This window comes from Magnolia sinica, chromosome 17 (assembly GCF_029962835.1).
Source record: "Magnolia sinica isolate HGM2019 chromosome 17, MsV1, whole genome shotgun sequence".
NCBI classification, from domain to species: domain Eukaryota; kingdom Viridiplantae; phylum Streptophyta; class Magnoliopsida; order Magnoliales; family Magnoliaceae; genus Magnolia; species Magnolia sinica.
The window spans coordinates 6,642,784-6,714,872 of record NC_080589.1 but is presented as its reverse complement, the minus strand read 5'-3'; the positions used below and the strand labels follow the sequence as shown (position 1 = coordinate 6,714,872).

The 72,089-nt window shown below is 41.0% G+C and overlaps 4 protein-coding genes and 1 non-coding gene across 5 annotated transcripts in view; 3 read left to right on the top strand and 2 right to left on the bottom strand.

The window, feature by feature from the left end:
* The window catches only part of LOC131230220 (uncharacterized), a 6,218-nt gene extending 4,218 nt beyond the window's left edge, over positions 1-2,000 (top strand). Inside the window, exons 7-8 of the mRNA XM_058226041.1 lie at positions 81-191; positions 1,696-2,000. Coding sequence (XP_058082024.1) covers positions 81-191; positions 1,696-1,756 — 172 coding nt within the window. The 3' untranslated portion in view covers positions 1,757-2,000. The remainder of the gene's footprint in view (positions 1-80; positions 192-1,695) is intronic.
* A 9,679-nt stretch (positions 2,001-11,679) lies between these two features.
* Positions 11,680-13,901, top strand: LOC131231810 (UPF0481 protein At3g47200-like). Its single transcript, XM_058228117.1, has 2 exons — positions 11,680-12,844; positions 13,765-13,901. Exons 1-2 carry the CDS (start codon positions 11,680-11,682, stop codon positions 13,899-13,901), a joined length of 1,302 nt encoding a protein of 433 aa, XP_058084100.1.
* A 5,410-nt stretch (positions 13,902-19,311) lies between these two features.
* LOC131231809 (T-complex protein 1 subunit theta-like) lies at positions 19,312-20,042 on the bottom strand. Its single transcript, XM_058228116.1, has 3 exons — positions 19,795-20,042; positions 19,548-19,694; positions 19,312-19,452 (listed from the first exon to the last, which is right to left on the bottom strand). The coding sequence occupies exons 1-3, from the start codon at positions 19,846-19,848 to the stop codon at positions 19,312-19,314; spliced, it is 342 nt and encodes a 113-aa protein (XP_058084099.1). The 5' UTR covers positions 19,849-20,042.
* A 12,759-nt stretch (positions 20,043-32,801) lies between these two features.
* LOC131230222 (uncharacterized) lies at positions 32,802-43,318 on the top strand. Its single transcript, XM_058226044.1, has 8 exons — positions 32,802-32,900; positions 35,117-35,179; positions 38,327-38,374; positions 38,450-38,496; positions 42,056-42,122; positions 42,208-42,251; positions 42,700-42,757; positions 43,197-43,318. The coding sequence occupies exons 2-8, from the start codon at positions 35,123-35,125 to the stop codon at positions 43,245-43,247; spliced, it is 372 nt and encodes a 123-aa protein (XP_058082027.1). The 5' UTR covers positions 32,802-32,900; positions 35,117-35,122; the 3' UTR covers positions 43,248-43,318.
* Positions 43,319-47,644: 4,326 nt separating this feature from the next.
* On the bottom strand, positions 47,645-47,751 carry LOC131231989 (small nucleolar RNA R71). Its single transcript, XR_009164600.1, has one exon. It is a non-coding gene; the product is annotated as a small nucleolar RNA R71 (small nucleolar RNA).
* Positions 47,752-72,089: the final 24,338 nt, after the last annotated feature.

Here is a 72,089-nt window from a genome sequence, read left to right as displayed (position 1 = left end):
TGGAGAAATACGTATCTTGTGATTTGACTATATTTATTGAACTCTCACAATGTTTATTACTGCATACTGTTTTGTGCCAGAAATATTGTCTGTGTATATTCAAAGAAGCACATGCATGACATTCCTGAGCTTGCTGAGATGAAAAAGAAAGCCAATACCCTGAGTCTTAAGGAAATGGCTCTGCTTTTAAGGTATATCTGCTTTGTTTAATTCCTTTTCTTTCCTGATGATACATTTGGAAATACCCTTCAAAAAGATAAGACCTTTAGAAATGTGAAAGATGCAGAAGAGAGATTTGACACACCGATGCTAATGACATAACAAGAATCTATGCACTTAATTAATTAATTAATTAATTTATTAAGGCCTATATGAGTTTTTAAAAGGTGCACCGATATTTCATTGGCTGTAAGGAGCCTGTGAAATGTATCTTTGTTGCCAAGCATATGATTTGACTATAATGTCTTATTTCTCTCGAGTGTTAGTTTCTACTGGGTTGCCAATTGTTTCCAGGTGCTACTGTATTAGGTCACAAACAGATTGTGATGGAGAGATGTTAACTGTCACATCGTATGCTGCTTCATTATGTTGGTCATGCAGCAAAATAAACCCAGTGAAGTCTTGTAAATTTCCATCTGAATCAAGTTTGGCTGAAATATGTCCTGAAAAGTGTGTGCGTGTAGGCTTTCTTAGATCCTCAAGAGGCGGCTGAAAAGTTGAGTTGGTATTTTGAATGAGAAATTCCTCAGAGAGCTACGGTGCTGCTTGAAACTTTACTGTAAACTCGATAGCTTGATACTTGTATGAATCACATTACGTCAAGCTTAAATGAAATCTTTTGTGCAGGATGATAGTGTTAAATGGAGAGCATTGCAAGTTATTTCAAGTTCACTTAGTATTCACTTATTAGTATTCACTGATTATTGCAACGGACCCTTTGGCAGGGGAAACTACTCTTATACAACTGATTTTCGGGGGTTACCTTCGATCTAAGGTATGTCTATGGTCCTCGAGATCGAAAGCATTTTCATCAGATCTTTGTATTCTTTTTTAGTTTGAGTCATCGTGGTTTCTGCAACAAAATTTTGTACCAAGTACTGAATAGCTGCTGGAAATTTGAATGGTTATTGCAGATTAGGTGCATGAAGTGCCAAGGCAAGTCTGAGAAGCATGAACGGATGATAGATCTAACTGTTGAGATACATGGGGATACATTTGGGCGGAGAACATCACAGTATAGAGGTGTTACAAGGTCAATAGGAGCCCTCTCTCTCCTCTTGTTTATCGTTTTTGTTTTTTGGTTATTTTAGTTCATATACGGTGGTTTGTTATTGTAACTATTTTTGGGGCTTTTAGTCTCTTGCTTTCCTTCTTTTATTTATTTATTTTTTGCCTTAAAAAAATAATTTGTATTGGGTTCCTTCTGTCACACTGTTTTGTTTTTGCTTTTGTTGTTCCCCCTTAAATTCATGTGGAGTGCTTGTGGGTTTATCTCTCTTAGTTTTTTTTTTTTTTTTTCCGTTCTTTTTAATGTTATTCTTGTTGTTGATATTTTTCTCTTGGGTGTCTTGTTCTTTTATGTGATGCTTCCAATGATACATTTTTTATTTTCCTGTGGGTTGCTCCCATTTCTATTTTATTTTCGTTGCTTTCTATTTTGCTTATAATAATGCTATTTGGTTTTATTTATTTCAGGTATAGGTGGACTGGTAGATATGAAGCCCATCTATGGGACAACAGCTGCAAAGAAGGCTAGACTAGAAAAGGAAGGCAAGGTTGGTAAAACAATAGGGGGATAGTTTCATATCTGAAGGCCAGACTAGAAAAGAAGGATTTGCAGCAGATGTCATATCTGACGGCAGTGATCATTCTAGAAAAAAGCAAGGAATCATTGGATTATAGAAGCTTGGAAATAAAATGTTGAATTGAAATTGGAAATTGAAATTGAAATTGAAATGTGTAGCAGAAAAGAAGGAAAAGATTGTGTGTGAATCATTCTATTGTTTTTTTCTTTTATTTGTGTAAATTATCTGGCATATAATACAAGTAGATTACATACCCCACTCTCTCTCATACAATGAATAAAGGGGTTGAAAATTGTTCTTGAAATTCGGTCCAAAATCTGACCACTGGCAACATTAATAGGCATTCTAAAATTGCGCTGGAAATGTGATTGTTGGCACCAGAACCTAAAATTTCGTTTCTAAAAATTGAAACGGTACCCAAAACGGTTCTGAGCCGTTCCTGTTTTTCTGCGACTTCTCATTTAGGAACGGTTTTAAACCGTTACTAAATGACTATTTTGGTCCACTCACACTAAACAGTGGGGATAGTGACATCCACCGTTCAAAACTTCTTAGGGGCCACAGAAGTTTCCGATCAAGGTTATATTTTTGTTTTCACTTCAGCTATCTCTATGTTAACTTATGAATAGGTTGGATCTAAAAAATACATCATGGTGGGCCCTACAAATGTTTCAACGGTGGGGGTGACTGATCCCACTTGAACTTTAGATTTATCTCATTCTTTTTCTCATGCCATAAAACGATCTCTACAAATGGTTGGACAGCATGGATACAACACACGCATCATGGTGGGGTCCACAGCTTGGTGACGTCACTTCAGTAGCGATTTGGCTAATCTGCGCACCAGATTAGTGATGTGGATGCCAGAAACTTCAAATGCAGGTAGGTGTTACATGCACTTGGCCTTTTACATCACTCTCCAGTGATTGTTCACCACCATTTTTTAAAACAGCGGTGACTCTTGACCTGGCATGGGATAGTTGTAAGGCAAGCCAGACCATCCAAAAGGCTGGCGTAACTAAGTGAAGATGATAGTGACAACCTGATCTTCCCTCTTGTTTTTTTCGCATTTAACTATATATATCTGATAGATCAATTTTTATTTTTTTATTTTTTAATTTAATTTATTATTATTATTATTATTATTATTATTATTTGGGTTAGCTTGTTAGTACACACCCATGTCAGTACACACACTCCATGTTAGCCACCCCCACTAGGGATCAATACCAAGACCTCAACTGTTGAAACGAGGTATATTGGATGGTTAGTATTGCATCTAATCTTAGAAATGTTTTCCACCGACAGTGCCATGCTCTGTTTAGATGGTCGGATGTCCGTTTAGACACGCATACTAGGAAAATTCACCACCATTTTAAAAAATGGTGACGGACTACCATAGGAGCCTAACCAATATTGCATACAAAATGCAATCATTAAAAGCTTTTTGTAAGATCCAAAATTTTTTGTTGAAGCTGATATTTGTATTTTTACCTCATATTCTTGAAATTATCAAGAGGTTGGATGGAAAATAAACATTATGAAAATTTTATGATAGGCCCTCTGGAATTTTTAATGGTGAAGCATTCAGTCACTGTTGTTTTCTGTGGTGTGGTCCACTTGAGATTTGAATCTGTTTGATTTTAGGGACGACGACATAGAATAAGCTGTAAAAACGGATAAACAGTGTGTATATACAAAGAACTTGGAAATTTAATATGCCGGGGGAGTGTGAGGATACACAAGCACTTAGAAATTTCTTTAAAAATGCGTACGTGGGATTCAAATAAATCAACTAGACCTTCTAAATCATGGTTCCTATGTTAGGTAACCATGAACCAAAAAAAACTACACTTATTTGATCATTTAATTATTATATTAGTGGACAATTGATTAGACTGGTAAAAATGAATAATATATGGTTATATTTCAACAAACAAGTGCTCGCAAACCAAATTTTAATATCACTGAAACAATTTCATTTTGCAAACTTTACTCGGAGACCACGGATTTCACAATTTGGTCGGTATAGTGACATGGGGAAGGACGTGAGATTGAGTAACTCGCCACATACTAGACTTGGTTCCTCTGCCTAAGCTCCCAGGCATGAGCATTGCAACAAAATATATTACATACAGGATCATGGGCATTCATGCGGAAGTACAGACTAAGCTACATGTCTCGAACGAAAAGTATAAGGAGCAAGTAGACAATTATCGGCGACAAAAAATATTCGAGGTGGGCGACCAAGTAATGGTCCATCTGCACAAAGAAAGATTTTCGACCGGAACGTATAACAAGTTGAAGAATAAAAGGATTGGACCGATACCAATCATTATCCAGACGGACTGCATCTGGACCCGATCCTAGATCACCATGCGTAATCCACCGTTGAATCAGGTGATTTGCTGCGATTCAGTCTCGACCAAATTGTTACGCCCCACCAGGCGGTAAAATTCTTCTGCGTATTCTCTCACCGACCGACTATTCTGTCGACAATTTTGGTATTGTTAGAATAATACCTGATCGTAATCGCTATGGAAAAATCAGACACGTAGTAGCTGCTTCATTCACTGCCATATGCGGATTGATGCTTTCATCTGCCTGGTTCGTGTGAGTTGTAGTTGTTCCCACCAAGCTGAAGCTCCGTCTTTCAACTTGTAGGCCACAAGCTTGACCTTCTTTGCTTCAGGGATGTCCATATAGTTGAAAAATCACTTAACTTCAGAAAATCAACCGAGGAAATCCTCAATGTGTTGTTAGTTATTGAAGTTAGGAATATCAACCCACATATTGAATTCTCAATCTATTCGATCTACTCGATTGCCACCTTGTTTGGGGTGTTGGAAGATTATTGTTCACTCTCCAAGTATAGGGTTGTAATGTAGTAAACTCGATGAGACCGAGGTCGAATCCCAAGGGACTGAAACCTGTACGTAATTTGAAACTAAGTAGAACTAGAACTAGACTAAGACGAAATCTAAATCAGAGGAATTTTAAGGGAATACTGGTGAATAGATTAATTAAAAACTAATAAATTTAAAGGTGGTAACTAGGGTGTCAAGGATCCTGTTGTAGTAATTGGGAAGTTACCTAGGAATGATTCAAGGACACAACTAGAATCAGAGTCCTATCTTATCCAGTTGATAAGAAGAGATTTGTCAGGTCTCTGAATTTCTCATGGATCTAATCATCAATAGATAAGAGTGATGAAGATTTGGAAGTGATTCCGTCACCTAACCATGCCCAGGAGACTATGGTGAACAACAGCAATTTACCAATTTCACAGTCAATTATGAGAGAATTGTGAAAGTTAGGAAAGGTTCCATCACCCAACCATGCCCATGAGACAATGGTGAACAACAAGGTTCCCAGGTTGACAATCTCAATACCTGAAAAGAGAATATCTCAAGCATTGCATATCTATGTAATTTGAGCTACAACAAACCATTAAAACTAAAAATCACACCTCTGCTTGCATGGTGGAGAAAGAACACCTAGTGTGGGTTGTGACTAACCCTCGGGACGAATGGACGGATTGGATCTACCAACTGAAATCAGCGTCCGCACAGTACGGACGCTGTTTACGCGATATTGGATCGTTCAGCTCCCGTTGACCGATCTTGGTTGGTCCAGTGTGACTCGGGAGTGCACCGCACGGTGCACTCCCACCTTATATGTGTGGTTTACTGAGATACTTTTGAAAAATCTTCTCCGTCCATCCCTTTCCCCAGCCAGTTTAAAGTGTTGACAACGAGATTGAAGCATATCTAGATATCGGGTGGGCCCCAGATTGGTGCATTGTGGGCTGATTTGACTGTTGGGCCACTTTCACAGGGATCCAATGGCTGAAATTTAACTTTTACGGTTAATTTATGTTCCTCAGTCCATGTATGAAGTTTCTAGCAGAACAGATGGTGAAAACTCTGTGATCTCCCATTTTAATTGATTTTCGGGCCACTTGAGCTTCAGTTTCTCAATTTTCTTGGATCTCTAGCATGTAAATCCGTCGATCTTGGTCTCCTGGGGTCCATCCCTTGCCTTAGTGAATTCTGAGTGTCAATTCCATGCTTTTACCATCCTATTTCAGTCCAAACTCGTAAATACACCTTACAGCACAAACACGATTAAATCGGCCGTTAAACAGTGTCATGTTCGTAAATTCAGGCAATAATTGGGGTTTGATATACAATATTTGACCCCTCAACAATTATGTCATCAATCTCCTCCTCACTGGATCCCCTTTCATCTGAAATGACCCTTGAATGCACTACCGATACTATCCTGCGATCAAGGCGATTACAAGTTTCAACAATTGGCGGTGGAGGGTTACTACCAAGAACGCAGAGTTGCCCTAGGATTTCTACCAAGAACGCGGAGTTGCCCTAGGATTTCTACCAAGATATCCGCTATGCGGTCGATGGAAGCCTACAGCCCTTACATGGCTTACCGATTCTCTTGTTGCGCTGCTTCGAAAGTTGCCGCCATTAAAGGTAAATTCTCTGAAGCACCGGCCATGGGATTATTGCCTAACCCATCGTTAGAAGTTATCTATCCGAGGAAAAACCCCGCTTTGATACCAAATTGACGTAGGGAAGGACGTGAGGTCGAGCACCGTCTTCCTAAGGTGGATAACTATTCCGAATCCACGGAATTTTTCTGGACTCCTCAAAGAGACTTCTCGAATCCACGAGAAAAGAAAGCAGAAAATAGAAATAAATTCTAATAAATTCGAAATTGATTAATCAATGAGTAAAAATGAGTTCACGGCCCCTTAAATAGGGGTACCAAGCAATGAGAAAGAAATCAGAATCAAACTAAACTAAAACTCCTAAAATTTGCGACTTACTATAAACAGTAAACTTACTATTTATAGACGGTCGTGATGTCAACTAGTGTGCAAGGTTTTCGGCCAAAATTAGTAAGTATCCTATTTGGCTTCACCAAACCATTCTCCTAATTTTTCTAAGCTCTTTTCACGTTGGATACAACTCCTAAAGCTCAATGGATGAAGAGTTATAATCAAACTAAAACTTACTATTTATAGTAAAAACGAAATTAAAATAGGAAAATGACCGTCGATCTGGCGGTATTTCACAAATCCGGCTTGGGCAACCCGAGTTATCCGGGTTGGTTGGCTAACTCATTCCGGATTGCGAGATACGCCCGGTTTAAGGTCCAATGGTCTGGATCACTTCTGTCGTCGACCAGGCCTTTTCTGATCCATCTGGTCCATGTAACTGTCCGCGACCCACTCTACATCATATAGTTAAGTTATGCCACATAATGCAGCAACGGATTGCCTACATATCAAGCATCGTATACTGCCTTTGTATCTTATAACTTCCCACCAAGAAAATGATAGTTCTATTAAAGATAATTTTACAAACAACTACTTAATTAATATCAAAATTATATTAGTATCTTTTTCAAAAGTTTTTCATATAAACAACTATCAAAATTACATTCACTACCTTTTTTAAAAAGGTTTTCAAAAAGCTACCTAATAACAGAAGTATTATTAGTACACCATCTGCTGTTAGATTTCTTAACACCCCTTCCGTCTACCGTGAGGAAATCGGATTGCGTGCTGAGTTACTCAGTAGGCTCTTATTGTACTGAGTAAACTTTGTTGGGCCCACCGTGATCGTAACTCGTCTATCCACGCCGTCCATCTGTTTTTCCATCTTATTTTATGGGTTGAGACCAAAATTTAAGCATGCGCAAAGATCAAGTGGACCATACCATTGGAAACAGTTCGAATAATGACTTCCACCGTTGAAACGTTTCTAGGGCCCACAGTGATGTTTATTTCTCATCCAACCTGTTCATAAGATCACAAAGATATGGATGAAGGGAAAACACAAATACAAGCTTGATCCAAAACTTATGTGGCCCCCAAAAAATTTTCAACAGTAGATGTTCAATTCACGCTGTTTCCTATGGTGTGGTCCAGTTGAGGTTTTGATATACTTAATTTTTAGGGTCAAGTACTAAAATTATCTGTTAAAATGGATGGACAGAGTGGATAAAATACATAAATCACGGTGGACCCCACGGAGTTTACTTGGTACGCTTAGCGTACTAAGTTACTCAGTACTCAATCCGCTTCCGGGCTCGCCATGATGTTTATGTGAAATTCACTCCAACCATTAGGTGTGTCAAACCATATACCAGTTCCACTGTTGCTTGGTGGACCACATGATTAGAAACAGTATATAAGGCAATACTCACCTTTTAAATTGTTTCCCTTGGTGTAGCCTACTTGAGCTAGGATTGGGCCTAAGTTCTAAGCCACAAGTCTAAATTATGGTATGTCATCTAGAGGTTGGATTGGATTTCATATAATCATAACAGTCGTTCTTGAAAAAATCAAGGTATAGATGCTTCTCTCCTAACTATTTCCTTGGGTATGCCCTACCTAAATCATAAATTAGCTTTAATTTTTACTTTTAGACCAAAAGTGGGATTATATATTTAATGGTAAGAGTGGACCTTACACACATGTCACCGTGATGTCCGTTAAAATCAAAGGTGGGTACCCCATTTATCCACCAGGTGATAGGAAATTATGGTCCAATTAGTTGGACTTTTGGCCATATATAATAGGTTGGCCCCACCGTGATGATCAACTACTGCAAAATATTAGCCTTATACATTCGTTAACTGAGCTACATGATAGAAAATAGTGCATATATAACTCCTAAAAAATGGCAAAATATTAGTATGGTCCACTTGATGAGCAGATCGATAGGGCTGACTTGCTACAACAAGTGTTCCTCTTGGTTGGTCCAATCTATTGAACGTGTTGGATGGTCCATGCACTTAAATAAGTTAGAAACTATCAACTAGTTGAACCATAACTTGAGTTCCAAACGGCCCACCGTGATGTTTATGTGAGATCCACTCCAAGTACTATTAGATGTATAATCCCACTTTGGACACAATGACAATATATTATGATGATCAGTTGTGCTTTGGGTGGGCCACACCAAAGAAAAAATTTTTAGAGAGAGACATCTACCCTTGATTTGTACAGGACACCATGATGATTATAAAAAATAAATACACTCCAACTGTTGGCAGGTGAGTGCTACCTTGTACATTGTTTATAATCATGTGGTCCATGGATGAGGCTGATTTTTGGGTACCGGGTCTAACATGGGATAAAGCACTTGATGGTTGGGGATTTCACAGGAGCATTATGTGGTGCCCACTCAAGCAACCGATCATCTGCGCACACGGCAGACCCAACTAGTCTGCCACGAAAGCCAACGGAAGATAATGGAATGACAATACATCGGATTCGTAAGGTAGCTTCTTGAAAACCTTTTTGAAAGAGGTACCTGTCTGTAAATACCAAATCAGTGAGGTAGTAATTTATAAAAAAATCTTTTAATTAAATCACAAAAGGTTAATAAAATTAATAAAATCCCATCGGATAAGTCCCCACATAGAAAAGGCCACAAAGAAAGGAGTCACCTTAAAGAAGAAGAAAATAAAAGGACACGTGTGATAGATCTAATGCACTCACCAGTTGATGTCTCACAATTGGCATTGACCAACGGTCCAAATTCCATGTTTAAAATGTGGCCTAAAATGAAGACATTGATATGATCATCTTTCAAGCATAGTATCCAAGTATGGAAAACGCTTGATGAATGGCTCCGATGTTCCACATGAGATGCGAATACTTTCAAAGTGCACTACACTACTTACAACGCTACTTTCAAGAAAACCGGTCCCCGTTCGATTGAAAAAGATGAGATGTTGGGGCTTGAAATATCCAAATATGAAAAATTTTAGGAACGGATCAGGTGTCACAGGATTACTCGGAAAATAATGATAGGTCGAACGTGGTGTTGCCGTTTCATTCACACGTAGAAGTTGTTAGAATAGGTTCATTAACTTTCACAGGTCAGGATATATACCTAACCCATTTAACAAGCATCTATAAACTAATAAAAATCTATAAACCAATGATATGCAAACACATCAGCAATAACATCCGGGTAACACGCAATCCTTTACTTTTAAATATTCTAGCTTTCAAATGGAGATTTGGATGTGCTTCATGCCCCCACAGCTAGAAGTTTACAAGAGTCGAACTGAGTCGAGCTTGGAACAACTTAGCTCAGCTCGACTCAGCCAGTAGCTAACCCAGCTTGAACTCATCTCAACTTGGTCCTCGAGCCTATCTAGCTAGTTTGACTCGATTCAATCAGCAGCTCGATCCAGTTCAAGCCGAGTTTAAGCATGTGTTACATTTTCTCCAACACAAAATGCATCTTAGATTTTTACAAAATACAAAACAGTAATAACTTTTTACAGGTATTTCATCAAATACTTGGCGAGCAAAATCAAAATCAAGATATGAGGAGAGTTTTATAACATAATTTATTCTTTTTTAATAGTGATTTGTCTTGTAACGATTCCTTCTTTGCCACCACCTGATCCCTTGGAGAATATATGCACCCTGAAACAACACTTTGTTGAGTCATTTTATCAAACACTCAGTTAGCAACATCAATATCAAAATACCCAAGTTACTGAGCTAATTCGATCTAAGTCGATTCGAGTTGAGGTTCGATCCAAGTCAAGTCAAGCTCAAGCAAGGCAAGCTTGAACTTAGCTCAAAATTTTTTCGAGCTCCAAAAACCAACTCAACTTGGTTTGAATCCAATTTCAAGTCGAGGCAAGTCAAGCTTTTTCAATTTGAGTCGAGCGAGATGACCGAGGTAACTTGACTTTGTACATCTCTACCCACGACAAGGATCCACCGTAAGAGCCCACCTTGATACATGCATTGTATAGCCACGCTGCTTATCTGCTTTTTAAAATTATTTTAGGCCATTTTACTGAAACTGAAGCAGATACAAATTTCAGGTGGGCCACACCACAAGCAAAAGTGGTTAATAACAATTGAAAATATTTTGTCAGCAACAAAAGTTTTAGATCAAGCTGATATTTATTTTTTCCTTTCATCTCGATCTTTACAACCTTAACAATAAATTGGATGGTCAATAAACATTATGGTAGAAGCTAGAAAGCTTTCAATGGTGGGTGTTCAATGACCACTGTTTCCTTTAGTATGGACGGTGTGGGTAAACAATTTATATGCACTGTATATACATGTCATTCAACAGTTTTTTCATATTATTTTGGACCAAAATCTATAGTCCACCTGGTGGATAAATTCCAACCTGTTAACTCATCCTGACATTCAATCCTGTCAATCCTCCTAATAGGCTGGTCCCACCATGATGATGAACTGCTGCAAATATTACTCTTATTCGTTCATGAAATGAGCTACATGCATGATAGAAAATAGTGCATAACACTTGCTAAATAGCAAAATACTAGTATGGTCCATTCGATGAGTGGATGGGGTTGACTTAATACAAAAATTGTTCCTCGTGTTGGTCCAATCTATTAAACGTGTTGGATGGTCCATGCACTTAAATAAGTTAGAAAATATCCACCAGTGGACCATAACTTGATTCCAACTGCTTACACCGGACCTTGAATTTTAGACCCGTCTCATTTTTATGTATTCCGTCCTAAAATTGATGAGATAGAAAAACAAATTTACAACGTGGAATTTCCAAAAGCATTACGGTGGACCCCACCTCAGGGCCTCAAAGAATCCGGTTCCCGATCCATCACCAACCTACAAGCGAAGCAAAGAAGAAAAATAAAAAATAAAAAATAAAAAATCTGATACTTACGAATTCCAAACGCCTTAAAATCGAGATATATATACAGACGCAGACTAAAATCAGTGTAACGGGTATCGTATCATTGACTACCGATACAGGCCCGTGTCACCCTATATTGAGTTATTTTGTGTCCATACAGCCACATCGTTTCGTTGATGGATGATAGAGAATCACCAACCAATTCCATGATGAAATCAGCCGCATCGTTGATGATGGATGATGATATACATGAAATAGAAGAGGGAGCGAACACATCGACCAACGCCTCCCCGAGACCGAGTTGCATAACTCCAGGCAGGCAAGCACTAGCCGATTCCATCATAGAATCGGTCAAAGCATCCGTTTCCAAGCTCAGACGTGGAGATCGACCCACCATCTACATAGTCCCACAAAGAATCCGGGAAGTAAAGGAGGTTGCTTATGAGCCTAAGATGGTGTCGATCGGCCCATACCATCACGGCAAGAAGAGGCTACAAGCTATGGAAGAGCACAAATTGTTGTACCTACATTCATTCCTCTCCCGTAATCCCAACCATCGGTTGGAGGACTACCTCAAGGCGATGGAGGAATTGGAGGATAAAGCGAGAAGTTGCTACTCCGACAATATCGGCCCCAACGAGTTTGTAAAAATGATGGTGCTTGATGCTTGCTTCATTATCGAGCTCTTTCTAAGGCTCTTTCCGAGAGAGCAAATAGAGGAGTTGTTCAGGCAACAAAGAGATCTCAGTCCTCTTCCTGAAGTACCGGAGTTCTTTTTCCATTCAGATGGCTTCGAAGACCCGATATTTGATATGACTGGGACGGTGGAATATACAGTGTCTGATACGCTCCTCTTTGAAAATCAAATTCCTTTCTTCGTTCTGCAGCGTATTTTCATAATGGCTTGTCCAGCGAACGTACCACATTTACTTGCGAAGATGGCCCATTATCTCTTCGATGGATTCATGGCTAGGAATAAGAAAATCGAGATCAAAGATTCCTACCATCATCTGCTCCATTTATTCCACTTGCATTTGTTACCAACCCCAACTATTAGGAAGGAGGTGCCCAACCTTTCGTTGACTATTTATGAACCGCGCGAGATGATCCCTTGCGCGACTGACCTCCAACATGCGGGGGTCAAGTTCAAGAAGAACGAGAAATCGAATAACATCTTGAACGTGAAATTTAGCAACGGGGTGTTGGAAATCACGCCCTTCGTTATACATGACCAGAGCGATACTCTCTTTCGGAACCTCATAGCATTCGAACAATGCTGCCTAGAATCAAAATTCCACGTTTTCACGACTTACACAAGAAATGTCACTTTTAGCGACGAAAGTTTTCGTAGCTAAAAGTAAAATTTTCGTAGCTAAAAAGTTTTAGCAACGAAAATTTTCGTCGCTAAAAAAACTGTACAAGACTTTTAGCAGCAAAAATTTTCGATGCTAAAAATAAATTGCAAAACTTTTAGCGACGAAAATTTTCGTCGCTAAAAAAACTGTACAAGACTTTTAGCTGCGAAAATTTTCGCTACTAAAAAAATCGTTCCATTTTTTAACGACGAAAATTTTCGTCACGAAAAAACTGTACAAGACTTTTAGCAGCGAAAATTTTCGCTCCTAAAAAATCGTTTCACTTTTATCAGCGAAAGTTTTCGTCGCTAAAAAAACTGTACAGAACTTTTAGCAGCAAAAATTTTCGCTACTAAAAATATTGTTCTACTTTTAGCAACGAAAATGTTCGTCGCTACAAAAATTGTACAAGACTTTTAGCAGCGAAAATTTTCGCAGCTAAAAAATAAATTACAAAACTGTTAGCTACGAAAATTTTCGTCGCTAAAAGTCTCTTTTTAAAAAATTATTCTAGCTCAAAATTCCGCACAAAATTCCTAATATACACCTGTTAACAATATATTTCATCATATTCATCCTGATATACACCTGTAATATAATATATTTCATCATATTGACATTCACATCCATCTAAACCCAAACAAGAAAATCCATCCAAACATAAAAGTACATTCATCCAAACACAAACAATCTTATCCGCATCACACTCATTTACGCATAAATACATATAAGTTTAACATAATAAACAAATATACAAAAAATCATCGTCTTCTTCCTATTTAGACAACTTCCTTACCACCTACTTTCTAGTCAAGTTCCATAGCCATGTACACTTGTTTCCTTGTCCTTGCATCTTAACATCATCGCCATCTTTCTCTTTTATCTACACCACCCAACATTTGGAAGGATCATACATGTATTCACTGAAGAAGATATGTTCAAAGATTGCAGGGTCATCCAGAGATGGAAGATCATGCTTCTTTCTAGCTTCACACTTCCCTTCTATCATCTCCACTGGCACACTGAATGTTTCTGCACTGTAATACACCTGCCAATTGAACTAAAAATCATGTGACATCATTTCTACCAGTCACTGGAAACAGGCATATGATTTGTGACTCCATAACATGTCTGTGGGTTCTCTATGAACTCTAATCACAGAGTGATACCCAAAAACCTGACACACTTGGTGGTCAAACTACAACTCAATGCCAACATGGACTGGCACATCAGCCACTTTTGTTATAACAGGAATTATTTGATAACCATGATGAAGAAGAATACTTTCCAACAAAGAGCTACCAGTTAACAGCCAAGAAACTCACCTCCATCGTGACGTGGCAAGCCAAAAGTTGATAAGGCATGTACTAATAGCCACTGCAAAAAGAAAAAATGAAAAACTGAGTTATGGCTTTTGGGTTTTCTCAATGACATCATATCTTTTATTCAAGTCACAATACAAAATAAAATTCAAATCTTTCAAGGCCTGATTGAGTTTCATCGACTAAATGCAAAGATAATCTACAAGCTCAAAACAGAGCTAATCACAGGTTCACCAGGCTAGAAATAATCCATTGATCTAAATGCATCTTCTACGCTGCATTTTGAAACACACCTGAGTTGGATTGCAATTGTTCAGTTTAATTAGGTGGCAATGATTGAACTGTATCGATGGTTAGTGTTATTCATAATGGAGTACAAATTGCAATTACATTCCTTTCTAGTTGAACTTGGAGTAATGATCACACAATGCAAATACTATGATAGTTTCAAATTGGTCATTTCAAATTGGTCCAAACCCATACCCTCCCACCCTCCCTCTTACATGCTATTAAAGCAGCCTTGATCTTGATCCATCTTCTCTTAATTCCTTTTCTTCCCTCCTATCCTTCTTTTTTCTCATGTCTTGTGCAAAAGAATAATTAAAAAAAATATATATATATATATCATAAAAAACATAAGGTTTCATGTAATGTCTCGTGCATCATATGTTTGAGATTTATGTGAACATCACCCCTTGTGTGGCATGAAGACGTGTGGGTTGATATCTCCAAAGCATTGTGTTCACTCCATGGGAAGTGTGCAAGGAAAGTGTTTGTGAGTCGTGCTAGGTCAGCCCATGTTTGTGCAAAGCGTATAGTACTCCTCTTTCCCTTGTTTTTAATGGAGGTGAAAAGTGATTTGAGAACCTTTTTTTTTTTTTTTTGAATCCAGTGATTTGAGAACTGGATTCATAAATCCATCTGATTTTAGGGGGCCAAATAACCTCTATTAAATTGAATGGAACAAATTATCTCCAATGGTCTAAATCAATTCAAGTGTTTGAAACAATCAAAGGCATATTAAATTATTTGACCACGGAGACACTGGATGAGAATCAATGAATCCAAGATAATGCTTAATTTGTGACCTAGTTTTAGAATAGCATGGAATCATCAATAAGTTCAAACATAATGTTTTTGGACACTGCAAAAGAAATATAGGATGCATTACAGGAGATGTATTTATCTGACAAAAACATCTCTTGTATGTATGCGAGAGATAAAACCCTAGGTGAATATTACTCAAAACTAAAATGGATGTGGGAAGAATTGAATGCCTATGGATTTAGACAAACAATGTCAGCAATGTGAAAAGTTTCAGTTAACTAATTTTTTATCCATGTTAAAACCTGAATAGAAGCCAGCTCCTGTGCAGATTTTAGGTGGTGTCATCCCTGAATGAGATCTATGCACATCTCCAATGTGTATCTCTAGGGTTTACTTGCGGAACCAATGATAGCTTTGCTCTTATATCTTTCTTTGGACGAGGCAAATGTGGTAGTCATGGTGGTAGAGGAAATCAAGAAGCTCGTGGTGAAGTGGGACCTCTGCAGTGTTATGAATCATTCAGCTGAGAAGTCATGGGATCTTCATAGAAAGCAAGCATGGCGAATCAAGCATCTCATATTGGAGATAGTAGGTCTCATCCAGCTGGTTCCACTTCTACAGCGGAACCACCACATACATCTAGAGAGATGGTTACTCTTACATAGTAAAAAACGTAATCTAGTTCCCTTTTCTCTAGTACATATTCAGATGTTTGGGGACTAGTTACAATTCCTAGTAGGACGGGGCATAAATACTTAGTTACATTCATTGAAGATTTTTCATGTATGACTTAGATTTATTTCATAAAAGAACAATTGAATTATTTTTTAATTTTAAGACCTTTTACATGGTGGTACAAAATCAATTTAATTCAAAGGTGCCTATATTTCCTTCCAATAATGCCAGGGAATATATGTCAGATTCCTTTCATTTGTATTTTTCCAAAATAGGTATAGCGCATCAAACTTCATGTGCACATAACCCACAACAAAACAGTGTACCAAAATGGGAAAATCGTCACTTGCTAGAAGTAACTCAAGCCTTATTACTTGACATGAATGTTCCCAAAAGTTTCTAGAGTGGTGCATTAATTACAGCATGCTTCTAGATAAATCGAATTTCCTCAACAATCTTAATGGCTAAGTCACCTCATGACATCTTACTTCCAGATGCTCCACCATTCTCTTTGCCTCCCAGAGTCTTTAAATGTATATGTTTTGTTCACTTGTTGGAGTCAGGCCATGATAAATTGGATCCTAGAGCCATCAAATATGTTTTTCTCATATACTCTCGAACATAGAGGTTATTGTTGCTACAACCCCTCACTTCGCAAACAATATGTGTGCGCAGATATCGCTTTCTTCAATTCCACTCCATTCTTCTCAAATGACAATAAATCTCCTTATATGGGAGTTGTCCCTATACTTGTTGTAGGTGACGAAGACTAGAAATAGTGCACTAAAATGTTTTTGGGATCAATATCCATAAAGGTCATTGAACAAGAATTTGTTCAACCTAGCAATCATTGGTAAACACAAAAAATTGTCCTACTGTTCAGCCTACCCTTAATAGAACATTTCATGGATATGGGCACTATCTCATTTTTCACAACAAAGGAATCCTGATCATCAGATATGGGCACTATCTCATTTTTCATTTCAGTATAAGCTACCATGCGATACTTGGAATTTCTCCATATTACAATTTTCACTGCCCATAAATTTAAAAAGAAAAAAAAAAAAAAAAAAGTCATCTGTCCGGTCTTAAGCAAGGGGAGTCAAGTGTTAGTTTTGCACCATTTATAAAATGGTGGTGAGACTTTAGAAATACACATGGCATGCTTGTATGGCAATCCAGACCATCCAAATCTATGGATGGAGCACAAGTGCATCATAAAAAATCTTCACTGAGAAGATAACATTAACCATCAGATTTGTCCTTCCAAATTTGGACCATTTACTTTTATTTTTAACCATCTATCCATATGATATCCTTTAATTGGATGGTTAGGATTGCTTGATCAGTGTGATTTAGAAATGTCTGATTTTAGAAATGCTCCATCAACAATGAGATCCACAATCTGGATGGTGTGAATAGCTGTAAATCAATCTGATATGTAAGGTGGATGAGTCACTGCCAATTTTTAAATGGTGCCAAAAAAAAAAAAAAAAAACAAATAGATGCAATAGCTCTATTGATAAATATGAATTCCCTTTCTATTTTCAAATCAGGTAGAGAAGGAAAATGAAAAAAAAAAAAAGTTGGGAGAGAAAAGTACAGAAAGAGAAGAGGGGAGTCTAACAACATAGAAAATCTGCTACATAAGAGAGAAATGCATCCACAACAGTCCTTGAAAATTCTGATTCAAGCTAAATTGTTGGATGTAGCTCGATGAGGCTGTTACCTGGCTCTGGTTTCTGAACTCCTCTGTTTCTCATTGCCTCTCTCACTCTTGTCACTTTGTTCCATTGGCTAGCACTTGCAAACATGTTCGCTAGAAGAACATAATCCCCACTTTGAAAGAAGCGAATCCAACTGTCTGCAGATCAAACTATGTATGAAAAAGTTGGACAAAGCAAAAACTTTCGAGGAAAGAAATCAGAAAAGAAAACAAATAGAAGAGAACTGATGTAGTGTACAAACCTCAACTGTTTGAGAGCTAATGTTGACTTTTCACATCTATATAAAGGGTGGGAAAATTTTCATACCTATTGTCAATGATGGTGCTTAGAAATTTCTCATGTAGGTGTTCTATTAGGCGTTAATTGTTTGACTTCTTTGGTTAGTCAGAAAGAACCCAGGCAAGTTCATTGCAACTCTCCACCATACAGTCGATTGCAACCTGTAAGATGATATAAGTTCATATCCACCTCAATACAACAAAAATGGCCTTGTGGCTAGAAATGAACAATCAACCAAACCATATACAAGAATTCCAAGACATAACAGTGCATTCATATATATTTACAGATTTTAATGCATGGATTGTGACATCTTTGGAAGAATAATAGATAATGAAGCTGTTAAAGCTGAGGTCTTTGCATGGAGAAAGCACAATGATAGATAATGAACCTGTAACAGAAATGTTTTTTGTGGCACATTTTGCAGATGAGCATTAGCACATCCAACTATTAATATTTTTCTAGATGCACCAAACAGCTCAAATCCAGTGAATGTGCACTAGCTGATACATACTCAATTTCATTCTCATTCTGGAATACATCTAAACATGCGTTAAAATACAATACATAAATGCAGGGGAGAGTAATGAGATATTAACATACAATACACAAATGCAAGTGAGTAATGGTCCATTTTACTAGATTACAAGCAAAATGTCAAAATCTGCTTATAGTACTTATAGCTAGTTCAGATCCAAAATCTTCTTTTGTGGAAACAAATTCTATCCATGATACAAGACCACAACAATTTGCAGATAATTTCAGCAAAGATTGAAATTCCTCTAGAATAAACAGATATCATGGAACCATGATAAAATCTCAACAGCAAAAAAAAGAGGGGCAGTTTCAGTACTAACAATGACCCTTGTTCTGTCAACATTGGATCCCATGCCCCTTTGACCACACACAGGGACACGTAAGCTCATGTATATTATTTCTTTTGATCAATAGCAAGCTCACATAAATCAATTCAACCAAATTGGCTAAGAAGGAAACAACAGTAAGCCTTCCAATGCGCAAAATTACCCAACGCCAAATGGCATGAAAATACTCCTAGAGAGTAGAAAAATATTTTTTTTCATTTTCAGCAACATTAAGCCTTCCAAAAAACCACTCAATACTAAATGGCAAGTAACCATCAAACAACCAAATCCAAATCAGACAAAGGCATCCAATACAAGGCATCACCAAAAAAACCACAGAGAGAGAGAGAAAGAGAGATTTAAGAACACAAAAGATCCTTGACAGAAAAAATACAACACACTTGGTGGAATGTATTTCTACTCTATGATATTTACAACCAGAAAATAAGTGAGGAAGCAAATATAGTATAAGAATATTATATTGGTATAAGAAACAATAGGTGGTTTTCCAAAGGCACACCTTTGCATTTTCCATTTGTTTTATATTCCAACAGCATCAGTTTTCAGGACCATGCCACGAACAATTGAACAGTTATGCAGACCTCCTCCAAGAAGCTTTACGACACGAACATTATCTACATTAAAGTTCACTGGGTTCTTGGGGCAGACCTGGATGCATGCCTGTAATATAAAAGAAGTCCAGCTTTTGAAGTTTTCTCATAACCAAGGGACCAAAAATAATATTAATAAATAAACACCAACATTCATGTACACACATCCGCAAGAAGAGAGTACAAAATATCTTCTTGTACAAACTGCTTGCTGGCCACAACAGCTTTCATTCGGTAAACAACTTCATCCTTGTTCCGCACATCCATTGTTTCCGAGCCCTTTTCAACCAACTCATCTAAAATATCAACCGTCTAGGCATCAACAGAGCAGAAATCAGCATATGCACAATGCCTAATGAGCAAAAGGTTCGGAATACAGTTTGACAGGTCATTCAGCAAAGAAATGAAGGACCTTATTGATCGCTTTTGTGTAGCCACTAATGATTTCACTTGGATGCAATCCCATCCTAATAAGCTCCTCCGCATTTTGGAGAAGCTCCCCAGCAAAAGATATCGTCAGATTAGCTCCATCACCAATTTCTTCCTGTTGAGCTTTGCCTGCTTACACGAGAATCTTGGCAGCAGGATGTTGTACCTCAAGTTCATTCACAATAGTTGCAGCATCATTTGTAACAAAGAGTTTGTCCAAATGATTAATGACCATCAAATTCATACCTAAACAGAGCATGTACAAAATCCACACACAATAGGGAAGTTCCATGTTAGTCACATTTCAAAATCAAACAAAGAGAGAGCAAGGTATTATTTATCACACACCATGAAACAGAAGGATATAAAAAAGTTGTTCTTTTGTCCTTTCTCCATCAAATGCATGTGGAGATGTATACATGCGGATTCCTTACAATAAAATATGTTCATCAAAACCACAATGCAGATAGAATAAATGAATGAAAAAGAAGATCTATGGAATGCAGATGAGAACAGAACAAAGCTATAACCTATAACCTAACCTAAACCTATCCTCAAATCCCAAAACCTATAACTATAGCCTAAACCTTAACCAAAAACCTATAACCTAACCTAACCTAAACCTATAACCTTCACCCAAACATAAACCTATAAGCTTAACCTAAACCTAAACCTATAACCTAAACCTATTCTCAAGTCCCTATCCCTAAACCTAAACCTATAACATAAACCTATTATCAAATACCAAAACCTAAACCTTTTCCTTTAATGTATTCTCAAATACCTAAACCTAAACCTACACCTAATCCTAATCTCAACTCCCTATCCTAAACCTAAACTTAAACTTGAAAACCCAAACCTAAACCCGGTCCCGAACCCGAACCTGATTTCCTAAACCTAAACCTTGACATATTCTCAATTCCTTAAAGCTATAACCTATAACCTAACCTAAACCTATACTTATAACCTAAACCTATCCTCAAATCCCAAAACCTATACCTATAACCTAAACCTTAACCAAAAACCTATAACCTAACCTAACCTAAACCTATAAACTTCACCTAAACCTAAACCAATAACCTTAACCTAAACCTAAACCTATAACCTAAACCTATACCCAAATCCCTATCCCTAAACCTAAACCTATAACCTAAACCTATTCTCAAATCCCTAAACCTAAACCTAAATCTTAATGTATTCTCAAATGCCTAAACCTAAACCTACACCTAATCCTAATCTCAACTCCCTAGCCTAAACCTAAACCTAAACTTGAAAACCCAAACCTAAACCCGGTCCCGAACCCGAACCCAATTTCCTAAACCTAAACCTTGACATATTCTCAATTCCCTAAAGCTATAACCTATAACCTAACCTAAACCTATTCTCAAATCCCAAAACCTATAACTATAACCTAAACCTTAACCAAAAACCTATAACGTAACCTAACCTAAACCTATAAACTTCACCTAAACCTATACCTATAACCTTAACCTAAACCTAAACCTATTCTCAAGTCCCTATCCCTAAACCTAAACCTATAACCTAAACCTATTCTCAGATCCCAAAACCTAAACCTAAACCTTAATGTATTCTCAAATGCCTAAACCTAAACCTACACCTAATCCTAATCTCAACTCCCTAGCCTAAACCTGAACCCGTACCCGATTTCCTAAACCTAAACCTTGACCTATTCTCAATTCCCCAAAGCTATAACCTATAACCTAACCTAAACCTATCCTCAAATCCCAAAACCTATAACTATAACCTAAACCTTAACCAAAAACCTATAACCTAACCTAACCTAAACCTATAAACTTCACCTAAACATAAACCTATAAGCTTAACTTATACATTAACCTATAACCTAAACTTATTCTCAAGTCCCTATCCCTAAACCTAAACCTATTATCAAATCCCAAAACCTAAACCTAAACCTTAATGTATTCTCAAATGCCTAAACATAAACCTATACCTATTCCTAATCTCAACTCCTTAGCCTAAACCTAAACCTAAACTTGAAAACCCAAACCTAAACCCGGTCCCGAACCCGAACCCGATTTCCTAAACCTAAATCTTGACCTATTCTCAATTCTTTAAAGCTATAACCTATAACCTAACCTAAACCTATACTTATAACCTAAACCTATCCTCAAATCCCAAAACCTATAACTATAACCTAACCTAACATAAACCTATAAACTTCACCTAAACCTAAACGTAGAACCTTAACCTAAACTTAAACCTATAACCTAAACCTATACCCAAATCCCTATCCCTAAACCTAAACCTATAACCTAAACCTATTCTCAAATCCCAAAACCTAAACTTAAACCTTAATGTATTCTCAAATGCCTAAACCTAAACTTGAAAACCCAAACCTAAACCCGGTCCCGAATCCGAACCCGATTTCCTAAACCAAAACCTTGACCTATTCTCAATTCCCTAAAGCTATAACCTATAACCTAACCTAAACCTAAACCTATAACCTTAACCTTAACATATAACCTTAACCTAAACCTAAACCTATAACTATAATCCAAACCTATTCTCCAATCCCTAAACCTAAACCTAAACCTATAACCTAAACCTATTCTCAAATCCCAAAACCTATAACCTAAACCTTAATATATTCTCAAATGCCTAAACCTAAACCTACAATCTTAATCTCAACTCCCTAGCCTAAACCTAAACCTAAACTTGAAAATCCAAACCTAAACCCGGTCCCGAACCCGAACCCAATTTCCTAAACCTAAACCTTGACCTATTCTTAATTCCCTAAAGCTATAACCTATAACCTAACCTAAACCTATTCTCAAATCCCAAAACCTATAACCTATAACCTAAACCTAAACCTATAACCTATAACCTAACCTAAACCTAAACCTATAAACTTAACCTAAACCTAAACCTAAACCTATAACCTTAACCTTAACATATAACCTTAACCTAAACTTATAACTATAACCTAAACCTAAACCTTAACCTGTAACTTAAACCTAGACTTATAACCTTAACCTAAACCTATTCTCAAATCCTAAAATCTATACTTATAGCCGAAACCTAAACCTAAACCTTAACCTTAACCTATAACCTATGCTTACAGCCTTAACCTAAACCTATTCTCAAATCCCAAAACCTATACCTATAACCCAAACCTAAACCCAATCCCAAACCCGAACCCGATTTCCTAAACCATTCCCTAAACCTATAACCTAAACCTAAAACAAAACCTATAACCTAAACCTAGACTCATAACCTTAACTAAACCTATTCTCATAATCTATAACCTATACTTATAACCCAAACCTAAACCCGATCTCGAACCCGAACCCGATTTCCTAAAACTAAACCTTAACCTATAACCGAAACTTATACCTATAGCCTAAACCTAAACCATAAACTATAACCTAAACCTAGACTCATAACCTTAACCTAAACCTATTCTCAAATCCCAATACCTATATCTATAACCCAAACCTAAACCCGGTCCCGAACCCGAACCATGTATTCTAAACCTAAACCTTAATGTATAACCTAAACCTATACCTATAACCTAAACCTAAACCTATACCTATAACCTCAACCTATACCTATAACTTAAACCTAAACCTTAACCTATAACCTAAACTTAGACTTATAACCTTAACCTAAACCTATTCTCAAATCCAAAAACCTATACTTATAGCCGAAACCTAAACCTTAACCTTAACTTATAACCTATATTTACAACCTTAACCTAAACCTATTCTCAAATCCCAAAACCTATGCCTATAACCCAAACCTAAACGTGATCCCGAACCCGATTTCCTAAACCTATACCTTAACGTATAACCTAAACCTATACCTATAACCTAAACCTATACCTTAACCTATAACCTAAACCTAGACTTATAACCTTAACCTAAACCTATTCTCAAATCCCAAAACCGATACTTATAGCCGAAACCTAATCCTTAACCTTAACCTGTAACCTATACTTACAACCTTAACCTAAACCTATTCTCAAATTTCAAAATCTATGCCTATAACCCAAACCTAAACACGATCCCGAACCCAAACCCGATTTCCTAAACCTTAACCTTAACCTATAACCTATACCTATACTTATATTCTAAACCTAAACCTTAACCTATAACTTAAACCTAGACTCATAACCTTAACATAAACTTATTCTCAAATCCCAAAACCTATACCTATAACCCAAACCTAAACCCGATCCCGATCCCGAACCCGAACCGGATTTCCTAAACCTAAACTTTAACCTATAACCTATAACCTAAACCTAGACTTATAAACTTAACTGAAACCTATTCTCTAATCCCAAAACTTATACTTATAGCCAAAACCTAAACCTTAATCTTAACCTATAACTTATACTTACAACCTTAACCTAAACCTATTCTCAAATCCCAAAACCTAAACTTAAAACCTAAATGTATTCTCAAATCCCTAAACCTAAACCTACACCTAATCTTAATCTCAACTCCCTAACCTAAACATAAACCTAGACTTGAAAACCCAAACCTAAACCCAATCCCGAACCCGATTTCCCAAAACTAAACCTAAACCTTAATCTATTCTCAATTCCCTCAAGCTATAACCTATAACCTATAACCTATAACCTATAACCTAAACCTATAACCTTAACCTAAACTTAAAACCTAAAACCTAAACCTAAACCTAAAACCTAAATGTATTCTTAAATCCCCAAACCTAAACTTATACCTAATCCTAATCTCAACTCCCTAACCTAAACCTAAAACTAAACTTGAAAACCCAAACCTAAACCCGATCCTGAACCCAAACTCGATTTCCTAAACCTAGACCTTAACCTATTCTCAAATCCCTAAAGGTATAACCTATAACCGACACTTATAACCTAAACTTATAACTGACACTTATAACCTAAACCTATAACCTAAATGTATTCTCAAATTCCTAAACCTACACCTACACCTAATCCTAATCTCAACTCCTTAACCTAAACCTAAACTTGAAACCCCAAACCTAAACTTGAACCCGAACCCGAACCCGATTTTCCTAAACCTAAACCTTAACCTATTCTCAATTCCCTAAACTTTAACCTATAACCTAATTTAAACCTAAACCTTAGCCTATTCTCAATTCCCTAAACCTTAACCTATAACGTAACTTAAACTTAAACCTATAACCTATACTTATAACCTAAACCTAAATATATAACTTAAACCTAAAACCTAAATGTAATCTCAAATCCTTAAACCTAAACCTACACTTAATCCTAATCTCAACTCCTTAACCTAAACCTAAACATAAACTTGAAAACCCAAACCTAAACCCGATACCAAACCTGAACCAGAACCTGATTTCTTAAACCTAAACCTTAACCTATTCTCAATTCCCTAAAGCTATAACCTATAACCTATAACCTAAACCTAATTTCTTTTCATTTGTCTGGATCACCTCTTATATGTTCTTTCTCTTTTCATTTGTTTTTTTTTCCATAAGATTGTTTGTGTTTGGATGGATGCAGTTTATATTTGGATGAATGTAGTTTATGTTTGGATGAATTTACATAGTTTGGGTTTAGATGGATGTGAATGTGAATATGATGAAATATATTATATAACACCTGTTATATAATATTTCGTAGGTAAAAGTATTTAGCGACGAATATTTTCCTCGCTAAAAGTCTTATCCTTGTTTGTAAAATTGTTACGGCCTTTAGCGACGAAACTTTTCGTCGATCAAAGTAATATCTAGGTTTTTTAGCTACGAAACAGTTCGTAGCTAAAAGTAATTTTTTGAAAAATTGTTTGTAGCCTTTGGCAACGAAAAGTTTCGTTGCTAAAATTCTCATTCACAAATTTTAGCTACGAAAAATTTCGTAGCAAAAAGTAATCGATTCGAATAGGGGGAGAAATTGTCTGTAGCCTTTGGCGACGAAAATTTTCGCGGCTAAAAATCTCATATACGATATTTAGCTACGACATTTTTCGTAGCTAAAAGTAAATTGCCCTTTCGCGACGAAACTTTTCATCGCCAAAAGTCTCATCCACGATTTGTAGCTACGAACATTTTCGTAGCTAAAAGTAGCACCGTTTAGGTGAAAATTTTCGTTGCTAAACGTCTCATCCACATTTTTTAGCTACGAAAATCTTCGTAGCTAAAAGTAATCCACTCGTTTTTTGTTTGCGGCCTTTAGCGACGAAAAGTTTCGCTGCTAAAAGTCTCACCGATGATTTTTAGCTACGAAAATTTTCGTAGCTAAAAGTAATCTATAGAAAAGGTGGTTGCGGCCTTTAGTGACGAAAATTTTCGCCGCTAAAAGTCTCATCCATAATTTTTAGCTGCGAAAATTTTCGTCGTTAAAAATCGACGAAAAGCTTTTTCTTCACTAAAAGTTACCTTTGGCGACGAAAATGTGTTTCGTCGCTAAAAACCCTCTTTCTTGTAGTGACGTCCAAGGATGTGGCACTGCTCCATCAGAATGGGATCATGGATAATTTTCTGGGAAGCGATGATGATGTGGCCCTCCTATTCAACCGGCTCCGCATTGGGATATTCCATAATTTCAAGGGAAGCTATCTTTCGGATGTACATGACAATGTGCAAAAACATTGCGAGAACAAATGCAACATGTGGCGGGCGAGCTTGAAGCGCGATTATTTCACCAATCCATGGTCTTTCATTTCTTTGATTGCGGCGTCCATCCTCCTCCTGCTCACCATCACCCAAACATTCTTCACCGTCTTTCCTTATTTCTGACCGCGGTCCCTAGTTCTTGATCATCATGTTTTAATGGTTTAGATTATTTTGATTTTTCTAATTTGTGTTTCTCTACTTGTGTATGAAAAACATTACTGTATAATATAAATCCATCTTCATTTTCTCATCCCCAGTTGTTCAGGTTCATTTAACTGTACTGATCCCTATCAGGTTCAAATTGACTCAGATCAGTTGCATATGACTCAGACGAGTCACCTATATATAATGACTGCCAATTGTTAAATTCCCTTCTTATACATTGATACGCCATCTCCTTAAGCTTCTAGAGGGAAAAAATCACAACACAAAACGTTAAACAATTTACTATGAAAATGATATTATAAGAGATGGGATGGACTCACTGAACTAAATGACTTCAAAATTATTTTCCAAAACCTTAATTAGCTTTGTTCCGGAATACCTTAAAAACGTATTAACATTCACTTAGAATACCCTAATCCTGATTATAGCCTATATATATATACTATCATGACCTGAATTAGAAACAAATCACGCACTTATGCAGTTCTGCGCATGTCGTCGATGGAACCTTCGATGGCACCGATAGCCATTGAATACCAGCCAATAACATTGAAAACACCTTCAATTGCACCAAGTAGCAACTCCAAAACTATACAACAAGCAACTCAGATTTTCTTGAATTTTTTCGATAGAAATAAGTGTCTGTCAATGACATCGATAGACTCTTTATTTCAATCAGATTGAAGACATATGACAACAAACCCAAAATTAAACAGACTAAAAACTACACGCAGGGCCACTATAGAGTACCACTACTGGAGCGCACTATGACTGGTAGGTGTTATTTTGGTGACGGTTGGACGTGAGCTAGATGGCTGGACGTCACCCTCTGATTAGCTCGCTTTAGGATGAATTGGGCATGTGTCGGGAGCTTAAGAACAAATTGGGCTGGCCTTTGGGTGATCAAAGCCGTTGATCCGGTGGCCCACCAGATGCATACGTGATAAATAACAAAGCATTGCTACTTTATCTATGCATACCGCAACACCATGTGTCAGAAGTTAGCTCCATTGGATTGCTGGGCCTAGGCTGTAAGTGGGCCAGGCTTGGATATCAACTGGTGGCTTGGCCTGACCTGTTTAAAATTAGGTCTTGTGCAAAGGCCTGGCCCATTAATAGTGTCACCATGGTACAGTAGTTCCTGCATCTCCACCACACACGTGACAAATGGCCCATGTGTCTAGAACCATCTCCAGGGAAATCAGAACTATTTATGTGGTGGGCCCCACTTGAACAGACTATAAGTGTGAAAAGACTAATTGGAAAATCATAACCCATCGGTTGGCGCAATTTTAAAGGTGGGTTTCATTCTCCTGATGGCCCACTGGGTCAATGAATATCAGTACCGATGCCATCAAAGCATGCCACATGTGTGGTGATGATGAAGGACACGAACGTACTAAATGTACCTTTGGCCCCCCATGTATGGCTCCCCTGCCTTGTGTGTCTGAGAGCTAAAATTATAACTGCTGTGGCGTCTAGCAAAGTTGTAAGGGGTGCGGGTGGATTCCTGGATCCACCATGGTGGGTGGATCCTTGACTTTGAGGCCCACCATGATGTATGCCTTACATCCATGATGTCCATTTGTCTTGACAGATCATTTTATATATAGCACGATCCCAAAATGAAGTAGATCCAAATTTTAGGCGGAGCACACCACACCAAAACCGTGGTGATTGACCATTAAAAACTTTTGTGTGCCACATAAGTTTTGGATCAAGCTGATGTTTGTGTGGTCCTCTCATCCAGGTCTTTGATATGTTATGAACGGGCGGATGACAAATAAACATTCTGCTGACCCCTAATAAGTTTTTTTCAAGGTGGGTTTTCAATCATCACAATTTCTTGTGGTGTGGCCCACCTAAGATTTTGATTTACTTCATCTTTTATATCGTGTCTTAAAATGATCTTGAAAAATGGATATATTGACCAAGGTGATTATCAAAGAGAAACTGAAGTCATGCTTAGTTTCTATTGGCCTTCAAGTTTGAAGACTAGAGGGAAATTCACATTGAGTTCTATACATTGGCATGGGCTTTTGTAAATTCACCATACTCATCAGGAGATTGCCTATGATTAGTCTTCAAGTAGGATGTTGTTAGGATCCGTGGAACTTGGCCATCAGAGGTGTTTTGTTCATCCATCCATCACTTTTGCGGGTTGAGCTCAGCTCACCCAAAGGGAAATTTTATAATTTCACGTGGAATTTTATATGAACCCTAGTTCATTTGGGTTAAAAAATATATATTTTGTAGTAGTTGTTATTATATTGAGAATCGTTTCTTCATTTTTTGCCTTTGAGCATAGTGAATTGGTGTTAATATATAGATATACTGAAAGGTAACCATACAAATCGTTGTATTGTAGTTTGTCTTTTTTTACTTTCTTTTAATTCTGATATTATTGTGTGTGTGGTTGAGAATGGATTTCTTCTCCCAACATGATGGATGACATGATATAAGGTAGCTACATCATGGTGTGCCCCCCAGTCAGGGATTTACTAACCTTAGTGGATCCAGGATCCATTGAAAGCCTTGTCCATATGCAATATTATCGCCAATGGTTAGTTGTATAGCTGTACGTGAGTCGAACCAAGTCGAGCTTGGCCTAGCTCGACTTGGCTCGACCAGTAGCTAACCCTAGCTTGAACTCGGCTCTGCTTAGTCCTCAAGTCTAACTGGTTAGCTCGGCTCGGTTTGGTCAACAGTTCAAGCTGAGTTTGAGCCTACGCGACATTTTCTCCAACACGTAAAGGGCATGTTCAAATTTTCATATAATGCAAAACAGTTGGGTTGGGTGCGGGTTGGGTCAGTTGGGTTGGGTGGCTTGGTTGAATTAGGTGTGGGTTGGGTCGGGTTGGAAGTAGGCTTGACTCGACTCGAAGTAAGCTCACCTCGTCTCGATCCACCAGCTCGCCTCGAGCTTGACTCGAAAGTTTTGGCAAACAAGCCAAGTTCCAATGGTAAGCTCAAAGCCGAGCTCGAGGAGAGCACGGCAGAGTCAAGCCAAGCTTGGCCCACCTCGACTCGACTAAGCTCGATGTACAGCCCTACTCGCTGAGCCCCTGCCAAGACCAATTCCTGCCCCTCCAAGGATGCAATCTGCATCCGATTTTCTCCCTCCGGGTTGGACTAATGCAACCCCGCCTAAAGCAGTAGTGATAAAGATGCCCAACATTGGGGCTTTCTTGGGCCCACCCTGATGTTTATTTGCCAATCCAACTATTCATGAAAGTCACATGGATGTAGATAAAGGAAAAAACACACAAATATGATCAGCTTATCCAAACTTCTAGCAGTCCTAGAAAAAATTTAAGGTTGGGCGTTCAATCCGTGCTATTTGGTCCACTAGACCCTTGGATCTGTACCACTGATTGTGGTACAGTATCCTCCTTGGACGGACATGCCACTTGTGTAAGACATCAGTATCATGTTAATAATAGGGCTCACCATGAAGGTCACCTGATACAAAAGTCAGGTATTTCCATGCATCAGGTAGGCCACACTGTTATAATCCATGGATGGCCAACACTGTCTATGCATACTGATCTGACCCACTCAGGGAATTGATCAGCCTGATTTTTATTTTTTATTTTTTTTAAAATAATCCTCATGGGTTTATTTTAAAAAACGTCTGCAGATGCGATGGAGAGGAAAAGGAGTGCGATGAGACCGAGAAGAAGATGGGTTTTTCTCGGAATCGCCATATGCTGCGATGAAAAACGAGAATTGGAGAAAAAGCTGTTGTCATTGGAGTTCGTTTATTCATGAAAATGCATGCAGAGAGGAGAGAAATCAGAGTTGCACTCGTGTGAGTGCACACGTGTGCTACATCTGCTCATCAGGTGGGACCCAACGTGGAGATGCCCCAGTTTCGGAATCGAGCTGGTCCACTCATCGAGAGCGGATTGTGTCTCTGTGGGGCCCACAGGGAACTTATGTGTCCCATCTACTCTGTCCATCTGTTTTATCTCATCATTTTAGTGTAAAAACCTAAAATTGAAGCATATCCAAAGCTCAGGTGGACCACACCACAGGAAACATCATTCTTCCTACTGTTCCATTTGGTGTGGTCCACCTGAGCATTGGATATGATTCGATTTTTTATACATGCCGTAAAATGATCAGATAAAACAGATTTACGGCATGGATAAGACATATACATACATGATGGCCCCACAGAGTTTACTCAATCGGCTCTCCCACTCATCTGTCAGGCCACACGTGCGTGCGTGCATTCGGTTGGGAGTTTGAACCATGGGTCATTCCTTTTCAACCGTCCCTTAAACTCATTAGGTGGGCCCCACACTGGCAATCTTGTAAAAGCAAGTGAATGAATTCCACCACTTATTAATGCTGCCGAATTACTTGTGAAATAATACCCGGGCGGTAGACTCTCGGGAGTTTCAACACCCGATCAAGGGTTTGAGTATCCATAGGTGTACGGTGTGAGAGTGTGTGTGTTTTAAAAAAAAAAAAAAACACTTATCTCACCATTGGATTGATGTGTACTTATTGGAGGTTTAAATGAGAAATATCCCATGGTTCTTAAATAAAAAATAAAAAATGTGTCCACTAATTAATGGTTCGGATTCTTCAACCAATCTGATTTTGATATTATGACTTTGAGGTTTTCGTAATTTAGAATGACTATCTTGGCTTAACACATGCTAAATTTACAATTTTCAACTGTTTGCTAACTGTATATAAATAAATAAATAAAATTCACCCAAAATTTTTTAGTCACATTTTACAAGCAGAGTCTATAATATGGGCTTTATTTTTAGAGTGGACAGTTGTAGATATCATGGTTGATAAAAATATTTGCAACTATAAAATAAATAAATAAAAATCACCCAAAATTTTCTAATCACATTCGTATGAGAAAATTTCACTTCAATATTATATAAAATTGTAATAATTAATTATAAAATCTTTTACTTAACTCTTATTACATTGTATTTGACTATTAGATTACATGTTTAAACAATTATGATAAAATCATAATGATGACTCTTTGACATGGATTTGTACTACAATTTATAGTTCCCTTTTTAAAATAAGTTTGGCACGAGTCTCTCAATGAGGATAAAGCAACAGGTGGCTCTCGTCATGCCATTTTAATGTTTATGTGAAAACCATGCCAACTGTCAAGCATGTTCCAATATCTTAGAAGGGCTCAAAAATTAGCTTAATCCATGATCTAAGTGGACTACACAATTAGAAATAGTATACAAGATAATGCTTATCTTCTAAACTATTTTTCTCAATATGGTTGATGTGAATTTCATATGGACCTTTTTTTGGCTGCATGCCTAAATTTTGGTGTCTCATCTAATGGTTGGAGTGGATTTCTTATAATAATTACAGTCGGTCCTATAGAAATCAAAGGTGGACATCTCTCACCTTAGACTCCATTAGGATAGTCCACATGAATCACAAGTTAACTTAAATTTTTAGACTTTGCCTTAAGATTACACATCATTTAAATATACACAAGGGTGAGCCCCTAAAAAAAATAAAAAATAAAAAATAAAAAATCAAGGGTAGCCCTTCCAAATGTTTCAAAAATCATGCATGTGGAATTTGCTCCCATTATTAGATGTTTGATTCAACATTTGGCCGACAGCCAAAAATCAATTTAACATATGATTATACATACTATACCAAATGAAATAATTGGGATAGTCGACCACCCTTGATTTTTAAAGAGCCCATTGTGATGATTACATGAATCCACTCTAACAATTAGATACTATGGCCTAAAAATGTAATTACATGCATGATTCAAGTGAGCTGTACTAAGGGAAATAGTTTGGAGGGTGAGTAATCTTATAAACTATTTCCAATAGATTAGTCCTAATTTAATGGGGCCGATATTTGGACTAAAATGGATTGACCCATCATGTGGTTAAGTTGGACTTCACAGATATTTCCTCCAATCATAGCCTCTACTCAAATTGTCTGATTTTGCTAGGATTTGCCTTGAATCTGATAACATTCTGGCCTTATTAATACCGAATAATCAGACCAACTCACATGGCGTTGTGGCCATTGTAGCAGCGAGCCTTGAATAGATCCGCCTCTTTCCCGTCTAAGGAACTCTTGGGCTTGGGCTCGAGCCGGACTATTTTGATGGTTCATAACCGGGTTAAGGTCGGACTTATGTTGAACAATGCGGGCAGACCTTGGGCCTTTGACATAACTTGGCCCGGCCCTAACCCGGCCCGTTGAAAAACTACTTGACTCGATGAAATGTAGCCTGAGATTTTCTCTCCACGGCGTCTGCACTTAAAAGAGGTATGTATGGTATTCTTTTCTTCTTCTCCTCTCTCTCTCTCTCGCCACGAATAGGAGCTTGAGATCGAGTGCAGAGCTCTTCCATGTCGTCGTTGCTGCAGCAGCAGCTGTTTCTCACAAACCCATCTCTGCAAAAACCCCTTCTCTTAAAAACCCAACACCCCATTCCACACCTTTCCCAAAAGACTCCTCTCTCTCTCTCTCTCTCTCTAACGTTTGAGATATGATACTGTTTACAATGATCAGGGATGATGGTTTCAATGTCTAACTGTCTGGGTTTTTAATTGGTGCAAGTGAGATCATGGTTCGACAATTCAAACCCCAAACCGTTGAATTGATGGGCCTCAGATGTCCAATGCACTGAAAATTACCCATGTTGGAATATCTTAGAACTATAGATTTTGCAGCCTTTTTTCAATTGAATTTGAACTGTTGCTGTATTTGTTCTTTACTGTCTATTTTCTGACCCACCTGTTGAAGTTTGGATGATTATAGTTTGTGAAATTTAGAGAAAAAAATAAATAAAATCGAAATAAATATAAAAGGAAAAAAAAAAAAACCCCTCAATGTCCAAGGTGAGATTTTTGTGTGGGCGGATGGGAAAAGTAGCGGGTGATTCATTTTAACCCATGTATCTTACAGGGGAAAAGAAATAATGAAACAAATAAAAGATGAGGAAATGCTTCGAACAGTGATCATATGGTCAACCATATGCATCCATGTTCTATATCCAACGGCATAGATATAAATTTCTACGGTTAGGATTATTCCTTAAGCATCGGATCATATGACCATTCCCGAGTTCTCAGAAATTACCAATTCTGGAGGATCTTCATGTGAATGATTCAACTAGCCCGCCAAATGAACACCCCAAATTGGGGTCACAAGCAGGGCCACAGTACCAATCCCTGGGAAACCCCTCGTCGCCTACTCTTAAAACCGAAACAAAAAATGTACCTGATCGTGACCAATCCCAACATCTAGATGCCCGATTGAAACATTGTTCGATCGCCTGGTCCTTTGATTAAACAGCAATTGATTCACATTACTGAACTTATAGGTGTAGAAGTAATCTAGCCCAGTATTTTAAATAGTGAATAGCATGTGGCGTAGCGTTCACCCGTTTGAAGCATGAGGCGTAAGCTACATAGCGTAAAGTTACACTCTATTTCTAGATTTTTAATCAAGGTGCTTGGTTGCACCAATGTTATGATATTTTGTACCAAATTAGACTGATTGATAATGAAATTTAACAAAATTTCATGATATTTGGTACAAAAAAAATGCAATCTAATGTAATAGGAAAGGGCAATGACTAAATATAAATGTAAAGAAAGAGCATTGAAACTAATTTAATATTATTATTTATATTATTTTACTAAAAGCATTAAAAGGCCAACTAATTTTTATTGGAAATAGAAAAATGTAACAAATCATTGGAAACATCATGTGAGCTGCGTAGCGTGTAGCATAGTCTATGTAGTGTGTAGCATATGCAAATTATCAATTTTCATGAGCTACATAGTGTTAAGGCTATGCTATGCTCCGTAGTGTAAGCTACACACTACATAGTGTAGCTATTTAAAACACTGATCTGGCTCATATAGCAGGGTGGTTAGGATCATCGTCTAGTTCACGAACAAATTTGAGATGTCGACAGCCTTGGTGTAAATGCTAGAGCACTTGACATTGGTGGTGTGGGATCCATCATCATGGATGATGCCGCCGGGGGTTAGAATGGAGAGTGTTTCGAGGGTCTGGTGGACATGAAGCACAAAAATGCAATGTGCTTCCTGTCATTGATGAATGCAACTTTCTTCTGATTATAATTTAGTATGATGGGGATGAGACCGTTGATGATGCCATGAATTTAGAAGATTCTCTAGAAGAGGGAAATGTAATTGCCCTTTCGGGAGGACAGGGGATAAGATATCATTATGGTGCCCTGACTAACCCAAAGACGCTCCAATGATAAAGATGGCCTATAGAAGGGCTGCTCCGATGCCTAACCATGCAACTCATATAATTAAATTCTAAAAGATATCAATTCTATGCAGGTCTTGCCATGTGTGCAAAACCTAAAAATGTGATGTGGAGAGATGGATATACAGTATTCTGGTTCTTCCGCATCGTCGCCTTATCGGAAATTCTGAGCCTTTCCTTTCCTTCTCTTTTATTGGTTTTTATTATTTTCTGATCTTCTTTATAATACGCAGGTTGAAATGGATCAACCAACTGATTTTCCAGTCTGTCACAAAAATCTCTCCGTGGATATTAAGGTATTTTGTTCTTTTATATATTCGTTTCCAATTTTATTGTATTTATCTCAAAATTTCACATAATCATGCAAAATTTAAAAAATTAAGGTAGAGAAATACGAGGAGAGCCAGTACTTACTGCCTTCTTTATTTGCACCCAAACTCCTTTTTTTTTTTTTTTGAGATTTCATGAATTTAATTTAAAGAAGAGAAAAAGGCGAAGATGAGGGATTAATGCCCCAAAAATTACAAAGATATAACACAAAACTAAGAAAAAGACTCTATAGGGCAGCCGGTAAACTGCTTAAGACCAAGCTTAAGAGACCACATCTCCTTTGACCTTTCTTAAAACTTCAACAGTGCTGCTGAATTAATTCCAGGAGCTTTCCCACACTGCTTACAATGCATAAATAAGTGGCACTAAGTCGGCATCCCAGAGACACATGATACATGCAATTTATTTTTTTGAAAGATCACAATAATTGTATTAAAGGAAAAAAAAAGAAAAAAAGAAGAGAAAAAGGATAGAAAGGCCGCTGAGAAAGCAAACCCAACTAAACTCCAAGAAAAAGGAAATCACAGCCTTTAAGGCAGTCTACATGAGCAGCCCATTCTATCATTAGACGTTTAGCCTTAGCTACAGACTCAGCAGAATTTGAGACATCCTTAAAGCATCTCCCATTTCTTTCTTCCCAAACGGACCACCAAACTGCGAGAATAGCCATTCTCCATAACCGAGTCCTCTACTTGCCTAAACTGACCCCATGCCACACTTTTAGTTGTTGACCCGCCAAACCAGGGAGGCACCAGTTGATTCTGAACCGAGTTAAGAATTGTGATCAAATACGGTTGATAAAAGGACAGTGAACGAGAAGATGGTCAACCGATTCTTCATCCAACATGCAACAAAGACAGACATTAACTATAATCAACCCCCATTTTCTCAGATTATCAATCGTGAGAATCTTCTTCTTACCAACCAACCATCCAAAAGAAGCAATCTTAGGAGGGACAGAATTATCACATGATACATGCATTAGGAATGACCTTGTATCCCTTTCATAATTATCATCTGTAAGCACTTTATTTCGCCACTAACCACACAAATGTCGTGACTTTAGGAATGAACTTAGTCAGATCACCAGAAGCCTTGCCAGATGAAGAGCACAGCGAAGCGTAGAAACACTTGATAGGAAAAATCCCAACCTCTCTAATCTCCATGTCACTGTCTGTATCTGCCGCAAATGAACCCTTGCTTTGCAACCTCTCAATAAGTCTCATCTCGTCCTCCATCTCATCCTCAATTAAGATTCCATGACAAGGATGAGACCAAACCACTCAATCTCCCATGATCTTGAAAAATTGGGAGATATCCATCTCCCTCTTGGCAACAACACTAGCCAACCTGGGGAAGCCAAACAAAGAGGAGAGTCACCACACCGAGGATCCTCCCATTATTGAACACAAGATCCATTACGCACCATAAACACTATTTCCTTCTTGAAGTGATCGATGATTCAAAAAATGCAATCCAATCCTCCAATGCTCTTTGTACATAGAGGAAGATTTACTAATCTAGCCTCTTACTTCCACCCATATTTGCAAGCAATGTTTCCAAAGATTCTTCCTCACCCCAGATCTCCACAACCATTTCTCTAGTAATGCAAGATTCATTGCTTTCAAGTCCCTAATGCCGGTGCCACCTTATTGGGATGCATGCACATATGCCCCATTTCAAAAAAGAAATTCGTGTCTATTTTCCGAATCTTGTTTAATCTGCTAAGTACAAGGGTCAGACATTGGAAGATAGACATGAAATACAATGGCATATTCGACATGGCTGCTTTGATGAGCGTTATCCTTCATCCAAGTGACAAATACCTACCCCTCCATCTTGAGAGTTTCCTCTCAATTTTCTCCACCACCTTTTCCCTTAAATGCTTAGTTGGCTTCTCTATACACAAAGAAAGACCCCAAATACAAAAATGGAAGACTTCCAGCCTTGCACCCAAACACCCCAGCTAGTCTTTCAATTTCCTCAGGAGCCAACCTGATGGCAAAAACTTTACTTTTATGGATATTCACTTTAAGGCCCGAAACAACTTTGAAGCATCTCATGATTTCCTTGGGTTATCTGCTACTCTACTTACATCAATTTCTAAAGATGAATATATTTGATGTGTCCATGGGTCATATCTGCATGTTCTCATATGGATTCCTAAAGATGAACAGCACCGTAGACCTATTTGATGTGTATCCATGGCTTTTTTTTTTTGTACAAATTCTCATATGGATTTGTGAGAACCATTTTTAGAAAAGGAACTGACATCTACACCCATCCCTTCTGATTTGCACGCACTCATTTTTCCATTTTTGGGATCGAAATAGTTCAGCTTATTTGCTATTTCAATTCCGAAAGAGGAAAATGGGTGCATGCAACTCAAAGACATTAGGTTTAAATACTGCATTCCTCTATGCGGTTGATGGAGATTGATTGATGTGTTGGGTTTAGATTTCTTCAACTACATATCTAATTTGTGCAGATGCTTAGGTGTATGTGTTTGTTGGCAAATCTAGGAGAAACCCATCTTCGCAGAGCAGAAATATCAAATCTGTTTAGTGATCCAAACCCTTCATATAATGGGCTACATTGTGTATGGGAGATACCCCAAAGATCTTCCCTTAATATGATCCTAATAATCCAACAGTTTCTCCATTAAATGTGGGCTATTGCCTGTATATTTCCATTAGAAAGCCATCAATCTAATGGCTAGGAGTATCATATGGGGGATTGGGCACAGCCCATGCTCATATTGCTGCAAAAGTTGGGCCTGTCCTATACCCCTTGTGGGTTAGATCAAATTAAAAAAAAAACAACAATAATTTTTTTTTTTTCGAGCATGATATAAATCCTCTCTTAAGAAACAGGAGATGCACGTGGTAGATGGAAATGTGATTGGATTGGGTTTTTATTTTGTCAACTACATGAGTACAGACCTGAAGAAAAATCCCATGTGTTTTATAATACTTATCATGAAATCAAGAAGACTAGGAAACGCTTTTGTTTCAATCAGCAAGAAGAACTTGAAATTGACATGGATTTTGGAGATGTGGTTTGTCTTTCATGTTACTTTGTTCCATTTGTGATCTTTGCCTGTCGCTTTGCAGGGAAATAAAACAGACGTATTGCTCTGCAGCTACGAAGATCACTTTCTAGTAAGGTTTGCATTGCTATTTATTAAGGTTGGAAGCATAGATAGAGGTGTTCCTTATATTTCAATGACTGTCCAGGTTATGGCGACCCAGATAGGAAGTATGGGAACAATACTAAATCCAAGGTCATCTCTCTCTCTCTCTCTCTCTCTCTCTCTCTCTCTCTCTCTCTCCACACCACCCCCCACCCCCCCACCCCCCCCTTTTTCTCAAATGTGCACGTCAACATTTTTTATGTCTATGAAGTATATTCGACAGTCAAAGAAGTATGAAGTTAGCTTCTATTTTTTTTCTTTCATCAGTTCAGCTTCTTTTCTTCTTCTTCTTTTTTTCCCCTCTAATCTCACATGTGCCGCTAGATGTGTCAGCACATATCAACCTGGCAAATGTGGTGGACATCGGAGCTGTGTGTCAGATGGGTTGCATTGTGTTGATGACCTAGTATGATAGTTAGGGGTGTACATTGAGTCAAACCGAGTCAAGCTGGCCTCAGCTCGGCCAGGCTCGGTGCTTGAGCCTGACTGGCCAGCTCGACTCAGTTTGATCAGCAGCTCAGGCCAGCTCGGGCCAAGTTCGAGCCGAGTTCGCCGTTGAGGCATTTCCACAAACACCTGAACTGCAACTTCAAAATCCCACTGTTTTACAAACAGAATCAATGGTTTTACAGGTATTTTATCAAACACCTTCTAAGCAACATAAAAACCAACAAAAACAAAGAGAAAAAGGGTATTTGTTTCATGTACATACCTTCCTTGCCACCAGCCACATTTCATTGAGTCATTTTATCAAACAGTTGGTGAGCAACATCAATGGCAAAGTAACCGAGTCAACAAACTGGTTCGATCCGAGTTCAATTCGAGCTAGGTTCGAGCTGGATTCGATCTGAGTCGAGTCGAGCTAGGGCCTGCTCGAACTCATTTTCGAGCTCAAAAAATCAGCTTGACTTGGCTCGAACTCAGCTTCGAACCGAGCTTTTTCGAGTCGAGTCGAGTCGAGCAAGCTGACCAAGCTAGCTCGGCTCGTGTACACCCCTAATGATAGTCAGCTCAGTGCACTCATTAGGATGGCCACACATCTATGTTGAATGTGGAGTAGTTGCAACTTTATTCAGTGTTCAAACATTTAATTGTTTTCATATATCTAGTTTGATGAATGGACCCAGCTGTTTTCAGTGAGCCCGACTATGAGGTTGGGCCCACCTGATGCCCATTATATGTGCCCGGTTGGAATGCTTCGCAATGTATTAGAGGTGCCTATGGAATGACATGTGTGCGCTTAATACTGGAGAGATTTTGAGTTTACCTTGACCAATTTAATTGGAGATTAGGAGCGGGTTAGTTATCTACGCTATATATAATTCAGCTAGCTTTTGGACCATCGCAAATAGTTTTGCTAAGGTTGAGAACTTTGAATATTGATAGGCTATAGGAAGACATTTTAAACGAAGTTGGAACTATTTTGGGAACTGAAAAATATGTTTGATGTCCATCGTATATTTTAGATTTCACCCTCTCTGTGCCTTTAAATGGCCTAGATTTTACCTACAACATATCCTTCCATGCGAGTAGCCTACTCTCTTCTTCTTTACGTGTAGCTCACCCCGATGGTACCATTAGGGAGCTGTGTAACAAAGGTTGTATTATGCCCACCATGGTGGCTATATGAAATCCACCCCATCCATCTATTGTGCTACCTCATTTTAGGATGTTGGCCTGAAAGTGAGGTAGATCCAAAACTCGAGCGGGCGTTGCTCTGGAAAAGGAGGGGTTAGGTCACCCACTGTTGAAAACCTCCCTTCCCCCGTCTATAGTGTGTAGCTGCAGCCTTTCCCTCTGCCTCTCTCCTTTACCTTTTCTTCCCCACTATCCCTCCATGTACATTGCACATCGCATACCCCTAGTTTTTATGAATGATGTTTTTTTTTCCCTTATAAAAAGGAAAATACATGCATCATGGGCAACAAAAAGATTTGCCATATAAAGCGACCATTTTGACTCTCCCCTCTTTTGCAAGGGAGTCCACTACGTCACTAGCCTTTTTGTAATACATAGCAATGCAAAGCATCTATTCTTGACAGGAAGTTGCCAATCTTGTTTTTCACGAAGATGATTCCATGGTTCAGAATCAATTGAACCTGAATATATTGTAGGAGTCCTTTTACCAAAGTATATAAAAAAAAGTCAGCAAAGATCCTCCAATCTTCAATAGGAGCCCGAGCTCCCACATCATTTTAGTTACCCGATCCCACTTGACCAAAGAGGATCAAGTTCATCTCCCCCTTATTCATAGCTCAATACGTCTCCATTACCAGGTGGGCCTGGATTTCAAACACTAAATGGCTGAAAATCACCGGCTACTACATGAGGTCAAATTCATCTAATGTTGTAATACATAGAAGAGAAATTTATTTATTTGATCATTGGTGGGGCCATTTGGGAATTGACGGCCAGGTAAGAGGGAGGTGACCCACAAATCCACTAGCCCATTCCGGTAATAAAACCCTAATGTGCATAGATTATAAAATATGGATTTTGTATGTGTGTGAGTGACATGCCTAAGCATCAGACGGGACGGTTTCTTCAATAGTACCATTGGGAGCAAGCCATGGGGCAAGAATCACACTGAGCATATGATCCTAACACATCGAATGGGGCCAGTTTGTTACAACTGTCCATTTTTTACAAGCCATAAATCACATGGTTAGAATCATTAAACCCAGCACTTCGGAATCGTTAGTAATACAAAGTGGTAAATCTCACTGATATCTGACCGGGTGCATCTTCCACTTGATGGCTGAGATGCTCTGGCTCAGTTCATCTTCCACTTGATGGCCACGATGCTCTTTCATTCTTCACTTTCCACCATCTCCTTCCAATATCTCGAGAAACTGGGAGTTCCCACACCTCATAATTCTTTTTGACTAATGTCCATTGGGTTATGATTTTTTTGTAGTACCTCTTATTTTCTTTTGACGTTGAACATTTTACCCTTCCTCTTTTTTTCCTTTTTTTTTTGGTTCCCAACATTTTTACAGAAAGGCTAACATTTTCTACGGAATTCAATCCCATTCCAGACCGGGCCTATGAATAAATGATTTTATACGTTTGGGACCATGGTGCAGTGATTCAAACCGTTGATCTGATAGGCCCTGCAGTGGATAGATGATTCCTAAAAATATCTCAGGCAGGCTGGAAAATTATTAAGCCTTTGATCGTTGGACTATTTTCCTATGTCAGCCGAGTATGCATATGGGTGTCAAGTCTAACAAGGATCCGGTTTGGCAGATCCTTAAAATGCAAATTCTCAGGAGACAATCACAACAAAGATTGGTAACTACTTACAAGTATGACCATGTTACAAGTATCCGACTCCATAACTGCTATAGTTCTTTTTTACTTTTTTTCTTTTTTGTCATTGAGTTTGGGCTGTTGCCTTAACCGTCTATGAGCAAGCCTGTGATTGAAGGGTTGGGAACTCACAATCCGGAAGAATTCCTGGTCATCCTTCATCCATTGCAGGTCCTATCAGATCAAGGAGTTCGTAATGATAAAAATCACAGTCCTTGATGTTCAGAATCATGTCTCATCAAAATCTATAATTCCTCATCCTCTAGAGTCCTTGTCAACTCTTCAAACAATTCCATTAAACTCATTTGAACGTGAACTTACCATTTTCATGTGCTAGGAAGGAAGAAGGCATGTCAGTCAATCCAACTTTCAATGTGTCAGTTATATTTGGTAAACGAGATGAGGTACTGCGACCACATATCTGCTGTTGTATTTTCTTGTTTTTGGGCACAAAAAATCTTGTTACTTGTAAAATCATGGTGCTTGCAGCCGATGCTGGTAGCATGCGCACGCCAACTGATCGAGCACATAAGGTAAACTTTTGCACTTGATTTTATTTAAATAAATTCCATATGGTGGAGAGCAAGGTTTTAAGACTCCAGGACTCAGATTGACTCATTCAGTTCTGAGTGAAGTTGTGATTCATCTGTGTCAAGGGGTGATTCAGAAGAGCTGGGCCGAGTCACCTCTATTTTCAGTTCGACTCCTGGTGCTGAACTGGAGCTGACTCAACCGAGTCGAGTTGACTTGGACAAGTCACATCCGACTCGGTCGAGTATTGATCCATGGTGGAGAAGGCTGAATTGGAGGATTGAAATTTCGGTAGACGGCAAAAGTTACCATACCACCCACACGATCCTTCCTAGAAAAAGATGAGCCTAGAGAATCTGCCTTTATTTCCAAAGATGGCATGTTTGCTCATTTAGATACCTCAAACTAGCTGGGTTCTGCTAATTTACATGCTTTGTTTTGGTGTTGCAGTAGCTGTGGTTCATCTAGGCCGTTGGTGCTCTCTCTCGGTCTCAAGGACCACTCTCTGGTAACATCTCAATGGTGAGAAACACTAGCATCACTTGTGCTCCACGAGGACATGTGGCACAAACATACACATATGACATCCTGAAGCTCATCTGGTGGGGTACCTCATGTTGGGCCATAACCAAAAAGGCACACTGATCAGATGATCCTAAGTAGTAGAATGAATGGGAACCATTAGTCTATTTTCAACTGATCCTTCTCTCAAAACTACTATTATCAAATGGTTAGGATCATCTAACCGGAATGAATTTAGGACTATGGTCCATCCATGATGGGGCCTGCTAGGCTAGATGAATTATTCGGATGTTGTAGATGCACACCACATGTCATGATGCGGTGCAAATGCTACTAGCAATCCTCATTTGAAGTACATGCTCATCTTCTTAAGAATGGTTATGATGCTTAAAGATGCTCAGGAGCATGATCATGTCTCTTTGCAGGAGACGCTGAAAGACATTGTTTCTGTTGTCATCGAGAATCGCCTTTGGTAAGATCTACATCGCCGTCATTTCGATAATTTTAGGAACTGATTTTGTAGTTAGCCCGACTGTAAAATTTTCATGTGTCATCCCATGTGTCATTTAAGAGTTTTGGGGACGTTGCTAACATGTATGAGAAATGCTTGGATGATAAGTCTGCCCAGTTAATAACTTCCAAATGTCCCACGCACATTATAGGTTGGAAGTTACCTGCTATGAACGGTTGAAAATGCACCTCATGTTTTGTGTTGATGACATTTAGTTATGGGCCCAAAAATCAGGCCAATCTATATGCCATTCCATCTTGAGGGTAGATTGTTTGTGTCGTTCTTCCAAATGTGTGTTTCTGTGCATGTGTGACCCACTTGATTAACAGATGCATTAGGAACATTTAAGTTGGAGGGTCTCAAGTCCAACCACTAATACTGTAAGCTACTGTCCACTGTCCACCCAACAGATTCCAACATCGAACACCTTGTGCAAAAATCAGCCATATCCACCCATCGAGTTGAAAACTCTTTATATTTTGGTATTTATAAATGGCTAAACATTGTTTTCTATGGTGTCGCCCACCTGATGAGTAGATGGTGCTGATTTGTGCATGGGCTAATCCTCACAGTTGAGCTATGGTCCAAAATATTCTCCCACAACCAATGATCTTAACCATTTGGATTGAGGCCCATATTCTAGAAAACAGTGGTAATTGACCCCCTGCCATTGCAAACTTTTTAGGGTGCACATTAATGTTTCTGTAGTGTTTATTTTCAATCCAATCTGATGATAAGGTCATGTAGCCCTAGATGAAGGGAAGCAACAAATATCAGCTTGATCCAAAACTTTTTATTGAGGGTCAAATATTGCATATCAGACCCCATTTATTACCTGGATTTATGAGCATGACTCTGTTTAACGCCCGGTTTTAATTATGTTTTGTTGCAGGATGCAATCAGGAGCTTAAACTGAAATTAGGTATTAAAAGCGTGGATTCGGCACTCCGATGTCACAAAAGCAGGGGACGGACTCCTGGGGATTGGGATCGACGATTTTACACAGCCGAGATCCGGAAAAAATCGAGAAACTGAAGCTCAAGTGGCCCGAAAGTCATCTAGAATACAAGATCATAGGTTTCTCACCACCCGTTTGTCCCGAAATTTCATACACGGCCTGAAGAACATAAATTAACCGTACATGCAGAATTTCAGCCGTTGTATCCTGGTGGAAGTGGCCTAATGGATAGATCATCCCTCAGAATCATGATTCTGGGCCCACCTGCTGTTTGGATCTGCTTCATCTCCGGTCTCCACGGTCTAAATGATGTGACAGAATGGATGGACGGAGCGGATTTCATATATACATCATGATGGACCCCACAAGGAGCATGCGAGTGCATAGACGGTGCACTCTTGTGGTGCACCGAATTCCTACAAAAGGGTCAGCCACCGCTGACCCGCGTCCTCTTCAAAAACGCAACAGCGTTTTCACTGTCATCCGCCGGTCCTCCTCAGTGGGGCCCACTCGACACCTGGAGTGATGATCCGAACCGTCCATTGTATCAAGAGGGTGGGCGTGAACATCGCCTAGGTGGCGTAATCTCAGAAGATAATGGAGAGTGGATTTCAGCTGTTAAAACGGATGATTAACGGTGACTTGAAAGATAACGTGGGTCACATGGAATTTAATCCAAAAGTAGTGCTTCCCACCTGATTTTTCGAGTAGAACGCAGTGGACGGCTCGGATTTTTCAAAAAGACAGTGAAATGGGGCCCACCATCGTCACAGCGTCAATGACGCTACCCTGTTTTCGCAACCGGAAGCCGTCCGGTTTTTACGGCGGATTGTACGCCCTTGGGCGCGGTCGGACAGCTGATCTGAACCGTTCATCATGTAGGTGGGCCAGAAAGCTCCCAGAGGACGTTGTCCTTTTGGAAGGAAAGCAAAGAAGAAGAAGAGGAGAAGACTCCGAGTTTGGCTGCTGTGCGTGAAGACGTCTCCGCAACCAACTCGTCCGCGGACTCCGGCCTTTCGCACGGACCTCCTGCTCTACATACAGGAGTCTCCAGCTTCTGCAGCCGAGTCCTGCCAGGACTCCACACCAGGGAGGTGAGAAGAAAGATAAAAGGAGAGGTCTCGGTTTGGGTTGAGGAGGAGGAAAACGAGGAAGAAAAGAAGGAGGGAAGCTGTGTGGCTGGAGGCAGGTGGACGTGAGCAAGAGGTTGGGTTTGAGAGAAGAAATAGAGAAGAAATAGAGAAGACAGGAAAGGAGGATGTGAAGTTTTTTAAGCTGTTTTTTTCCCTTCTCGTTCTTTTCTTTCTTTTCTCTATTATCATTTGTTTTGTTTAGTCCATCCATGTCAGGCTAAAACCTCTTAGCTAGGGCTAAGAGGTGAAGCTTGTAGAATGATGGGAGATTGTATGCGTGTGCCTTTTGTTTAGATTAAGGGAATTTTTTTTATTTAATTTTATTATGGAAGTATTGTTAGTTTTTAATGGCCTGTTGTGACTAAAATTACAATGGGTTTGCAATGGCTTTGAGTATTTCTTGTTCTTTATTTTGATTATGATATCAGGAAGCCCTGTTGTTCGCCATCGTCTCCTGGGCATGGTTGGATGTCGGTACCCTTCATAACCTTCATAATCAGCTGATTGGTTGGTAATTAGTTTAATTCTGTTGTTGACTTTGTCTCTTGGGCATGGTTTGGTGATGGAATCCATTCTAATTCATATACCTTTCACCCCTTGAAAACTATATCAAAGGAAGTCTAGTCAATTTCCATGATTTCTTAAGCAGGCATAAGATCTCCCTGATCTCTACAAGTGGATCCTCTGAATCCCTAGTTTTCTTCCTTGGATTGTGTAAAGTTTTAGATAATTATTCCACAATTATTTCTGAAATTCTATTTGGTTTAGATCATATCTTAGTCTAGTTCTATTTCTACTTGGTTTCAGATAACGTACAGGTATCAGTCTCTATGGATTCGACCTCGGTCTTACCGAGTTTATTACTACATCACAACCCTATACTTGGGGAGTGAACAAGTTTTTGGCGCCGTTGCCGGGGACTGACGGTTACGATTTTCTGAAATCAATTGGTTTTAGAATTGGGTTAGGATTAGGATTTTACTAACTTTAGGTTAAAGGTTTTTATTTTATTTTATTTTATTTTTAGGAACTATTATTTTATTTTTAGAACCTAACCTATTTTCCTGATTTTGTAGGATCCTTACATAAGTTCTAAATTGGTAATTCCTTCCTAATCTCTCTCTCTTTCTACCTTTTAGAATTAGGGTTTAAATTTTGAAATTTTTAATTCTAGGATTTTTTTTCTATTTTTAGGAAGCAGTTTATTTTTAGAAACTAGGGTAGTTATTTCCCTTTCTAGAAAAATCCTCTAATTTTCGAAACTTTTCTCTTTTGTTTTTCACTTTCTATTTTTAACTTTTTTTAAATCTAATTTGTTTCCTCATTTATTTTTAGGATTTTTGTTTAGAAACTAACCTTCTTATTTTGTAGGCCTTTAAGATAGAAATCTCTAATTCGGTACACTCCTTCCCTACTTTCTATTTTCCAGTTCTCTTTTAGTAATTTGCTTTCTAGTATAGGACTTTCCTAGTTTACTTTAGAAATTTCCGCTTTTCTTTAAAGAATACCTTCTTTTAGAAATTAAGTTACTGTTATTTTTCTTTTAAAGTATCATTCTTCTCTTTTTAAGAATCTAACTTATTTTTGTTTTATTTTGCAGGTTTTTAACTTAGGACTCCAATTTGGTAATTTCTTTCCAACTCTCTCTTTCTTTCTAGATTTTCTTTTCCTTTCTTAGGATTAGGTTTTTAATCGAGGGCTGCGAGTGTTTTTCATGCCCAAGTGGGCCCGTGACGACACTCGACGTCTCTTGATTGAAGAAGGAGTGGTTGAGGGGTTGACTATCCATCGCAGGATTAGACACCGCTCGAAATCCCCTGAGTTAACTGAAGTTATGGCTGAGGACCAACCTCCTCTACTCCCACCTAGGGTGGAGGATAACCAAGATGAGAATGAGGTGCAACAGGCACCCCCCCTCGTACTTTACGAGATTATCTACAACCGGCGGGAGTGAGTACGCCCTCATGCATGATTTTTCCTGAAAACACAGGACAAATGGACATCAAGCCAGGAGTTATCCAACTCCTTCCCAAATTCCATGGACTTGAATCTGAAAGTCCATATTTACATTTGAAAGAGTTCGATGAGATAATATCTACATTATGTTTTCCTAATGTATCTGAGGATACAATTAGGCTGAAACTTTTTCCTTTTTCCTTAAAAGAGAAAGCTAAGACGTGGTTACATTCACTGCGTCCTAGATCCATTGGCACATGGAACGATATGCAGAGGGAATTCATAAAAAAATTCTTCCCACATCATAAAACGATTACCCTCAGAAAAGCGATCATGAACTTTGCCCAAAAGGAAGATGAAACATTCTTTCAATGTTGGGAAATGTTCAAAGATTTGGTTAGTTCATGCCCACAACACGGATTTGAAACGTGGCGCATTACAAATTTTTTCTATGATGGACTGACATCTTCCATGCGCCAAATGGTCGAGACAATGTGTAATGGAGAGTTCATTAATAAAGATATCGACGAGGTATGGGACTACCTCGATAGTTTGGCTGAAAAAACACAATCTTGGGACTATTACCCAAAGTCGAACACCACGTCTAGGCCGACTCAATTAAAGGAGAAAGGTGGATTATATCTCTTGAAAGAAGAGGATGATCTCAAGTGTAAAGTGACTACGCTCATAAGGAAAGTTGAGGCCATGGAAGGAAAGAAGGATAAGGTCAATGAAATTGTTTGCGGCATCTGTGATTGCAACATTCACACAACTGAAAACTGTCCTACAATACCTGCCTTTCGAGGAGTGTTGAATGAACAAGCCAATGCCGTAAATAACTATCAAAGACCTTTTACTGGACCTAACTCCAACACATACAATCCTGGCTGGAAAAATCATCCAAACTTTAGTTGGAGGAATGGACAAACGGCGACTCCTCCAGGTTTCTTTAATCAAAATCCAAATCAAGTGAAACCTCAAGAGGAACCTGTTCAAAATCCCATACAAGAGCTGGCTCAAGCAATGCGAGGAATTACAGATTTTATGCAAAAGATAGATTCTCGTATGACGGTTATAGAAAAGGGGATGCTTCCTGCACAACCTTTCCCCAATCCTAAACCGCAGTACGAGAGTAATGATCCTAGCTCTTCAAATCAGATGGGGCATGCTAAATCCATCACCACTCTTAGGAGTGGTAAGATCATCGATAAAACTCTTCCGGTTAGGCTCGAAAAGCCTCAAGAACTAGAAGAGGACAACAATGATGGATCCAGTGATGCCCCACAAAAAGTAGAACCGGAACTTCTAGAGAAGCCAGTTGCTCCATTCCCCCAACGGTTGGTTTCACCAAAACCTCTCTCTAACTCTCAGGATATCCTAGAGGTGTTGAAACAGGTGAAAGTCAACATTCCTCTGCTTGATGTCGTTAAACAGATACCTTCATATGCCAAATTCCTAAAATACTTATGCACGACCAAGCGACGGAAAATTATTCAAAAGAAAATCTTCTTGACTGAGAAAGTGAGTGCCATCCTGAAGCAAGACGTGCCGCAGAAATTCAAGGATCCCGGTAGCCCAACCATATCATGTGTGATCGGGAACCATCGAATTGATCACGCACTTCTTGACTTAGGAGCGAGCGTCAATTTGATTCCCTACTCGGTATACAAACAGTTAGGTTTGGGTGAATTAAAACCCACCCTAACCACACTACAACTTGCTGATCGCTCTGTTCGTGTACCAAGAGGGATAATTGAGGATGTGTTGGTCCAAGTTGATAGATTTTACTACCCTGTAGACTTTATCATCCTGGACACTGAACCCATCAATAACATGAGCACTCAGATTCCTGTCATTCTTGGTCGCCCATTCCTTGCCACGTCAAATGCAATTATCAATTGCAGGAATGGTATCATGACTATATCTTTTGGAAATTTGACACTGGAGTCAAATATTTTTTTCAATAACAGCAGCAACTCAGAGGATGATGACGATTTCCACGACATTAACATGATTGACTTTTTCGTGGAAGATACGACACCTCTGACCTTATCCTCCGACCATCTAGAGACATGCCTGGCCCACTCCCATGATTTTGATGATGACATGATTAGGGAGACGTGCGCCTTGCTTGATACTGCACCGGTACTTGAAGTTAACCGATGGAGGCCACAATTTGAAGAATTACCACAAACTGATGTAGTGCCTCTACCGTCTAACCTCAAGCCGCCGAAGCTTGACCTAAAACCTTTGCCCTCTGATTTGAAATATGCATATTTGGGTCAAGATGAGACATACCCGGTGGTGATCTCTGCCCACCTGGAGAAAGAACAGGAGAGTATGCTTATATCTACTCTCATTGAGCATAAAAGAGCCCTGGGATGGACGATAGCGGACCTCAAAGGAATCGATCCCTCGATTTGTACTCATCACATATACCTTGAGGATAATGCAAAAACCGCTCGGCAACCACAACGTAGACTAAATCCCAACATGAAGGAAGTGGTTAAGGCCGAGGTTCTTAAACTATTGGATATGGGTATTATATACCCTATATCTGATAGTCAATGGGTGAGTCCAACTCAAGTGGTCCCTAAAAAGTCCGGAATCACCATCGTAGCCAATGCTAATAATGAACTCGTGCCAACTAGAGTCACTACTGGTTGGAGAATGTGCATTGACTACAGGAAGTTGAATACCGTCACGAGGAAAGACCACTTCCCTTTACCATTCATTGATCAGATCCTTGAAAGGTTAGCTGGTCATTCCTATTACAGTTTTCTTGTCGGGTATTGAGGATACAACGAGTTAGAGATAGCCCCTGAAGACCAGGAAAAGACCACATTTACATGTCCCTACGGCACCTTTGCTTACCGAAGGATGCCATTCGGACTATGTAATGCCCCTGCCACCTTTCAGCGATGTATGCTTAGTATCTTTTCTGATATGGTAGGACAATATCTAGAGGTCTTCATGGATGATTTCTCTGTTTACGGTCCATCTTTTAGCAAGTGCTTGGAAAGTCTTAAATGTGTGCTGAAAAGATGTGAAGAAAAGAACCTGGTAATTAATTGGTAGAAGTGCCATTTCATGGTTCAGAAAGGAATTGTCCTTGGACATATCATCTCGTCCAAAGGAATCGATGTAGATAAGGCAAAAATCGATCTTATCTCTAACCTACCTCCACCAAAGAACATCAAGAACGTGCGATCCTTCTTAGGACACGCAGGATTTTACGCGATTCATAAAGGACTTTAGTCTCCTCTCTCGTCCATTATGTAATCTTCTTAAAAAGGATGTTCCGAGTGGACTGAGCAATGCCAGAAGCTTTCACCAAGCTTAAAAGCACATTAACCACTGCACCTATCGCAGCCACCCGAATGGAACCTTCCTTTTGAGCTTATGTGCGCCGCTTTGATTATGCTCTTGGGGCGGTCCTAGGCCGGAGAAAGACAAGAAGCCCTACGTCATTCACTACGCAAGTAGGACTTAAATCTGTCCAAGTGAACTACTCGACTACGGAAAAGGAACTCTTAGCCGTAGTGTTCGCCTTGGACAAATTTAGGTCCTACCGATCGGATCCAAGATCATTATATATACAGATCATGCGGCACTTAAGTATCTTCTTTCTCAGAATGATTCTTAGCCCCGCTTGATAAGATGGATCCTTCTACTCAAAGAATTTGATTTGAAAATTAAAGATAAAAAGGGAGTAGAGAACGTAGTGGACGATCACCTTTCTCGCCTTAATACCTGATTCCCTTGAGGCGACCATATCAATGACATGTTCCCGATGAACAATTGTTGAGTCTCCCATTCACCTTGGTTCGGATATTGCTAATTATCTTGCTGGTGCCACACACGGTAAAGTAAGAAGAAATTTTTCAGGGTGGCAACTTTTTTGGATGATCCTTATTTATTTAAATATTGCCGAGACCAAAATCTAAGGAGATGTGTACCAGGCGATGAGCATCAGAGCGTCATCTTTTGTCACTCTCAGGCTGTGGTGGTCACTTTTCTGCTAAAAAGACCACGGCCAAGATTCTGGAGTGGCTTTTCTTGGCCCACTATGTTTAGGGACACTCATGAGTTTTGCAAAGCTTGTGAGCGTTGTTAGAAATTGGGAGCATTGTCCTCGAAATATGATGCCTTTGAATCCCATTCTTATCATTGAAGCATTTGATTCTTTGGGGCATCGATTTCATGGGACATTCCCTCAATCGTTTGGGAATTTATATATTTCTCGGCGTGGATTATGTCACTAAATGGGTAATTCTTCTGTGTCGAAAGAATGACCATCAAACGGTCATTAAATTCCTAAAAGAAAACATCCTTTCTCGATTCGGAACGCCTCGAGCCATCATTAGTGATGGGGGCTCACACTTCTGTAATAAACCATTTGAGAGCTTAATGAAGAAATACGGTATCTCTCATAAGGTGAGCACCCCATACCATCCTCAGACAAGTGGACAAGCTGAGATTTCCAATAGGGAGATCAAACACATTTTGGAAAAAACGGTTAACCCTGATCGTAAGGATTGGTCAATCCGATTGACCGATGCCTTATGGGCATACCGTATTGCATTTAAAACTCCTATTGGAATGTCTCCCTTTAGACTTGTCTATGGGAAGGCTTGTCACTTGCTTGTGGAGTTGAAACATAGAGCCTATTGGGCGATCAAAATTTTAAATTTCAATCTGGACAACGCTAGCTCGCTCGCAATGAACTTGAAGAAATCCGGAATGATGCGTACGATAATTCGAGAATTTACAAGGACAAGATGAAAGCATTTCATGACCAACATATTTTCTGAAAATCATTCACGCCTGGTCAGAAGGTCCTTTTGTACAATTCTCGATTACATCTCTTTCCGGGTAAGCTTCGATCTCGTTGGATCGGCCCTTACATTGTTGTTACTCATGGGGCCGTTGAGATAAGAGATCCCACAATGGCAAGGAGTTTAAAGTCAATGGACATCGATTGAAACCATTTGTCGAGAAATTTGATTCGAGGACATGTCCATGCCTGTGAACTGTTTACCAGGATTAATCTCCTAGTTTGATGGAGGTATAGGTAAGTTTCGTTTTCTTAGGACTAGGGTAGTTGCTTTATTTTTGGTGAAGACGGTAAACTTAGCCTCCTGGCAGCTCTTCATTTCATTTCTTTTTTATCATTAGTTAGTTCAATGTTTGTGGGTAACATTGCTGCAAATCCTCACGAGACTACAACTCGTCCACTAGGGGTAACCTAGGGGTTTAAAGGCTTGTTGCATACGCTAAATGCAATCGAGAGTACCTGCGAAAGTGGTGTAAGTAGGATTTCATTTTTGTTATTTTTATTTTAGTTTTGTTGGTTCCCCTCTTGTACTGACTCGCTCTTACGTCAATATCTTTGGAAAGCCTCTTGATTCTTTCAGGTATTATCTTCCCATCACTTCTCATTTACTTACTTTGTCCCATGTGCATTGCATGCTTATTTCTTTTACATTGAGGACAATGTAGATTTTTAGTTGGGGGTGGGAGATTAGGTTTCCTAATCAGCGTTTTCTTGGTCTTGAGCAAAAGTTGTGAAAATTTTTAATTTTTTAGGATTTCTGATGAAGTCGAAGTAATTTTGACAGGCCATAGATGCATGATGTTGGTACTTCATGACTCTTGAATTCAGTTATCTATTAAATTTCACAGCTAAGTTTGAATTGTTAATCCATTATTAGAATTTGTAAACATTGATTGAGTCATGAATGCGCAGGAAACATCTCGCTTCCATATTAAGGTTTCAGTTCGATATTAAAGGATTAACTTGGTAATCACTAAACATGAAAGGAACTAACTTCAGAAATCGAATGGATTGGGTAAACAGTCTTTACCATAGGTTTGCTCCCTATAGGTGAGGATTCAATTCCCCATGAATGATATGTGAAAAAGTTGGGTGTACAGTTTTTACCTTAGGTTTGCTCCCTATAGGTGAGGATCTGATCCCTCTTCTTGGCGTTACTTCTAATGAAAAAATTTAAAAAAAAAAAAAAATTTAAATTAAAAGAATACAAAGATAGGTGTAAGCCAAGTTGGGTTATCGTGATTTCTCTTATTTTTACCAATAATATCCTTAAATAGAGAGGTGAATCTTAATGTTGATAAGTCGAGATTAGACTATACATCCATGGAATTCAGTGTTTGGAATTGTTCTAATTAAGGGATTAATATTTGAACTTGACTATGAAGTTTACTGTGAGCTTGATTTCAGGAGAAAGTAATGCCAACATTCATGAATCATAGAATTCTAGGATCTGAATTGTTTTTCAAAAATCATTCGAGTTTTTATTTTCTTATAGAAATTGTTCTGTAACTCTCAACTTATTTTTCGCATACTTTGCTCGGGACTAGCAAAATGCTGGTTGGGGGTTGTGTTGAGGGTCAAATATTGCATATCAGACCCCATTTATTACCTGGATTTTGTGAACATGATACTGTTTAACGCCCTATTTTAATCGTGTTTGTGATGCGAGGTGTATTTAGAAGCCAGGACTGAAAAAGGGTACTAAAAGCATGGATTCGATGTCACAAAAGCAGGGGACGGACTCCTGGGGATTGGGATCGACGATTTTACACAGCCGAGATCCGGAAAAAATCGAGAAACTGAAGCTCAAGTGGCCCGAAAGTCAGCCAGAATACAAGATCATAGGTTTCTCACCACCCGTTTGTCCCGAAATTTCATACATGGCCTGAAGAACATAAATTAACCGTACATGTAAGACCCGTGTCCTAATCCGTACTGTTCCGTTAGCTTCCGCGGTCCTTCCAGGTCAAATTTCGGCAACCTTCGCACCGTATTCGGTGTTTGCGCACGATCATAAGCCAGGTCCTGCGCACCGACGTCGGCTTGGTCTGAAAGTTATATCATAGCGACCGCGTCATCGCCGCGGTTCCAACGCCGTGACTTGCGCACCGAAACGATACCCAGGTAAGAAGATGCCGATCAGCGTTTATTCCGAAGAAACACCGCGCGTTGCGGATTTCGAGGGAATCTCTACAATTAGTCCCATCAATCAACCATTAAAGCATCCCATACCTCAAGTACATCAACCCATCCCCACCTTTTTCAAAAGTCCACCATTCTTTCCACCTCACCACTCCTCTTTTCTAAATTTCAACAACAACCATACCTCTTTTTACCATTTTCAACCCAAACCATCCCCCATCACTCCATCACCCATCTCTTTCTCTCTCTCTCCCTCCCTTTACAACTATCTCTCTTATTCTTTTTTTTCAAAAAAATAGCAAGTCCCATACGTATGGTCCTCCCATGGTGAGAAAACTTCATTTGTGAGGTCCACCTTTCCCACCCCTTCATCTCTCATCTCAACCATCCATTTTTCATCTTCCTCCATCAAAGAGGAGCTCAAGGAACTAAGGAAGCCAAGGGAGCAAGAAGATCAAGTGGTGGGTGCCTTGATAGGGTAGATTTTCATATTTATAAGATGGGCCAAGTGAGGCCAACCGATCAATGGTTTGGATCTCACATTGGACCCTAAGATGTGGCCGATGGCCCACTTGGATCATCATGATCATTCCATGATGGGGCCATTCTCCATGGACCCCATCATGATGTTTATTTTCTTGTATGTTTAGGGTCATCTAGACCGTTTAATTTGGTGGAGAAGGGATCTCCACCGTTGGATTTAATTTTTAATGGGCCACATAAAATGGGACCCACTTGATGTATGATTTAGTGCAAGGGAGGGCCCATAGTGCCGGGGTCCCTCCATCACACGGTCTCACTCTCTATCTCTCCCTTTTTATTTTATGTCTTTTTATTTATTTTATTTTATTGTATGATGGTAAGGTTGTGTGGCCCGCTCGAATGGACCCCACCATGTAGTAGGTATTTTATTTAAGTGGGGCCCACCTTATATGTGTACTACCCACACCATTCATCAGTGGTGGCCCACCTGAGCAGGTCACCTTGTATGGCAGACCGTCCAGCGTCTCTTGTTGGGAAAAACAAAATTAGCTTTTCAGGCTTTGGGTGGCCCATTGTAGGCCCCACCTTGATGTATGTATTAAATCCACCGCTCATTCCTTTCCTAAGATGATTTTAGGCGTTGAGCCAGATGGGACCAATCGGACCTTCGGGCGGGCCATACCATAACAAAATGGTGGTTTTCACCATTGAAACCTCCCCGGGGTTGTACACTGGAATATGTCCGATATTGGACTTGAACCTGCTCGTGGTGAGCCATGGAAGAAAATTGGACGGTGGGGATTCATTGGATGTGGACCCCACCGGTAAAACTCATTTTCGAAAAACAAAAAAATAAAATAAAATGAAGAAGCAGCTATCCCTGTGGGCGGCGGCCCGGCGCCCGCCCCGGCGGGCGGGCGCGCCGTGCCACGCGGATTGGACACATGCGAAATATGGTCCATGATCTTAACCGTTCATCGGGTGGGCCACTATCCGTGGGCCCACCCCAAAAATCGGGATCCAAGACTCAGGTGGCCCACACCGTGTGAAATAGTGGGATTGAACATTTACCTTTGAAACCCTTCCTGGGCCCACAGAAGTTTGGGATCAGGGTGAGATTTGTTCTCACCCTTCAACTGGGCCCATGTGACCTTATCAATGGTTTGGATGGCATCTAAACCTTATGGTGGGCCCCACATGGAGCCCACAATGATGCATGTGTTTCACTGTCCGCTGGACAGTGTACGTGGAGCCCACTGTGTGGGTGGGTGCTCGTGTGTGGTGCACGCTATGCGTTAAATATTTTTTATATATATATATATATATATATATATATATATATATATATATATATATATAATATTATATTATATATAATATTATATGTAATGTATATATATGATATATTATATCATATATAATATAAAGGTGGGGGTAGGCCCATTTTTAGTTCACTTATGGGCTAGGTTTGAGGCCCACTTTAATGTATATGCAAGGCCCATGGGTCCGGGCCCATTTAAATGTATTGGGGGCCCAATGGGTCGGGGCCCATTAAGATGTAATGGGGCTAATGGGTTGAGGCCCATTTGATGCACGTATGGTGCCCAATTGGCGGGGCCCGTTTGATACATATAAGGCCCATGTGAGTAGGCCCATTGATGCCCAACTGTCGAGGCCCATTTGACACATGTAAGGCCCATAAGATTAGGCCCATTTGATACGTTCTAAAACCCACGGTTTATAGTTCATTGCAATGTACATAAGGCCCATTAGTGCGGCCCAGTGATGTGGCCCACTTGATGAGTACAAGACCCCTATGATACGGCCCATTTGACGTATTTAAGGCCCAATGGGACGTGCCTGAGGTCCATTGCAATGTACGATCCTAACATAATTTATGTAATGATGCTTATCAGGGCTATGCCTTGGGAGCAATGGTGGTTTGACGTCCACATTGCAAGTATAATGTGGTTAAATGTCCACATTATGACTTTCCCTAGGGCCCATTGTTAGGCTCATGCGTGGTATGTGTAGGCCGTCTAGGCCACTTTCGGTATGCACGTCATCCACCCCATATAATATGTTTAATTCCATGATTCATGCATCATACGTATGCTTGATATGAGAAATGATGTGCCTTCATATGCTTTTGGGCGGATTGTTTAGGGGCTCCCTTACAGGGGTGTTGCCTACATGAGCGCACGATACACATAGAATTGCTGCGAGTGGATAGTGTGATTCATGCATTCGCATTGAGTGATATGGTTACTGTACGTCCTAACGACATCGGGTCGTAGGCTTCAGGCGTATCGTGGTTGGCGGGATTGGATAAAATCTTTTTACATGGGGTGCGATAGATATCCCGGGTGAAAGTCCCTAAACCCTTATGGTACCAGGAGGTTGCTCCAACGCTGACCGAGTGGATGCATGAGCGGCGAGTGCCAATTACTTGAGGCGGCATCTCCCTCCCTGTCGTGGTCGGTTGGAAGGGGTGCGGCCTTACCGAGAGTAGGGGCAAGCTAGGGTGAGTTTGACCACCTCGAGGAATGGGTCCGCTATTGCGGCCGAGCCCGATATTGGCGGGCGGATAGTGAGGTCTTTACCACTCACCTTATTGCGCGCGATGGGCGGCAATCGGCTTGGAGTGTACTAGACCCGATATTCCTCATTTGAGCCGTATTGACATGTGGACTTAGATGAGGATTTGTATGCTTGACTTGCATTTTGCATTGCATGGCCTTGGTATGGCCGACATCATTCTTTGCACCCTATGGCTTGGGACGGCTAATGGGATTCTTAGCATTCATTAGCATTTTTCGCATTACTCTTGCATGACTACATTATCACCTTGAGCATACACTTTCACCACCCTCAAGCTTTCTAAAACATGCCGCCGTTGCGTGCGGTGACGTTGGATCGCGGCGAGGCTTGGGCGTGGTGATCTTCTTTTGGAGTTTTGGTCTATCTTCATTGTATTTCCCTTATGCTCATTGTACTGTTAAGTTTTTGATTATAGTGGAAATGTGATGAATGTTTTTGGTTGTTGTTTGTGGGTTATGCCTTTGGTTATGCTTATTACGAATCAAGCGATGTTGAAAATCCTCCTTGTAGCATCCCGGGATCGGAACCTGGTATGAGCTGGGAGTCGAAAATGGGGTTCTACGGGCCCGCACCGGTTCGGCGATCGGGAATTTTGTGAGCCCGGTTTTCGAGTTTGGGGCGTGACGGAAGTTGGTATCGAGCATAACTTGGGATAACTCAAAACAACATTACATGTCTGTATGAATGATTTAAGTCCTAAGTTCGAGTAGCCTAGCGATCCTTTATTACCGATCCTTAACGAGTGTGCCTTCGAGAGTTTTAAAGTTGATAGGCACCTTCGCTCTTTCCTGTAGGACATGGCGCGCGGAGAGTGACCCGATCGACTCCGCTCCACCACTTGAGCTCTCGCGCTACCACCTACGATTCTGCCCCACCACCCGAGATCCCTACCGCCCAGCCCGCTCCTCTTCCAGGGATTCATGCTGCCCAGCCTATGGGTGCGGCTCCTCCACCAGAGCCTGCGGAGCCTCCGTACGTGAGTGCTTCCCGATTTCCCGATTCGCGGGGCGGCCGAGGGGCGGACCCCGATCGTTTTTAAAAAGTGCCCTCCTTCGAGAGTTCCGACGCCTCGATCCCCCGCATTTCCAGGGTGAGCGACCCGACCGTGGCCGAGAGATGGCGCGCCGGAGAAGGTATTTGAGACGATGGGATGCGCGACCGAGCGGCGAGTCCTCTAGGTAAGGCCCTTCATTGGTGGTCATCAGTATCGAGGATGGCTCAGCCCGATTTTGTTTGGACTTGGGAGGATTTTGTGGATCGGTTGGACCACGGTATTTTCCCGATCACATCCGGCGTCAGGCGAGCATTGGAGTTTGAGGCCTTGGTGCGGGGCGATATGACAGTGGCTCATTATGCTGCTCTGTCTAGATTTGCACCATATTTAGTGGATGATGAGGAGCGGAGAGCCGCGCTGATGAGGATGGCTTCGTTACGGTCTTCGAGGCCGTGTTATTGGGCATGAGCTCCTAACTCCTAGGAAGGGGTGGGAAGGCCCAATTTTTGGGAGTGGGACGGTTCTCCGATCGCGGCGGAGGAGGGGCCGGAAGAGCAGCTCCTTCCGGTGATACCAGCGGTCGACCACCGCGAGGCGCACAGTCGCCCCCTTTCGAGCCCAGGACCCCAGACCTCGGACCACCTCAGACAGTTCGGCACTTGTTTTAGGTGCGGCGACGGGACACCGTATGTGGGAGTGTCCTCGTCCCAGCCCCGGGCAAGAGTCCACAGCGGCCTCCACCCCCGCGGGCGAGACCCCCACGGCGCAAGGCCCCCACAGGGGGGCGCCCTCCAAGAGCCACCTCGGAGATCGGCCACGCCTCGAGGCCGCGGCGAGGGCCATTTGGCCGCCTCGGCGACCTCGGCGGCGATGCTCGAGGGGCAGCACCTCCCCCGGCTCAGCTCGATTCATGCGGCCAGATCCTCATATAGGAGTCGTTGAGGGTATACTTCCGTATCTGCATGCATTGCACGTGTGTTGTTTGATTCGGTGCATCGCATTCTTTGTGGCCGAGAGTTTTTGCCGATTGGGTTACCTTGGAGTCGCTCTGAGGGTTTGATTCGACTCCCTTGGGAAGCCGGTGTTGGGCCGATTTTGCTTGTCTTGCCCCGTTTGGTTGGGGATATCTTTTTGCCGTCTGTTTGCGTTGCCGATGTCCGATTCGATGTCATCCGGGCATGGATTGGCTTGCCGAGTATCACGCCATATTGGATTGTCGCGAGGACACTTTTGTATACGGCTTGCCGGTTCGATTCCGAGCCGAGGAGAGCCGTTGTCTTGTTTGATGTCTTGTGCCTGAGGACCCATTCTTCGACCAGTTGACTGTGGTTTGCGATTTTCCCGATGTGTTTCGGGAGATCTGGGAATACCGCCTCGTCGACTCACCGAGTTTCAGATGTACTGCGCCTATTTCAATGGCCCCATATCGTATGGCACCATTGGAGTTGCGGGAACAGGGCAATTGGACGAGTTGCGCGAGTTAGGCTTTATCCGTCCGAGCAGTCGCGCGGGTACTCTTCGTGAAGAAGAAGGATGGCTCGTTGAGCTCTCGTGATTACCGCGAGCTCAACAAGGTCACGATCAAGAACAAGTATCCGCTCCCAAGGATTGATGATTTGTTGTTGGGTGCACAGTTCTTTTCAAGATTGACATACGTTCCTCATCAGATTTTGGTCCGAGAGGAGGACATTCCAAAAGCCTTTCGGACGCGTTATGGTCATTTCGAGTTTTGGTCATGTCCTTGGGACCAATGCGCCGCGTGTTCATGCGTTGATGACGAGGTCTTGTCCGTATCTCGATCGGTTTGTTGTAGTCTTCATCGACGACATTTTCCTGATTTATTCGAGGACTCGTGAGGAGCATGAGCGGCATTTGGTTACATTTCAGACCCTCCGCGCACACCATCTGGCGGAGAAGTGCGAGTTTTGGCGGGAGGAGGTGAAGTTCCTGGCACGTGGTGACGAGGGAGGGTGTCGCACTGGACCCCTCGAAGGTTGAGGCGGTGCGTCAGTGGCGAACGCGTTCGAGATCCGAGTTTCCTTGGTTTAGCGGGATATTATCGGCGTTTCATTGAGGGCTTCTCTCGTTTTCCCGTTGACTAGGTTAACTCGGAAGGGCGCAGAGTTTATTTGGAGTGACGCGCGAGCGAGCATTTATGGAGTTAAAGGACCGTCGACGTCCGCTCCTGTCCTCACTCTTCCCTCGGGGAGTGACGGATTTTATTCTCCGATGCCTCGCATATTGGTTTGGGTGTTTCCGATGCGGACGGCAGCCTGTAGCCTTCGCGCTCGTCACCAAGGTCCATGAGCCGAACTACCCCACGCATGATTTAGAGTTGGCTGTTGTTGTCGGAAAGGTGTGGAGACACTATCTCTATGGGGTTAGGTTCGAGCTCTTTTCGATCATAAGAGCCTTCGCTATATATTCACCCAGATTGACTTGATGGGTCGCTGGATGGAGCTCCCGAAGGACTATGATTTCGATCTCCGGTATCCCCAGGGAAGGCAAACGTGGTGGCGGATGCCTTCAGCCGTCAGATGGTGGCGCATATGATGATTCGGGAGTGGCGGATGCTCGAGGATATAGCAGTACGACTTTGAGTTTGGCTTGCAGTCTTCTATTGTAGCTATCGAGCCTTGCGATTCAACCCTCTCTTGTCGCAAGGGTGATCGAGGCTCGGCAGGCAGACGAGTCGTTACAGCGGGCAACTCGAGAGTCTGGCAGATTGGTTTTGACGGTGGACTTCCCTTCGAAGGCCGATTATGTGTCCCGGATATTCGAGCTACGCCGAGATCTTATGCCGAGGCACATCGATCGCGGTTTTCTATCCATCCCGGCTCGACAAAGATGTACGACATGAGGCGACAGTATTTTGGGCGGGGATGAAGCGCCAAATCGCCTTTGTGGCGAGTGTGACACGTGCCGGCGTGTCAAGGCCGATCATCGGAGACCCCCTCTATTGCAGCCCTTGAGTGTCCCGATGTGGAAATGGGAGCACGTGTCGACATTTCATTATGGGCTTGCCGAGGACTCGGCGCGGGTCATGACGCCATCCGGGTTGTCGTCCATCGGACGAAGTCGGCACATTTTATTGCGAACGTGCGACTTGGCCTTTGGACCCTCTTGCGAATGATTGAGTTCACATACACCATGTTTCAGTCTCGATCGTTTGACCGAGACCCGAGGTTCACGCCGATTTTGGGGAGCTTGAGAGCGATGGGTTCGATTTGCGGCTCGGCCGCGTACCATCCCAGCCGATGGCGACCAGAGGGTCAACCGATCCTTGAGGATATGCTTGGGCCCGCGCGATTGATTTCGGGGTAGGGATGAGCATCTGCGATTGGGAGTTTTTACAATAAGTATCGGGCGACCATATGGCCCTTTTGAGGCCTATATGGCACCATGCAATCACCGGTTGTTGGACCGAGGTTGGAGCGCGTCTCTTAGGTCCCGAGCTTGTGCGGGAGACAGAGGCTATTGATATCATCGGGCAGAGGATGCGCAGGGCCGGCAGAAGAGTTTTGCTGATCGTCGGCGTCGTCCCTTGGAGTTTGATGTAGGGGACCATGTGTATCTCAAGGTCTCGCCCATGAAGGGCATAGTTCGATTTGGAGCGAAGGGCAAGCTTGCCCCGAGATTTATAGGACCTTTTGAGATCACTGGGCGCGTTGGCGCCGTGGCCTATCGGCTTGCCTTGCCATCTCAGTTGTCTGGCGTCCACAACGTTTTTCATGTCTCCATGTTGAGGAAGTGTGGGTCAGACATCGTTCCTGTTATCGATTGGCAGCCGTTAGAGGTTCGTGAGGACGCTTCCTATATTGAGCAGCCAGTCCGTATCCTTGATCGGAAGGACCAGGTCCTCCGGACTATGGTCATTCCGTTGGTGAAGGTTCAGTGGGGTCACCATTCTGTTGAGGAGGCTTCTTGGGAGCATGAGGCTGAGATTCGAGAGCGTTATCCCCATCTTTTTGATGATTGATTGTGTTGTATGTTGTATGTTATCTTTGATTTTATATAGTGATGTTATGTTTCTTCTCCCTCTTGAGTTTTGCCTAGTTGCGATGATTGTGTAAATTTCGAGGATGAAATTTCTATTAGGAGGGGAGAGCTGTAAGACCCGTGTCCTAATCCGTACTGTTCCGTTAGCTTCCGCGGTCCTTCCAGGTCAAATTCCGGCAACCTTCGCACCGTATTCGGTGTTTGCGCACGATCATAAGCCAGGTCCCACCGACTCGGCTTGGTCCGAAAGTTATATCACACCGAACCGATACCCAGGTAAGAAGATGCCGATCTGAGTTTATTCAGAAGATACACCGCGCTTTGCGTATTTCGAGGGAATATATACAATTAGTCCCATCAATCAACCATTAAAGCATCCCATACCTCAAGTACATCAACCCATCCCCACCTTTTTCAAAAGTCCACCATTCTTTCCACCTCACCACTCCTCTTTTCTAAATTTCAACAACAACCATACCTCTTTTTACCATTTTCAACCCAAACCATCCCCCATCACTCCATCACCCATCTCTTTCTCTCTCTCTCCCTCCCTTTACAACTATCTCTCTTATTCTTTTTTTTCAAAAAAAAATCCAAATCCAAGAGAGAGCACCATGAGTTCCCCATGGTGAGAAAACTTCATTTGTGAGGTCCACCTTTCCCACCCCTTCATCTCTCATCTCAACCATCCATTTTTCATCTTCCTCCATCAAAGAGGAGCTCAAGGAACTAAGGAAGCCAAGGGAGCAAGAAGATCAAGTGGTGGGTGCCTTAATAGGGTAGATTTTCATATTTATAAGATGGGCCAAGTGAGGCCAACCGATCAATGGTTTGGATCTCACATTGGACCCTAAGATGTGGCCGATGGCCCACTTGATCATCATGATCATTCCATGATGGGGCCATTCTCCATGGACCCCATCATGATGTTTATTTTCTTGTATGTTTAGGGTCATCTAGACCGTTTAATTTGGTGGAGAAGGGATCTCCACCGTTGGATTTAATTTTTAATGGGCCACATAAAATGGGACCCACTTGATGTATGATTTAGTGCAAGGGAGGGCCCATAGTGCCGGGGTCCCTCCATCACACGGTCTCACTCTCTATCTCTCCCTTTTTATTTTATGTCTTTTTATTTATTTTATTTTATTGTATGATGGTAAGGTTGTGTGGCCCGCTCGAATGGACCCCACCATGTAGTAAGTATTTTATTTAAGTGGGGCCCACCTTATATGTGTATACCCACACCATTCATCGGTGGTGGCCCCCTGAGCAGGCCACTTGTATGGCAGACCGTCTAGCGTCCCTGGATGCTGGTGTTTCCAAGCTTTGGGGGCCCACTCATGTAGGCCCCACCTTGATGTATGTATTAAATCCATGCCGTCATTCCTTTCCTAAGATGATTTTAGGCGTTGAGCCGAAAGGTGGGATCAATCAGTCCTGGCGGGCCATACCATAACAAAATGGTGGTTTTCACCATTGAAACCTGCCCTGATTACACTGGAATATGTCCGATATTGGACTTGGCTCGTGGTGAGCCATGGAAGAACCGGACGGTGGGGATTCATTGGATGTGGACCCCACCATAATGTGATTTTAAAAACAAAAAAAAAAATAAAATGAAGCGCACTACTGCTGTTGTTGGCGGCGACCGCCCGCCGCGCCGGCCGGCGGGGCACCACCCATTCGCCCCGGTTCCGGGGCCCCAAGCGTTTATGTGCCATCTAACCCGTTCATCGGGTGGGCCACTATCTGACGTGGGCCCACCCAAAATCGCCGATCCAAGACTCGGGTGGCCCACACCAAATAGTGGGATTGAACATTTACCTTTGAAACCCTTGTTGGGCCCACATTTGGGATCAGGGTGAGATTTGTTCTCACCCTTCAAAGGGCCCATGTGACCTTATCATGGTTTGGATGGCATCTAAACCTTATGGTGGGCCCCACATGGAGCCCCTGATGATGCATGTGTATAATTGTACATACTATAAATGGGTGGGTGGTGTGTGTGTGTGGTGCGTGTGTGGGTATATTTATATATTTTTATATATATATATATATATATCTATATATATAATATAATATTATATGTAATGTATATATATGATATATTATATCATATATAATATAAAGGTGGGGGTAGGCCCATTTTTAGTTCACTTATGGGCTAGGTTTGAGGCCCACTTTAATGTATATGCAAGGCCCATGGGTCCGGGCCCATTTAAATGTATTGGGGGCCCAATGGGTCGGGGCCCATTAAGATGTAATGGGGCTAATGGGTTGAGGCCCATTTGATGCACGTATGGTGCCCAATTGGCGGGGCCCGTTTGATACATATAAGGCCCATGTGAGTAGGCCCATTGATGCATATATGGGGCCCAACTGTCGAGGCCCATTTGACACATGTAAGGCCCATAAGATTAGGCCCATTTGATACGTTCTAAAACCCACGGTTTATAGTTCATTGCAATGTACATAAGGCCCATTAGTGCGGCCCAGTGATGTGGCCCACTTGATGAGTACAAGACCCCTATGATACGGCCCATTTGACGTATTTAAGGCCCAATGGGACGTGCCTGAGGTCCATTGCAATGTACGATCCTAACATAATTTATGTAATGATGCTTATGACAGAGCTATGCCTTGGGAGCAATGGTGGTTTGACGTCCACATTGCAAGTATAATGTGGTTAAATGTCCACATTATGACTTTCCCTAGGGCCCATTGTTAGGCTCATGCGTGGTATGTGTAGGCCGTCTAGGCCACTTTCGGTATGCACGTCATCCACCCCATATAATATGTTTAATTCCATGATTCATGCATCATACGTATGCTTGATATGAGAAATGACTGATCATAACATAGCCTTCGGGCAGATTGTTTAGGGGCTCCCTTACAGGGGGTGTTGCCCTACATGAGCGCACGATACACATAGAATTGCTGCATGACTGGATAGTGTGATTCATGCATTCGCATTGAGTGATATGGTTACTGTACGCCCTAACGACATCAGGGTCGTAGCCTCCACAGACGTATCGTGGTTGGCAGGATTGGATACCGGAAATACTGTTCTACATGGGGTGCGATAGATATCCCTGGGTGAAAGTCCCTAAACCCTTATGGTACCAGGAGGTTGCTCCAACGTCTAGACCGAGTGGATGCATGAGCGCTGATTGCCGATTACCAGACGGTTGCGCTTTCCACTGTGTCGTGGTCGGTTGGAAGGGGGTGCGGCCTTACCCGCCCGAGAGTAGGGGGCAATGCTAGGCTGAGTTTGACCAGCTCGAGGAATGGGTCCGCTATTGACGAGCCGAGCCCGATATTGGCAGGCGGATAGTGAGGTCTTTACCACTCACCTTATTGCGCGCGATGGGGCGGCAATCTGGCTTGGAGTGTACTAGACCCCGGTGATATTCCAGATTTGAGCCGTATTGACATGTGGACTTAGATGAGGATTTGTATGCTTGACTTGCATTTTGCATTGCATGGCCTTGGTATGGCCGACATCATTCTTTGCACCGCATGGCCTTGGTACGGCTAATGGGATTCTTAGCATTCATTAGCATTTTTCGCATTACTCTGATACTGCATGACTACATTATCACCTTGAGCATACACTTTCACCACCCTCTAAGCTTTCTATAAGCTTATGCACGACCGTTGCGTGCAGGTGACGTTGGATCGCAGCAGCGCTGAGGCTTGGACGCGTGGCTGATCTTCTTTTGGAGTTTTGGTCTATCTTCATTGTATTTCCCTTATGCTCACTGTACCTGTTAAGTTTTTGATTATAGTGGAAATGTGATGAATGTTTTTGGTTGTTGTTTGTGGGTTATGCCTTTGGTTATGCTTATTACGAATCAAACTGATGTTGAAAATCCTAATTGAGAAATTGAAGCTCAAGTGGCCCGAAGGTCAGCCAGAATGCAAGATCATAGGTTTCTCACCATCCGTTTGTCCCGAAATTTCATACACGGCCTGAAGAACATAAATTAACCGTACATGCAGAATTTCAACCGTTGTATCCTGGTGGAAGTGGCCTAATGGATAGATCATCCCTCGAAATCATGATTCTGGGCCCACCTGCTGTTTGGATCTGCTTCATCTCCGGTCTCCACGGTCTAAATGATGTGACAGAATGGATGGACGGAGCGGCTTTCATATATACATCATGATGGACCCCACAAGGAGCATGCGAGTGCATAGACGGTGCACTCCTGTGGTGCACCGAATTCCTACAAAAGGGTCAGCCACCGCTGACCCGCGTCCTCTTCAAAAACGCAACAGCGTTTTCGCTGTCGTCCGCCGGTCCTCCTCAGTGGGGCCCACTCGACACCTGGAGTGATGATCCGAACCGTCCATTGTATCAAGAGGGTGGGCGTGAACATCGCCTAGGTGGCGTAATCTCGGAAGATAATGGAGAGTGGATTTCAGCTGTTAAAACGGATGATTAACGGTGACTTGAAAGATAACATGGGTCACATGGAATTTAATCCAAAAGTCATGCTTCCCACCTGATTTTTCGAGTAGAACGCAGTGGACGGCTCGGATTTTTCAAAAAGATAGTGAAATGGGGCCCACCATCGTCACAGCGTCAATGACGCTACCCTGTTTTCGCAACCGGAAGCCGTCCGGTTTTTACGGCGGATTGTACGCCCTTGGGCGCGTTCGGACAGCTGATCTGAACCGTTCATCATGTAGGTGGGCCAGAAAGCTCCCAGAAGACGTTGTCCTTTTGGAAGGAAAGCAAAGAAGAAGAAGAGGAGAAGACTCCGAGTTTGGCAGCTGTGCGTGAAGACGTCTCCGCAACCAACTCGTCCGCGGACTCCGGCCTTTCGCACGGACCTCCTGCTCTACATACAGGAGTCTCCAGCTTCTGCAGCCGAGTCCTGCCAGGACTCCACAGCAGGGAGGTGAGAAGAAAGATAAAAGGAGAGGTCTCGGTTTGGGTTGAGGAGGAGGAGGAAAACGAGGAAGAAAAGGAGGGAAGCTGTGTGGCTGGAGGCAGGTGGACGTGAGCAAGAGGTTGGGTTTGAGAGAAGAAACAGAGAAGAAATAGAGAAGACAGGAAAGGAGGATGTGAAGTTTTTTAAGCTGTTTTTTTCCCTTCTCGTTCTTTTCTTTCTTTTCTCTATTATCATTTGTTTTGTTTAGTCCATCCATGTCAGGCTAAAACCTCTTAGCTAGGGCTAAGAGGTGAAGCTTGTAGAATGATGGGAGATTGTATGCGTGTGCCTTTTGTTTAGATTAAGGGGATTTTTTTTATTTAATTTTATTATGGAAGTATTGTTAGTTTTTAATGGCCTGTTGTGACTAAAATTACAATGGGTTTGCAATGGCTTTGAGTATTTCTTGTTCTTTATTTTGATTATGATATCAGGAAGCCCTGTTGTTCGCCATCGTCTCCTGGGCATGGTTGGATGTCGGTACCCTTCATAACCTTCATAATCAGCTGATTGGTTGGTAATTAGTTTAATTCTGTTGTTGACTTTGTCTCTTGGGCATGGTTTGGTGATGGAATCCATTCTAATTCATATACCTTTCACCCCTTGAAAACTATATCAAAGGAAGTCTAGTCAATTTCCATGATTTCTTAAGCAGGCATAAGATCTCCCTGATCTCTACAAGTGGATCCTCTGAATCCCTAGTTTTCTTCCTTGGATTGTTTAAAGTTTTAGATAATTATTCCACAATTATTTCTGAAATTCTATTTGGTTTAGATCATATCTTAGTCTAGTTCTATTTCTACTTGGTTTCAGATAACGTACAGGTATCAGTCCCTGTGGATTCGACCTCGGTCTTACCGAGTTTATTACTACATCACAACCCTATACTTGGGGAGTGAACACTTTTGTGGCCAATTAATATTCAATCACAGTTGTTTCCAATGGTATGGTCCACCTGATAATTGTATTCATTCATTTTTGGGATAATACATTTGAAAAAAATCAATAAAGGGTGCGAATACAGAATATGCACATCAAGGAGGGCACCACGGTATGGGCCACACTGTCTTGGGTGAGGCCAGGGTCTCACCTAATCTCCTCCCTCCTCGAGATGGCAACCGTGATGTGAAACAGCTCTCATGGAGACACTCACCCTTTATTTTTGTGAGCTCCATGATGTGTACTTAAGATCCAATCCAACCATTATATAGATAATTTTAATTTATGTCCATGACCAAAAAATCCAGGATGAACCGTGATTCAAGTGGCGTCTTACACAAGTGGCATGTCTGGAAAAAGAGGATACTGTACCACAAGTAGAGGTGTACAATAGTTGAACTGAGTCGAGCTAGGCACAACTCGACTCGGCTCAGCCACTTGCTGACCCAGCTTGAACCCGGCTTGGCTTGCTCCTCGAGCCTGATTGGCTAGCTCAGCTTCGCTCGGTCAGCAGCTTGGGCCAGTTCGAGTCTAAATCGAGCCAAGTTCGCATGTGTAGCATTTTCACAAACACATAGACTGCACCTTCAAAATCTCACCGAATGTAAAACAATTGCAATAGTTTTATAGGTATTTCATTAAACACCTTCTCAGCAACATAAAAATCAAGAAAAAAGGGGTATTTGTTTCATATACATACCTTCCTTGCCACTGGCCATACTTCGTTGAGTCATTTCATCAAATACCAACATCAATATCAAAGTAACTAATACCAACATCAATATCAAAGTAACCGAGTCACTGAACTGGTTCGATCTGAGTTCGATTCGAGCTAGGTGTGATCCGAGTCGAGTCGAGCTCGGGCAAGCTCGAACTCGGTTCGAATTTTTTTCGAGCTCAAAAAATCAGCTTGACTCGGCTGCAACTCAATTTCAAACCGAGTTGAATCGTGCTTTTTCGAGTTGAGTCAAGCGAGCTAATTGAGCTAACTTGGTTCGTGTAAGTTAGATATATTTACTTTTTTCAGCACCTGGGGTTAAAGTTGATTAGTTTGAATCAAGCTGCCATATTGATTTTGGCATGCCCGCATACACCACACCTAATGGAAAACAAATTGAGTGCCAACAATATCATGTGCATTTGAAATCCAACCATTAATCACACCTTGTACCAAAATTAAAGCATTAATACACTCATCAGGTAAGCCACACCTTAAAACATAAGCTACAGCCATTGATAATTAACAAAATTCTAAGTATGGTCCACACAATAAGTGCATTGCGGGAGTTTGCCAAGGTCATGACCCTTACGGTGAGGCCAATATATTGGATGGTTTGAATGTCAGGTGCACGTGACAGGTATGAGGATGTTCATTGGGTGGCCCAATTGGTTGAACTTAGACGTCTTTTCATATATGATTGTAATACTCTATTCAAGCAGTCAGGCTGTAAAGCACCCAAGTCTATAGTCCACCACACATCACATGAAGAATGGTGATGGGATGCCAATAATAGTTTTTGTGTGGGACCACCATGGGATGTATCTCTCATCTAACCTGTAATCACGTGTAAGTCGCATAGACGAAGTAAATATATATACAAAAATATGCCAGTATAAAACTCATGCTGACTACCCGCAAGACCTAAGCAATTTTTAAATTATCTGTGTGGCCAGCACAGGTCGCGTTTGCCGGCATCTCTTCTGCATGTATTCTTAATAATGATTTTCTCTTTTTATTCTTTGGTTTAAAAATTCCAAACCAACGACTTCTCAGGTCATTCTATATTAACACTGCCCACGAATTACGACCCGGCGGCCGCCACCTCTGTCACGTTCGCACTGTAATGCCGTGGTGGAAAATTTTAAAATCTGTAGGGACCACTGTGATGGATGTGTCTGATCCATGCCGCCTGTCCGTTTTAAATTTGATTGTACTGACCTCGAACTTTGGTCAAATTACCTCAGGAGCTGCAATGTTTCAGGCCTTTTGACATCTTTTGGATATTGTTTCGGACGAAAATGCCCCTGTAATTGGTTCAGAAGTCATATGGTCATGGAGTGAAGAAGAAGCTACCTTCCATTCAACTCTCGAGAAAGTGACAGATTGGCTACTCTCCCCGCCACCAGCCAATGGCTGGTGCTTGGTGGTCTGTGGGCCACACTACCATGTATGTGTTTCATCCATGCCGCCCATCCTTTTGTCATGTCATTTTAGAGCTAGGGCCCAAATATCAGTTCGATCCAGTGCTCGTGTGGCCCACATAATAAAAAATAATTGTGACAATTGAAACTTTTCGGGCTCACTATGATGTTTGTTAGAAGTGTACACTACCCATGTCAGGACTTTTTGGGCCCATGGCGAGCTGGCTGACAAGGTGAATGGATCAGATCACCCCATTGTGGGCCTTAAGTTATGGTACCAATAGTTTGATAGAAGAGAAAGTGAACACGTTTCAAACCACGAACCATGCAATATATGTGAATAATTCATGCTGGCCATCCTTTTTGCTGTGTCATTTTAGAGCTAGGGCCAAATATCAGCCTAATCCGTTGTTCGTGTGAGCCAGAAAATAGAAAATAATTGTGACTGTAGAAACTTTTCAAACTCATTGTGATGCTGGTTAAAAGTAGATACTGTCTAAGTCACGACTTTTTGGGCCCACGGCAAGCTGGCCGACAAGGTGGATGGATCGGATCACCCTATCCTGGGCCTTAAGCTATGGCACCAATGATTTAGTAGAAAATGAAATGAACACGTCGCAAACCACGATCCATGCAAGATGATAACCATGACCCATATAACATGGCAACTACGACCCATGCAAACCACAACCCAAATGGGTCATGGTTATCATGTTATATGGGTCGTGGTTGTCATCCGGGTCGTAGTTATCATGTTACATGGGTCGTGATTGTCATGTTACATGAGTCGTGGTTGATATAGGTCGTGATCGTCATGTCATATGGGTCGTGGTTGTCATCCGGGTTGTGGTTGTCACGGGTCGTAGTTATCATATTATATGGGTCGTGATTGTCATGTTACGTGGGTCGTGGTTGTCATATTATATGGGTAGTTATATAGGCCGTGGTTGTCATTCGAGTTGTGGTTGTCACAGGTCGTAGTTATCATGTTATATGGGTCGTGGTTATCATGTTATGTGGGTCATGTTATCATGTTATATGGGTCGTGGTTATCATGTTATGTGGTTATCATGTTATGTGCGACTTTTTGGTTCACGGCAAGCTGGCCGACAAGGTGGATGGATCGGATCACCCTATCCTGGACCTTAAGCTATGGCACCAATGATTTGGTAGAAAATGAAATGAACACGTCGCAAACCACGATCCATGCAGGATGACAACCACGACCCATATAACATGGCAACTACGACCCATGCAAACCACAACCCAAATGGGTCATGGTTATCATGTTATATGGGTCGTGGTTGTCATCTGGGTCGTAGTTATCATGTTACATGGGTCGTGATTGTTATGTTACATGAGTCGTAGTTGATATGGGTCGTGATCGTCATGTCATATGGGTCGTGGTTGTCATCCGGGTTGTGGTTGTCACGGGTCGTAGTTATCATATTATATGGGTCGTGATTGTCATGTTACGCGGGTCGTGGTTGTCATATTATATGGATTTTAGTTATATAGGTCGTGGTTGTCATCCGAGTTGTGGTTGTCACAGGTCGTAGTTATCATGTTATATGGGTTGTAGTTGTCATGTTATGTGGATCGTAGTTATCATGGGTCGATGTTGTTACATGACGTGTGCAGTTTGTAATTGTAACGTAATAAGGGTCGATGTTTTCATGT

What these genes read in the sequence shown, in the direction of transcription:
- LOC131231810 (XM_058228117.1), top strand. Translation starts at nt 11,680, where the DNA reads ATGGATGATAGAGAATCACCAACCAATTCCATGATGAAATCAGCCGCA. An exon ending in TGTCACTTTTAGCGACGAAA is followed by an intron (nt 12,845 to 13,764) that starts GTTTTCGTAGCT and finishes AACATTTGGAAG; the next exon opens with GATCATACATGTATTCACTG.
- LOC131231809 (XM_058228116.1), bottom strand. Translation starts at nt 19,848, where the DNA reads ATGGGATTGCATCCAAGTGAAATCATTAGTGGCTACACAAAAGCGATC. An exon ending in ACACAAAAGCGATCAATAAG is followed by an intron (nt 19,695 to 19,794) that starts GTCCTTCATTTC and finishes GTTGATGCCTAG; the next exon opens with ACGGTTGATATTTTAGATGA. An exon ending in TGTACTCTCTTCTTGCGGAT is followed by an intron (nt 19,453 to 19,547) that starts GTGTGTACATGA and finishes TTTATATTACAG; the next exon opens with GCATGCATCCAGGTCTGCCC.
- LOC131230222 (XM_058226044.1), top strand. Translation starts at nt 35,123, where the DNA reads ATGGATCAACCAACTGATTTTCCAGTCTGTCACAAAAATCTCTCCGTG. An exon ending in ATCTCTCCGTGGATATTAAG is followed by an intron (nt 35,180 to 38,326) that starts GTATTTTGTTCT and finishes GTCGCTTTGCAG; the next exon opens with GGAAATAAAACAGACGTATT. An exon ending in GTCTCAAGGACCACTCTCTG is followed by an intron (nt 42,758 to 43,196) that starts GTAACATCTCAA and finishes GTCTCTTTGCAG; the next exon opens with GAGACGCTGAAAGACATTGT.